A 72,089-nucleotide genomic window follows, 5' to 3' on the forward strand; every position below is an offset into this window, starting at 1 on the left:
TCTTCATTATACCATCGGAGAAATTGACTCATAATCATACCTATGTCATTTGGTTGGATTGTGTCAAGTCAATATTAATTTATGATCCATTGACTGAGTTTGACATACTCGACAAAATTACGTAGGTTACACATCTACTGACTAAATCAATTTCTCTGATAGTATTAGAGTAACAAAAAATCCAAAATGTTGAGACTCTGAGGTTGAGACTCTTTACTTGTTCAGGTTTTGTCCTTGTGCAAAACATTAGAAAAGCTACTTGACAAGTCTTGTCAAGTAGGAAAGAAAGTATCTGAAAATTCTTATTGACAGTTTTTGAAAACACGAGTCCACCTGGGGCTAGTGTGAGTCGGATTGGTCCCATTAGTATGGATAAGGCCTTGATAGTATTGGTATGGACTATGGAGATACCTTCAGTCTCGGGAAGGATAAATAGGGAAGGGATACCTTTTATTCCGGAAAAATGTACGGTTCTTACGCGATAAATGAATTTTGCAAACTCATTGCGCAACGACCCATCTGAAGTCAGAACAAGTTGCTACATTAAGTGGAGCAGCTCAGCATAAGTTTCTCATTTAACTGTAAAACCTTCCATCCTCCTACAACTTTTTATTCGCCTCAGAAAAACTCATATACATAATAAAACGATATCGACCATTGAAATACTCGGGGTAATTGAAGAAATTGTCATAACAATGATAAATATTTATACTGACCTGAGTAAGGCTCGCAGCACACTTATCGACTCGAAAACGGATCGGCACCGTATTGAGTCGTTACTCGTTCAGTGTTGTTTGTATGAAACGTCGGAATCGTAACGTTGTCGCCTCGCCGCAAACTGCGCTTACGCCTCGTCGTTCACACTTGGGCCTTCCTTTCACGATTAACGTTTGAATTCTAATGTGCTTTCTGCGCGCGCAGATCTCTTCACGTGTTTTTAGCGCGCGTGGATTCAGCTCGCGTGTTTTCAGTTATGTTTATTATGCGCGCATTTTCAGCTCGCGAGTTTTCCGCGTGCGGTTTCAGCTCGAGTGTTTTCCGCGCGCGGATTCAGCTCGCGTGTTTTCCGCGCGCGCATATTCAGCTCGCGTGTTTTCTCAAATTAAACGCTACAGCAGGCGATACAGCGCATCCATTTTCGAGTTGATATGTGCTGCGACCATTATCCTGACCTGCGTAATTGTTGACATAAATGGCATAAGATGGCGGGCCCCGCTCCCGCCATTACTGCTAATTGGCGCGCCACAAAAACTATAATGTTAATTCTTATAATGCACAGATTCGTATGCTGCGACACAAGCATTCGATATACTCATTTATTTATTCAGTGGCGGCGTCAGTTGGATGACTGCCCAGGGCGCCAGGAAAGGGCGCACCAACAGCACCAGCTAGCAGATACAAATTGCAAATTGCAGTGGTATGGCAGCCATTGGGCGCTGTCGGAAAAGTATGGCAAGGTGATTTTCGTGAATGGCTACTCGACGATGATGATTAGCTATGCAAAAATTAGCCTGGTACAAATGGTTCAATTTTTTTATTAAAATTAACGTATTCGCGTCGGTATGGCGGGCTGTAAGCCGCACCCGACAAGTATGGCATTACGCTTTCGCCTACTTATTTTTTTTCGACTATCTGAAAATACAAGCATTTTTGTGGAACAAATCGTTCGACACTCGTTATTTATCCGACACGTTCGATTAACGCCTACGCGTTTGGGCTGCCAGTGCGAGCGCTATGACCATCATTTTCCTTTTTGCCTTTACGTAACTATACCCCTGTAAAACCGCCATACTGGTACAAGTGGGCAAGAATTTTGTGTCAGTATCTCCATCTTTTGTGGCCTAGTACCAGAAAATCAAAGCCGGGACGCCAAATTAACATCTAACAAGGGCAAAGTGGGATAGAGGGAAATTTTATCGAGAAATTTGTATTTCAGAACAATTGCAAGGGTAATGACAAATAAAATGTCAGAAAAGAATGTTTGGACCGTAGACGTATCAAAATTCATATACCGTAGACGCACACCCTTATAGGTCTCCTCCAGGGCGTCAGCTAGGCCAGCGCCGGCCCTGTGTTTATTTATTTACCAAAATGGCCGTTTTATTGCCTCGCGTTCTGTAATTTATTGTAATTGTCCGGTTATAACGATGGGATGTGTACGCGGACGTTTATGGGTGGTGTTTTTGCGGGAACTTTTTCTGGATACACCTGTAATGTAATGAATAGGTGTCGTTAAGGCTGTCTTACTACTGGCGCAACTATAGTCCAGTCGCCTGATAGAACGCCCTATTTGTCTCTTTCACTCACGTGCGAAATTCCATATTGTGGCCAGCAGCAGCAAAATAACGTGATAGCAAATGGAAAGAAATAAGAAGTTACTTATTTCCTTGTTAAGGTCATGTTCTAAATTTCTCTTAGATAATATTCGACGACTGCAGCAGGGCTCGCACTTATTCAAAGTCAAGTCATGCCATTAATCATCAGAATAATAAAACTACAAAATGAAATATCAATCTATCTTCAAACGTGTCCTAATTTGTTAAAACGGTCAAGACTCCAAAAATCTGTCGTTTGACGTATTTGAAAAATCGTTTGCTATTTGATATGATCCAGACTAGATCGAAGCTGTATTGCTGATTGATTAAGATAGCAGAATAGGGCTCTAAGGTAAGCAACTGTCAATGAAAAGCCGTTATAAGTCGTAAGTCCGTCATTGTCTCTACAATGTGTATGCTGACGTGTTCAGACTTAATTCTGCCCTTTTCCTTTACTTTATTCTTTAAAAAGTTATGGGTGGTGGAAGGAATAAAATATATCGGTTTAATTTATCCTGTAAAAACAATTACCTCATCAATGAAATTTTACTTGACTTTTAACTTTTAAGGAGTGAGCACACTGAGACGGGCCGTGCCGGAGCTCAGCGTGCCGGAGCGCATCGCAGAAATCCGCCTCCATACAATTTGTATGGAAGCGGATGTGCGTATCGCACACTGTGCGGAGGCGCATCGGCGCGACAAGACCTGCTGCAAAATCCGTCAATGCATTGCGCGCCGACCCGCCCCGGCACGCCCCGACAAAGTGAGCGTTAAAATCCGTCAATGCGATGCGACCCGACCCGGCAATAGTGTGCTATAGCACATTTTGCGCTGCGCAGCGCCCCGACCCGCCCCGGCACGCGCCGACAAAGTGTGCGCGTACCTTTAAGGTACGTCTTTGGTCGCTGGCAATATCATAAAATTATATATCGTATAATAATTATTATATTATAGTGATATTTTTTTCTACAGGTATTTATCACTTTCTTTTGTTACACTGAACTTTTAGCTATCATTTTAAACCTTCCCTTCAGAGTTTAGTCCTACAAGGATCTTGTGTCTCTTGGAGGACATTGTCACGTGGATGAAAATCAGCTGTCACTTAAAAAGTCGCAGACGACATTTATTTATTCGACCATATTAAAAATGCTACCTGGATGAAATTGTAGTGTATTTATTCATTTAAATATTGCGCTCAATGCTCATTCGCAGTGTCTCGAGTTTTTTTTCGATTTTCAAGATGGCGGCTTTTATCCCAATTTGACAGTGTCAAACCATCCTTGTAGGTCTGTAACACGGTATGCGGATGCCACGATCAGTTTCTCATCAATCTGATCTTACCAGATTGATGGAAAACTGATCGTCTACCCACGGATTGATGGACTGATAATTTTTTAAATATTATACAGTACTTTTTATAACCATCAATCTGTGATTGACGCCTGATTGATGACGGATTGATCGTGTAACTTACGTATGTGTTTACAAATAATACGTCAACTGTGATCAATAAAATCACTGAATAGAATAATTACTGAATGAACAATTAGAGGTTTTTGTGACTTCGACAAACAAGCACGAAGCACATGATAGAAAGTGATTAGCATTCTTGTACATGCAACAATACTATTGTTTTGTTGATCTACTTTAGAAAAGATGTTATCTACTTAGGAATTACTTTAATTTACTAGATAATAATATAAGTAATATGTTACTAACGCTAAATTACAAAACTATTTAAATGATAATATTTTGACGTTAGCTTTAGTTCGTTTATTTTGGCGCTGATGGCAAAGACCTACGAATAATGAAAACTAAGGAATTAGGAAACGTACTCTCATACTAAAACTGTTTTGAATATGGTTCCTTTTTGCACTCTAAAATAATAATTATGGCAATAGCAACGAAACACATACACTCAAATTTACGAAATAAAGCCGTAATATGCATGATGACTATTTTTTTTTTCTTATTGGTAATTGAAAGACCCTTAAAAAATTGAAACATCGTTGAAAGAATGACTCTGATAGCTTAAAAATTCACCAAGATATGACAATTCAAACATCTCATAAAATAGACCTGCCCGAAACGCTTCATACAAAGTGCTACGAAAGACTGACGTCACTCTTTCGTAGTTTGTACGCATCGGGAGAGAACTTTGTTCGATAGGTAGGTATATTAAATATTGCCTTTATGAAAGTGGTTTCATAACAAAAGTTGTTTTTAATTGCATAAGTTATCGAATGGTATACAAATATTAAGAAATTTGATTGAAAAAAAAAATCGACTTGAATATCCAACTTTGAAGACGCATAACAAAAAAAATATACAAATGCTATCAAGCTGAAATTTTGGGAACACTTATTTTTTACCGTGATTTCTTTATTTTATTAACAAAATTTGCTAATCCTTGACCTTGTCATCATCCCTATTGTCACTTCTGTATAAATTACACAAAATTGTGTACCGAATGCATGCATAAAGTATGCATGTATTCGGGTCACATTTTGATATTTTGACACGGTGACTCTTCCTTATTTTTTATTAATCGTAGCCAAAGATATTATTTTTCTCTCAATTTGACTGTTTGAAGTAAAACATTAAGGGGAGTTTGCACCCATGTTGCACCAGAGGCGTGTTACAGTTATGGTCAAAGTTATGGTTACAGTTAAGGCTAACTTAACTTTGACCACATACTTTGACAGATGTCTGTTACTGCTCGACAAGGCTTTAGATGAACGTGGGCGGGGGCGCTGGCCGCTGCTGGTAAAGAAGAACTGTCAAAAATAGCGTTTTTGTATGATGGCAGCGTTAGTTCCTTTTTTCGCCACGCTCATTTAAAGCTCTTAGGTTCTCTTAAGTTAAGTCTCGTGGGTTGCACCAACTTACTTTAACTATAACTATTAACTGTAACTTTAACTAAAACTACAATGCAAAATGTCAAATCTTCGGTTAAAGTCAATAATGGACACCATATTAAACGATAACCATAGAGCTCGACAAGGCTTTAAATCATAGTTTCTCAACCTGGTTTTGCTCACCGCCCACTTTGAGAATATTTTTGTTTTTAGAGCCCCCCCATCTTAATTTTACTTACCATCTGTTGCGAATTTAAAACAGCTATTGCCACGATTATATTATTTAAACGTAAGATAGGAATTTTACACCTATCCTATTTCTGAGTTTAAAATGAAAAATGAAAGAATGAATGTTTCAATGGGAATAATTAAAACGCATGCTTAGTTATATTGAGCAATATTTTGCATAATATATAAGACGTGCACACGTGATAATAAAAATGATTACAATACTTACCTACAATAACAAAAATTAAACGATATTAATTTTTAATTTACTTTAGTACGTAATTAGCGTGTATTTTTTGCCTTTATAGACTATATTTTTTAATCTACCCACGCCCTATCTGCGCCATCTCAATGCCCCCTAATTTTCTCTGGGTTTTCTACTGCCCCCCCGAAAGTCTTAAACGCCCACAGGGGGGCGTTATCGCCCACGTTGAGAACCTATGCTTTAAATGAATGTGGCGAAAAAAGGAACTAACGCAGTCATCATACAAAACGCAATTTTTGACAGTTCTCCTTTACCGCAGCGTCACCGCCCACGTTCATTTAAAGCCTTGTTGGACCAGCAACAGACATCTGTCAAATTCTGTGGTCAAAGTTAAGGTTAAAATTAAGTTAGCCTTAACTATAACCATAACGTTGACCATAACTGTAACTATAAACACGCCTCTGGTGCAACCCACCCTTGGATGGTTATCGTTAAATGTGGCGTCCATTATTGACTTCAACCAAAGATTTGAAATTTTACATTGTACTTATAGTTATAGTAAGTTGGTACAACCCACCCTAAATGTTAACTTTAAAGTCGTAGCTAAATTTTATTTTGTTTCGTAAATAACAAGTCTGATATGAGATTAATTGCTATTTTAGAGCGTTGCCTGACCCGGGGCCGACTGAAACTAGTTTACTACATCTTAATGTTTGATTTTAATCTCAGATCTCATAAATCAACCGCTAATTTGTTGCTCATGCACTAATTTCGTTTTATGGTGTCACTTTTATGTAAAAAGGTTTATAACCCCGACGTCAGATTCTCTGTCTCTTTCTCATGTATCAGTTAAGACAGAGATAGAAAATAATTGATCGTAACCTACATTCTAAGAATGAATTATTTAACACGAAATTGCTCAATTAAATATTATTATTTATCACTCAGCGTTCGAGACTTGAATATATTTAATCTTGATTGTTTTTTATCGGCTTAATCGGCGACTAAACCGGGTGTCACTAACCTTTGGCATTAAACGTTAATTTAGATTAAATGTTTTTGTTTTATTGTGACATATTCAAAAGAGACATGACCATGACTCAGTCGGCAAATAAATTGTGTTGAACTTGTTTTAAATACTTAATTAATTTCATTCATTTTTCAAATACTAAATTTCTGTGGAGATCAAGGCTTTTGACAACAAATTATTTTAGATGATAAAAGAATAAAAAAAAAACTAAAAATTTAATAAGGCCTTTTGCTTTTAATGCTATTTAAATATTTATTAAGTATATATTAATTATTAATATTATTATGTACAAAATATATTGGTAGTACTGTGATATTATCTGAACGAAAGAACTGTACTATAAGACAGATTTAATTTTTTTAACGTTTCATGTTAATATATTTCTGAAACACGTAAAAACACTCAAAAACATTGCAACATAATAAACTGACCGTTTCGAGGCAAAGGGGCACTAAGTCAAAAATTCGCAAATTCAAGATAATTTCTGTTTATTATTATTAACTTATTACATTTTATATCTTCAATGACTTATTTCTCCAATTTACACTTACGTCAACTAATAACTTTAATTAATGCGAGTTACAATATTTTACCAGTCGTCCATTAGAAAATCTAAAACCTTATACATAGGTAATTTAATAAATTAATAATTAATATTTACACGTACTTAAAATTTTAATAAAATCAATTTGTCAACGGGAAGTCACGTTCAATAAAATAAACGATATATTATTGTATCTAATAAATTATTTTAATCTACAATCAATTTTTTCGATAATATTGTATCTTTCTATAAATAAATGCATTTTTACATTCCATAATACCACAGAATAGATAATAGTACAAGATAATACTTTAAGTTTCAAACATGAGTTTTGAAAAAATTGTGATGTCAAAAATGCATCTTTAATAGATTTAAAAGGAATAAATGAATGAAGATTGGTAAATTGTGATCTTTTTAGCAAAATCAAAGCATATTTTAAGTATATTATTCTTTGTTTATAATGTTTATATTGAGTAAGATTTAAATAACATTAAAACTATGTAACATAGACGTACTGTAAAGTGCTGTAACTTATGTATTTCATTTTTTCAGACAACTTGAAAATGTAATCACAATAAAATAATACAAAATTATGAATTGAAGTTTGAATGACAACAGTTTAAATAATTTTGACAATTTTATATTTATAAACATTTTTTACAACAGTAAAGCATATTTTTCACTTAAATGTATTCAAATGTTTTTATTTTCACGCTTTACAAGGTAAGTAACATAAATTTTTTTGGAAGAAGATATAATAAGTACAAAAATTTGCCAAATAAAATAAAAAGTATTGTTTACGTTAAAATAAATAAATAAACGTGTTATGTCATTCGAACCGAATCAGCACGTGTCATATCTTGTATCTCCAAATACGACCAGTTTCTAAAGATTTCCGGCAGGAGTTCATCCATTGACTAACGCTCCTTATTGATATCAATATTAATCAATCGATAACTCGGTTGAATAGATAAACCCCTATCAGAAAATTTCAGAAGGGCCAATAGTAATTTTAAATTTATATACAACATTTATCGTCTATCAATATATTTAGAATTGCACTTACTCATAATTTGTTGAAACAAAAACGTCTTATCACTTGAGCTATATACAGCACTGGCACTAAAACACAGTTCAACGGGGAAAAACCGTTCGAAAGCTAACAATGGGGCGCAAAAACTTGAAATGTCAGCCATTTTCTAAGATGGCGTCTCGCGCGCCGGCTCCGGCCGTCAATGCGGCTGGAGCGAGTTGAGTATGTTCATGTTGATTGCATGCTGGTGCGTCGGGGGGCCGCCGAGGAAGCTCAGCTGCGGCCGCGTTGCTGCCGCCATCGCTGCGAACAACGGTGGTGCTCCTCCACCGCCGAAGAGCGCGAAGGATGGCGGCAGCAGCGGTCGAGCTGACAGCCGTAGTTTCTCGATCTCGGCTTCTTGGAGGCGTTTCGCTTTCGCGCGACGGTTTTGGAACCATATTTTTACCTGGAAACAAAAATATGTTATCTGTTTAGTATACATCTAAAAAAGTTTAGACCCTATTAGAATATAAAATTTAGATTTAGCTATTAATCTGGAGACTGCGAAAGGGAAATCGTAATGGTTGTATATTGAACAGTGAGTTGGTAGCTAATATTTATTAGAGAGTATTAAAAGTCTTGAATAACTATACATTGAGCGGTATTTATTCGAACAGAGTTTCACCTTACACGTCTCAAAGTTATTTACAGAATGAATCAATCAATGCAATATGGCTGGCTTTTATACCGTTATACACAAAAGAAACGAACTGCCGTTGACAATTCAAATATAGTAAAATAATTAAAAATGGCTAAGAATAAGTTAAATACATAGTTCTAAATATTAATTAATGTACTTCCCATATTTAAGATAATTATTTACTTAAATATGAGAAGAGGAAGTTATAACTGAAGTAAATAATCCTCCCGCCATTTATAACTAACTATTTGTCAAAATCAAGTACCTTACTTATTACTATTTAAAATATAATAATCACTTATTAAAATTATATATAGTGACTAACATAATATACCGATTTAAATAAATAAATATAATATCATATAGCTTGTCCTTTGACATCCGCTAACATATTTGATATTTTAATGTAGGTAATTTTTATATTTCACTATTTATCACCTCAAATTATACGGAGAGTATAGTATGGAAAAAAATCTAACGAATGATTGGATTCCAATGTCATCTCTTCAGAATCTATATCGTATTTAATAAACCGTTAATCCCCCAATAGACTCAACGAGACCAGACCCATCCCGTTAATACTCCTAATAACTTCAAAAACACCGTAGCTTATAGCTACTGTTACAAACGCACCTGCGTCTCAGTGAGTCGCAGCGACGACGAGAACTCCGCCCTCTCCGCGATGCTCAGGTACTGTTTGTCTCTGAATTTCTTCTCCAGGGCTAATAGCTGCTGGGTGGTAAACGGTGTCCGCGGCTTGCGATTGGGCTTGTGCTTGCGGAGCTGGCATCGCACCACCGGCGGACCACTCGGCACGCTGGCTGTAAAGAAAAAAAATTAAAAATTCGTTGCCTGTAAAGTCGGTTTACGGACGGTAGTTTGACGTGACAACTACTTCGATCATGCCTCTCTCTTGTTCTTCTTTTTCGTGCATGCAGCTGATGCAGCCCATAGTATCGAGTTATTAGACGTTGCCACGTCAAAAACTTACTATGAACAAGTATAAATTACCAAAAAATAAAACGTAATTTTCCAGCAGAGAGCATGTTGATGACGATGAATTGTGGCTTAAAACATATCTCGACAACAACAAAAACAATTCATCATCAGGTGTAGGTAGTTTTAAATTAATAAATATTTTCAAAACAAATATTAGGGTTGTCAGCATCGTGGAATTTTATATAATATAGTGGTATGATTTTTGTTCCAAGCGCGACTATTTTCTACTAATGTAAAAAATAATATTTAATTAGTTACCCCTATAACCATTTAATAATGATAAATTAATAATGATTTATACATATGTCAGAGCCTAATATTAAATAATAAATATAATCGTTTTTAACAATTAAATACTATGATTGAAGTTGATAATATTATGTCACAAAATACTATTAAATCATTAAAATATTTCAAATAAATTTATATAAACAATAGATAAAAATCGTTCTACCTGCAGACACGTACCCATAGACAGACACGTCAAACTTATAATGCCTGCTCCACAGAATTTCTGGAGTATGTGAGAAAAGAGAATGTGGAGCCGATTCTCGTATTCTTTTCATTAATGTTCTTCGGCTTTTGTCATTAGATTCTCACGAATATCTCGCCAGAGTGTGGAGTGGCTATAACACTATAACTCCTCTGTTTTTCAGAAGGTTCGGGGGTTAAACATAAAAATAATGAAACTTATTATAGACACTTATAAGGTAACCCCTGTTCTTGTTTCGTCGTACCGGGTCGTAGATATAAACATTATTTAATGTGAAAGTAAGCGAGCATCCTCATCCTAAAAGCTATTGACGTTGATTGTTGAGCGAGTTACGTAAATTGATGTCCCTTCATCAATACAATACAATAGTGTTAGGATGGAAATGACGTAATAAGTTTAATAAACTACCTTGTTCCGTTAAATGATAGGTTAATTTTGAAGGTACAATGAGCAAATAGGACTTGGTTAAAAATATTTAATTTTCATGTTCCTATAAACAAGCTGTCAAAATAAAAATAAAAAAAGCTGGCAAACGTGAAAACGAAACAGCAAAGCAAACTGTAATTAAACAAAAATTGTATCAGATCGCTTGAGTCGAGGTGTCTAAAGTACCTACTTAGACTGGGATTAGCAATTTATTTATAGGCTGGCCTTGACTCTGTTACTGGTAATGAATATTAAAATAATTCATTATTACTATCATTGTGCAACGCCGTCTCTTGGTGACAAATGAGAGCTAATAAACATGATTATTGTAAATAAATGTATAGAATGAATTATGTAGAAATTGTGAAAATATGGGTTGCGTAGTTTCGGCATACCGCGAGCTTTGGCTGTATGATATTTTTTTTTTAGTTTTGGCTGCTTTCCCACTAGCGGGTTTTTATTTGGAGTTAAAATAATCTTAAGTATTCCACTTATATCTACTACATAGTAATACATGGTAATACGAATAGTTTAACAAAGATGCAATACATAATTAACTACATTTTTATCAAAACTAGCCGCCGTAAATGTCACATTATTGTAAAAAGAAATGTAATAAAAATAAATTGTAAATTTTGAATGAGTAATGGCCGCACCATTTGAAAATAGAACTAAGTCACTGCGTTCGAATTTCGATTGGGTAAGTATCTATTTGTTTTTTTTTTCATTTAATTTATGAATGACGCCAGCTATTACGGGAGCCCTAGAACAAATTTTTATTTGATTACTAACAATGATATTCTACTTAATATACAGATATGTTACGTCCATACTATTTTCCGGCTTAAATCTCTTCCGAACAATTTTCAAATTCAAAATTGCAAACATTGACAAATTTGACAGATACCTAAGTGAAACAAAAGATACGAAAAACCATTTACATAAAAGACACAGTTCTATTTTTAAACGTAATCGTATCGCTGCCTCTTTCTTCGCCTGAGCTATGACGAAAATTCGATTTTTTCAGATTGTACGAAAAAATAATTGAAAATGTAAATAATCGAGTTATTTATTGCAATCAAGACATGTGGTAAGAGATTCCATGTGTTTTGTTTACTTTCGAGTCATAGGTAATTGGTACATATTTTTCGATACACGCACGACGTCATTTTCAATTTATTTAGGTAAGACAAGACGCAGCACGTTCGTGACTGCGCTCGATGCAGACTAAACAACAGAGTACAGACGGCCCAATTGGGCCGTATTTGAATCTTCACAGCGAGCGCGGTAATAACATAATATCTGCTTTGAGTTTTTCATCATTGATTACTAACAAGCAAATTTTTTGTGAGTAGCTTTTCGAAAAATCTCGAAAGTGGTAGCTAACAGAGATAGAAAGGATTTCATACTTTGACTTAATGGTTCTAAAATAAGGATTGTTCTATTTGTAGGACAATGTTACTCTTAAATTATAATATGACTATTAATCTATCAATATACAAAAAATCTGCTCGGTAGGGTTCCGTTATAGGGTCCTGTAATCAACAAAACTTGGTTTACTCATTGTAAATTTTTAACGGCCTCTTCGCTCTGACCTACATTTTATTAATAATAATATTCTTAAATCGTATACTTACATAATATTAATTTAGATACAAATAATTTATCAAATAAATTGATAAAAAAGATAAGAATGACGAAATTAAAATAGGTACCAGCTGGACTTTGACATTTTGACATTAAGCTACTCTATCGTCTATGGTCTCATATACAGAATGTTTTTTATTCATATTAATTTTTTTTAATTAATGAACTATGTTTTTTTTTTAAGATAAAATAATATTTTTTTACTATTGAATAATAACAATCTATTTCAAGTTACTTTAATGTTTTCTTATAAGCAAGTGGGAATGCTTTAAAATCAAAATAACAACACTGACGGCAAACTTGGCAATGCACTTTAGATTTATTTGTGAGATATAGTGATTTATTCCGTCAAAGTATAATTGACTAACGCAAACTTCATCAGAGCAATTAGTAACAAATAAAAACATATAAGTCGACGCGACCTTCCCTCGACTTTTACGGCGCAAGGCTTAGCACTGCACATAATCGTTTATAAAATAAAAATATCACCGGTATTTACAATCTGGACGTATCAATGCGCTTCCTAACGCTAATGAAGATATAATATCGATTTCTATGCCTGTTTATTTCCCGCGCTCCGCCATTTTGTTCTAATGACAGAGGCTAGGGTAATGGCGGCCTATTATGGCTGTACTGAGATTTAGTTGTCAATGTCGTCCCATTTAATTGGATTATTGTATTTTCTAACCATAAAATGTTTCTTTTAATGGTTTATCTATAAGGTTAATTGTGTTAGCAATCTGTTGTATTTAGTTAAATGATTTTATTATGCAGTTTTATGTAGCACGTAATTAAGCTACAGATAATTACTTTATTAATGTCTATTGTCTAGTTTCTGAGGATTCTTGACAAGGCTCTATATATTTTCAATAAAATTGTTGACTGGTTAACTTTTTCACTTTAGGCATAGAAACATTTATGATAAAAATCAATTTGACTAACCCTACGGACGTATTGAAATGTGGACTTCTAAAATTAAGCTTACAGCTATGCTACACCAGCAGAATATACATTCACATCGGTCGAGTTATTCAAAGAAAAACGTAATTAATTGGAATTGTAAACGGACATATTTATTGGTAATACGCTAATGCCGCCGATGCTACTTCCTTTGTCCATTCTGGATTGATTTGTAATTAATTATCATTAATTACAATTCATTATAATTGCTTCACTTCATTTCCATTAAAATACTTTCCTTTCAATGCTTTCTTGACCATATTGGATGTCGGATTTATATTAATTTCATATAAAAATTATAAGCAATTTTACTTTATGGTGCACACAATGTTAATTGCGATGTTACTGCATATTATATCAGTTGCAACTTCTATGTTCAATTATTAATAATAAGTATAGACGTAATTTTCTACAAACAAAAAAAATCTAACCTGACCTAGTCTGAAAGTTCCTAAGGTAATATAATTATAGTTAACTAGAGTTTTATGCTTAGGTTAGTTAGATTAGATCAAGACCTTAGGTAATAAAATTTAAAATCTTTTGGCATCTTGTAAGTCTTTCACTTTTTCTTTGCAAAAAAGTAAATAACCCACATTCGCTCGCTCCAACGACCTTTGTCGTCTATTTATAACATTTTTCAATACATACATATTTATATGCTTCAAAGAACGATAGAAAATGTTATTCAATTATAGTAACGATTAAGTAATGTATGTACGTTGTTTTATTACCCTATAATAATGGCAGGCCTCGATAAAAACTCGATATTTGCTGATTGCATAATTTCGCGGTCCCAGTATAGTTGCGTTATTGACTATTGTACCTCTCTTTCGTCTTACGCGTGTTTTCACTGGAGCGAGAGCGACGGACGTGTACAGTTGCTAAACGACTTATCTCGTTACGCTATTTGATTTCCTGAGCTTATCAAACACTTTAAATATTTTCAATTTATATTGCATACGCATATTTTCCGATTTTTATGCTTGATGTGTAATAAATCGTGAATAAAATATTATAGTGCGTGCTTTTTTACGTTTTATTATAATAAAGGCTGGATCAAATTGATGAATATTTCTATTGGTCACTTTTTAAAGACTGAAGGGTGACGAATGAGATAACATATTTGACAGGTGGCATCCATCATACCCACATTCATCCTGGGCTGATATTTCATTTTGAATATCGATTTAATTTTTTCACGTGACAAACATATTATTTGCCAGTAGCACCTACTTAAATCATATCAATTAATAAAAGTCTCATAAAAATAAATTAGGGTCGTGTGAGTATTAATATATTCATCTAAACAGGCTTTCAGATGGAAGACCACCCATTAGCGAGCTTGTTCGACATATAATGCCAATTAAAAAACACATCATATATTTATTAGTGGCATCATTAGATCCTCGATGACAGATAAGAAATTTCGATCAATTATATTATGTTCGATATACTTTCCAAAATACTGATTTCTAGTAAAATTTATGAGTCTTTCGAAATGTTTTTGGGCTCTCCGATTCTGCTCTAATTAGGTTCTAAATGAATATTTAATTTTTCGTGTCGACGGATCTATGTGGTTTATAAATTAAACATTTCAAACTACTAAATGACAAGATGTTTATTTGTCTATTAAATAATTCAATTAATTTCTTAATAATGTTGTTAGTAGTTGTACAAAATGTTACCATACTAAAGCTTAGGCTTTGAAAATCAAAATGTACAATTTTGTGAACTTAGCAATAATATGTAAGTACTAACGGTGGGAGAACTGGAGCATAGCTTGAATGATGCTTACCTCAGAAGCTGTCCTGTTAAGAAAACGTCAAATAAACGCAACGTACCTTGGTGGAACGGTACTCTGGCGCAACTCAGGAAAGAGACCCGAGCTTTGTTTAAAAGAGACGGGAACTGGGACGCATACAGAACCGCCCTGACGACGTTTAATAGGGAGCTAAGGAAGGCCAAAAGACGCTCTTGGGCAAGGTTCTGTGAGGAAGTAAATAACACCTCGCAAACCTCCAGACTATATAAAATCATATCTAAGGCCCCTAGCTCTTATCCCAGTACTCTGAAAAGGCCAGATGGTACTGATACTAAAACGGCGGGAGAAAAGCTAAGATTACTAGCCGACGTCCACTTCCCCAACAGTATCCATCTCGAAAATCACGGAGCCTTCTCTCACACGATTATTAAAACGAGACCATCAGTTGACGATTGGAGAAGAGCTTCCGTGATCTTTAAGCCTGACCGAGTCACTTGGGCAATTGACAGTTTCAAGCCTTACAAGACCGGCGGCGAGGATAATATATTTCCGGCCCCCCTACAGCAGGGCAAGGACATTATCCTTCCTCTGCTACTGAAAATATTCAGAGCAAGTTTTGCGTGGGGCTACATCCCATTGGCATGGACAAAGGTAAGGGTGTCCTACATACCCAAAAGTGGGGACAGAGACAAAGCTCTACCAAAGTCATACAGACCAATTAGCCTCACTTCTTTCATGCTTAAAACAATGGAGAAGGTAGTCAACCTACACATAAGGGACACCTATCTCACTAAAATGCCGCTGCATGAAAGACAACATGCCTACCAAAAAGGCAAATCTACCGAGACGGCCCTAATGGACTTGGTAGATCGGATTGATAGAGCAATTGAAGATCAAGAGATTGCGTTATGTCTTCCTCGATATTGAAGGCGCATTCGACAACACTTTAACCAGCCCTATCACAAATGGCCTGGCTTCAAAGAATGTAGATCCAACAACTAGGAAATGGATCAAAGCCACGCTCGACAATAGGGTAGCCTCATCGACTTTTATGGACCTGACACTCAAAATCAGGCTGACACAAGGTTCAAGGAGGCGTGCTGTCACCCCTGGAATGGTCCCTGGTAGTGGATGAGCTACTAAGGGAACTGAATCTCATAGGTTACTACGCTCAAGGGTACGCTGACGACCTGGCGATTATAGTGGTAGGAAAATGCGCATCGGTGGTCGCTGGGTTGATGCAGTCAGCACAAAGAGTCGTCGAGGATTGGTGCCAAAGGGTCAAGCTAACAGTAAACGCTGATAAGACGGTCTTGATACCTTTCACCAAAAAGAGGAAATTGGAGGGACTAAGACCCCCAACACTCTTCGGGAAAACTATTAAGTTTGCGGGTGATGTCAAATATCTAGGAGTAATCCTAGACAAAGGACTCACTTGGAATAAGCACATCGAGTAGGCTAGTTGTGCTCTGGGTTCCTGTTGGAAGCTTGTGAGCTTTAAATGGGGTATTCGTCCAAAGGCAATGCTATGGCTATATACAGCCGTAGTGAGACCTGAGAAAAGGCTGAACAAGTAAACTGTAATAAAAGACTAAACAGCGTACAGAGACTGGCATGTCTAATAATCACGGGTGCACTCTCGTCAACACCCACCGCTTCCCTTGAGGCCCTGATCAACTTAACTCCGCTTCCTCTGCTTGTTCAGATGTAGGCCAAAAAGGTGGCTCTCAGAGCCAGGACGGCGCGTAGGACGAATTGGGTCTCCACCTCATTTCGACAGCCGGAACAGTTTCTCAGTGAATCACCTGTCATGGCCATGCCATCAGATGCCATGATCGAGGTGTATAGCTTTTCGAAGCAGTACCAGGTTTTTATACCTTCCAGGGAGGACTGGGAAAGAAAAATCCCAATCGATGTCCACCCTAGCGACATAGTTTGGTTCACGGATGGATCAAGGAAAGACAACCGTGCGGGAGCCAGATTCTACGGAGGCAGGCCACCAAAAGGCAAGCCTAGTATGGGTCCCACAGTAACCTCCCTGGCAATTAAACCGCTGACGAACTGGCTAGGCTTGGGGCCGAGAGCCTCATATATGGTCCAGAACCAGTCTGTGGTATAACTCCCAGTACCGCAAAGCAAGTGCTCGAGGAATGGGGTCACAGACTATGCAGGAAGCAATGGGCTGAGACTCCTGGCCTTGACCACTCCAAGGCACCTTTTCCTGAGTTCAACAAGAAACAATCAGAATTAGTACTCACCTTGGGTAGGAACCAATTAAGAATCCTTGCCAGAAGCTTAACTGGGCACTGCAAGCTCAACAAACACTTAAATAGAATGGGTATTTGTAGCATAACGACTTGCAGATTCTGTGAGGAGGAGGATGAAACACCTATTCACCTTCTCCTCGACTGCCCTGCTCTACTACAGAGCAGGGACAGGCACCTTGGTCGCCACGAATACTCGTCCACAGAGGAAATTCGTGGCACCAACCCCAACCATATCGTTCAATTTATGAACAGCATTGGGTTGGGGATGATACTCTAGTGCGAAGGAGTCACAATAGATCCTCATGGGTCGCAGTGACGTCAGGGCTACAGCGACCTGCCTGCTTAAAAAAAAAAAAGTAACAATATGTAAGTAAACTTCTAATAACAAACACTGCAACAAATTACGCAAAGGTGAGCAGTTCCGAGCGAAATCCGACCTCTCGCATACGTCATGTCAGAATATTGACAGAAACGTTGTCCATTGTCCATTGTCAGACAGTAAATAAAAAATGTTTTTGTTTACTGTCTGTGCTGGTGCTACGATCTAGCGTAAATACATTACATTTATAATTATTATATCCTATTCGCACTATAAACATCGCACGAAATTAGAGATTGTAAATAGAACACGCTGTACATAACTATTACGGGTTGGCGGTTGTAACTGTCAACACCCCTCTCCCTGTCATTGAAAATACTCTGCATAATGATGAGTATGGGATTAGTGTTTAGTGTTTTAGCTTTCCGTACCCAATAGGGTAAAAACGGCACCCTATTGCTAAGACTTCGATTTTTAAATTGATCATGTCCGAGCGTACGTTAAATAATATTAAAAAAGTAATATTACGTTTCACTTCATAAATAGGTTATTCAATTTCAAACATCGAACTGAACATCGGTTACGCCGCGATTGGCCGAGCCCTAGAGCACAGCGCCCGGCAGCCGCGCGCACAATTTCACAATTTGTCCGCGCGCGCTTTTTGCGCGCTCAGGTAATTGGCGCTCACCTGCGCACAACCCGCCGCATAGCGCGCCAAATATGGCGACCGGCCGCTCGGACATTTCGCTTTTTAGGACTATCTGACAAATGTGTAATTATTTATTTAATATCCGTCCGCGGCCGCCGAATTTGGCCACAATTCGCATACCGACGATGCGCTTTTTCATGGCGTCGCGCCGTTATACGCTTTATACGCGATATGTCATATTAAAATGTTTCTCAATTAAAATACTCGTCGGCCAATTAATTATTGGCGTAAGCGATTAAATTTAATTAGTAGAGCGAGTAGAACTAATGAGAGATACGAGAAATATATATTCTGGGGGCTAAACACCAGTAATTAGCAATTAATTAATTTTACGGGGCTGCTTTCAACAGATATTAAATATTTGTAAATTAATAAAATTATTTTATGGATGAAATAGTAATACACACGTCGTCATCGGTTTATGATACAAAATTTGAAAAATAAAATCGGCATCGCATTTGAAACCCCCTGTAGATGTATAAGTCATAGACAACAATAAAATATAATTTTTAATAAGTACGTGTAGCATTTACATTTGAGTTAGTCGTACTCGTAGACATACAAATTACAATAATATTATAATAGAAATACCAAGATAATGAGAGTGGCCAAAAATAGCACTATTTTGATACTGATTTGGGCCATTGTGATATTTTGTGACAATTGACGAATGACTTTTAAATGATATATGTTAGCGTAATTTTTTCTTATAATTATTCAGAAGTTTTTGCCGTCAAATATACGCGGTGCCTTATACTGAGCATTTAAATATATGGGCAAAATATTATAATTTATAACCTTCTTTACTAATAAAAATATTCACAATGTTTTGTCCTTATCTGATAAGTTGATAGACAAGAAAATTTTGTAGCTTTGTACAGCTCAATTGATACGTTAAATAACTATTTTTATTAGTAAGGGGAAACATATTTACTAAGGATTGCAACAAGTACAAATATTTTTATTATAAAAACGATTTTTTATAAAATATATTTTTTATTTTGCTTACAAAATAGACATACTTAGTCATTACTAAATAAATCATGTCAATTAGATGACAAAAGCTGTTAGTTAGCACAAATGAATATTCATAGTTATGAGTGATTAAAATAAATATAACGCTTTATTATACTTGTCAACGGCGGGAGCGGCCATGTTGAAACAAGTGACTACAGGTGACATCTTGCGTCAGGTAAATCAAACGTAATTGTTCTGACTGGTCAGCTGCTAAAATTAGGCAGCTGAGAACCACGGAAGGAATTGCATAACGCAAATTAAGACTTAATTAGGCCGAATAAGTCGATAAAATCGCAGAAGCGTGTCTGATGTCGATTAGTGACTGACATAAGATTATTTAAAGCGACAATAGAATCAGCAGAAGCGGATGGCCAGAAGCGAACCATAGATTTAGTTGGCTCCTAAGCAAATCTGTGGATCGCCTTTTAGTTCTTAAGTAAATACCATTTTGACGAACATAATAATATTTAATATTATGTTATTAATAATTGTCAAACTAAGCATTGAATAACGAATTTTATTATGTAAAATAAATAGCTTTTAAGCAAAAGTTTCCAGCTACTAGTGCAAATAGCAACAAGCGGCTACTATACATTTTTCCTCAAAGAAGGCTGGCCTTTATCCATACCATCTGAATATTCTGTCTGTGACAAAGAAGAAGGGGCATTTTTGTATGGAAGCCGTACCCAAGCTGTAGCACATCCACACATTTATTATATCTAATGAAAGGCTTGAAGAGCTGAACATTTTATTGTATTCGATGTAAAATCTGTAAACCGTGAACGTAACCGAAAAAAAATATCACAAAAACACCAGGTGTATTACTGCATCAATTTATAGTGTTGCTGATAAGTGATAATTACTGATAAGCAATCATTTCTGTATACTTAGAATCGTATAATATGGCAAACTTGAGGAAAGTGTTATATTTAAGTATATTGTTTCATATTTTAAAGAAATGTATGAGAAAACAATAAGATGCTAAAAATCGAACCTTTCCTGGATTTTATTGTGTATAATGAGTTATGACTTTGGATATTTTTTGTATAATTAGCAATACTAAGGAATGATGCAATTAATATTTAAAAAATAAAAGAAAAAAATATTATACAGTTTTTGTTTTCCTTTTTGCGATTTTTTCTTACTTTCTACCCTCGTTAACTTTTTTCTTCCATGGTTTAGAGATTTTTCATGATACAATAAAATGTTCAACTTTTCAAGCCCTTTCATTTGGTATATTACGTCTCAAAGTGCTACATTAGTGGGTACGAAATGCCCCTCCTTCTTTCATTAAAATCGGTCAGTAGTTTCAAGAAATGAACAAGCAAACCTCTTTAAATTCTATAAAGGTTGTATATTTTTAGGGTTCCATATCTAAAGGGTAAAAATGGGACCCTATTACTAAGACTTTGATGTCGGTCCGTCTGTCCGGCCGTCCGTCCGCCCGTCCGCCCGTCTGTCCGTCTGTCCGTCTGTCCGTCTGTCCGGCCGTCCGGCCCTCCGGCCGTCCGTCCGTCCGTCCGTCCGTCCGTCCGTCCGTACGTCCGTCCGTCTGTCCGTCTGTCTGTCTCCAGGCTGTAACTCAAGAACCGCTATAGCTAGACTTCTGAAATTTTCACAGATCAAGTATTTCGGTTGCCGCTTTAACAACAAATACTTAAAAACAAAATAAAATTAGTATAGGGTGGCTCCCATAGACCCATACAAGAAATGTGACTTGTGCGCCCCCCCCCCCAAACCCCTCTCCCTCGTGGAAGTGTGATCGCGTCGTTATTGTTGAGTTTTGATTCTCCTTTTTTAGGAACAAAGTTATAAATTATTAAAAGTAAAATTATTGTACTCTAAACTAAACATATAACACTTTTTGACTATCATTTAATTACGTACTTATATGGAGGGCTTGGGCTTTGGCAGGAACTTGGGGGGGCTGCGTCCCCCCCCCCCCCCCCCAAACCCCTCCTCCCTCGTGGAAGTGTTATCGCGTCGTTAATGTTGAGTTTTGATTCTCCTTTTTTAGAAACAAGGCTATAAATAATTAAAAGTGAAATAATTGTACCCTAAACTAAACATACACTTTTTGACTATCATTTAATTACCTATATGGAGGGCTTGGGCTTCGGCCGGAACTTGGTTAAGGTTGGTGGTGGTTAAGGTTATAAATTAAAAGTAAAATAATTGTAACCTAAACTAAACATAAGTACACTTTTTTTGGAAAAAAATTATCCATCTCCTTTAAAATTATTATACTATGCTAACGCGGACTAAGTCGCGGGCAACAGGTAGTGAAACAGAACCAAATAAATTGTTAAACATCCTCATGATCCTCGATCATTTGAGGAGTTGGATAGTTTAAGATCGAGTGAATCTTAGCCCTAAAATAATTGAAATAAACATAAAGTTTAAAAAACTAAAACCCGACTACTAAAACACGCTCTAAAAAGTACGAAACAAGAAAACAGTTTATAGGGATATGGAAATGTTTAAAGGATAGCCGTGGTCGTATGCCACCTACTAGAGCAAAACAAATTCATTATAATATTACTATATTAATATAATAAAGGGCATACATACGACCACGGCTATCCTTTAAACATTTCCATATCCCTATAAACTGTTTTCTTGTTTCGTACTTTTTAGAGCATGTTTTAGTAGTCGGGTTTTAGTTTTTTAAACTTTATTGCTCTATACGGTGCGGAATTTTGAGATTTGTATAATATGGGCTAGCGCCCAGCGTTGTGAATTTGCCCTGGACACAGAAGTTAAAAAGTAACTCTTTTAGCGCTGCTACTTTCACAGTCAACAGGGGACTATAAATACACAGCTTAAAGTATTATCACTTTGTTTTGTGACACCCTGTGTAAGTAAATAAAGACTGTGTTAGGGTCAATTCAGAACAAAACGTATCATATCCATACGTGTGTAACGACTTACGAACTGAATGTGACACCGGCCTAACGTTTGATCTAGTTTTAAAATGATTGCAATAAATGCATGATCTATTAAATGATTTATAATAATTTGTCCACCACCTGCAGTTTTATTATCGAGGCTTTTTTCACCTTGTTATGAAGTTGTAACCAAATAAATTGTAATATCTATTATTATATTCAATTAACATTTATACTTACAATAAATTAATTGTTAATATATTCACAGTGGACATTTGTAAAAAATTGTTTTATTTATTTGTCGCAAATTATGGAACTCCCGTTTGCATTTCAACATGGTATTTTGGACATAAATTGACGTTAATTAATATGTACTTAGCTATAAAAATGTATTTATTTACCTGTTTTTATTCATTAATAATGTATACTTTCGTTACATAATACTAGCCATTATATTTGTTAGTAAAATAATCATTATGTGTGGTCATAACGCGAGGTCAGACTTATAGTACTTAATAGATTTAGGGTTCCGTACCCCAAGCGTAAAAACGGGACTCTTTTACTACGACTTCGCTGTCTGTCCGTTTGTGTGTCCGTTTGTCTGTCCGTCAGTCTGCCTGTCTGTCTCCATGCCTGTATCTTAAAAACATAGACAGATGAAATGTTCACATAATATTATATATTATGCATCTAATTTTGTTGCCTTGTTCTGTAAAATTAATATACAGGGTGTAACAAAAATAAGTGATAATACTTTAGGGTGTGTACGTGTTCCTTGTAGAGAGTTCACTGTGAAAGTAGCAGCTCTGAAAGATGAATATTTTTTTTCACTTTTGTATGGGCAAGGGCCCTACAAGGAACACGTACACACCCTAAAGTATTATCACTTATTTTTGTTACACCTTGTATAAGGGGATCTCCCGTACAACGTTTTTTTTTGCTGGATATCAATAATGGCAACTTGAAATATTCACAAAATTATCACAATTATATTTGTACTTTATTAACTAATGAAATTCAATCAAAATAAGTATTTGGGTATTGTATTATAATAATTATCCCACCAAAACATGAAATGTAAAAAGGAGCCAAGCAAAATATTGCATAGCCATGCAATATATCTATCGTAAAAAGTTTTCAGATCACATACAAGCCAAGCCTTCAACTTATTTTGTAATTTAAATCAACATTCAGTGAATTTATCATTAGTTTTCTTTATTTTATAATTATTATAGTGGCTCGGCAATGAGCACAAGAAAAACAAATATAAAACTTCATATTTGGGGTAGTTCATACTTACACAAACGGCAAGCGTAAAGTGTTTTTTAGTATGTAACGACGCATGTGCACGATGGTGGACCCAATAAATCCAATCAATTATTTCTCTAGTGCTCATTGCCAAGCCACTATAATAATTATAAAATAAAGAAAACTAATGATAAATTCACTGAATGTTGATTTAAATTACAAAATAAGTTGAAGGCTTGGCTTGTATGTGATCTGAAAACTTTTTACGATAGATATATTGCATGGCTATGCAATATTTTGCTTGGCTCCTTTTTACATTTAATGTTTTGGTGGGATTTCATTTCTTTTTTTAAGGTTTCTTTTCTTTTCAGGTCACGTTCAAACTTTTCTGTACTTAGCTTAGCAACCATTCTCTATCTCTAGGTATATATTCTAGGTCGTAAAATTAATTGATAATAACCGGTAGGTACTTCTACAAAGTACAAATTCTATGACGATAGCCCAACAACTTTTGAACTTTCAGGAGGTTATTCGTGCACCGATGTTACTTTCGATTGAGTATTACGACCTATTCCAGATTTTTTTAAACCATAATAATTATACTCCGCAAACAAGCGATACCGCGATATAAAGGGAGTGCTACACCATCTATCGAGCGAGTATGGAGTGTACATCGTAATTCGCAGTTCTGATTTCATTTATATTTTTATCGAATTTAATTATCATAGTTTCATTGTTAACTATGTTAACACTATTTTTCCTTTTCTACGTAAAATAATTATTATGAAGTCGAAACTCATTTTTAATGTTCTTGCGAAGCCACAAACATAAAAATATTTTCTTTTATTTAATAAAGATATATTATACTTTTTAGTTTTTAGGTTTCCTTGCCCAAAGGATGAAAACGGAAGCCTATTCCTAATGAGTCTAGACTTCGCTATCTGTCTGTCGTCCGTCCGTGTGTCACGAGGATAGATCTCGAGAACCGCAATAGCTAGATATTTTAATTTTTTACAAATTATGTACTTTTGTTGTCGCTATAAAAGCTAATAGTCCAACTAAAATAAAATAAATGATTAATCGGGGGTCTCATATTACAACAACACGTTTTTTTGCCCTTTTTTGCTTAATGGTAAAAGTATTAACCTTACTTTTACCATTAAGTTTTATCCATAATGGTAAAAGTAAGGTTTTTGAAAATTTCAGAAAATACTTATTTGTATTTCAACTTTAATAATAAGTAATAAAAAATACATAAACTTATGATTTAAGGGGGGCTCCCATACAAATTTACCGTACGGAACCCTATGTACGCCAGTCCGACTCGCTATTGGCCAGTTTCATATTTTTTCCTTTCATTGTGGATAAGGACCTACCTTGTTGCCAAATTTCAAGGTTCTAAGTCTGCTAGAAGTACCTTAGAATTTTGATGATCTGTCAGTCAGTGAGTGACAAAATGTAGTAACTTTGATCATCCGTAACTATTAAACTATTTATCGAAATGTTATGTTATTTGGAGGTTAAGCTAGTTTTAATACTTGCTCCAAGTGACCGAAATTCTAAATCCCTAGCTTTGTCAACATCGAAGATAAAGGGGGTGTGAAAAAGCCGCGAACCGCTTCGAGAAAAGTATGCTACGGCCGTGCCTTTGCTAAAAAGCTTGGCTGGAGCACTGCCGTGCTCCCAGATAATCCCATACAAAAAAGGTTCTTTTTCTATTTTCGCTCATACCTACTTGAAACTCTTTTTGAGCGAGTACTTGGCCGATTTTTATTTATTAAGGTGCCTTTAATGGATAACCATGATTGCCTATATATATATATATATATACAAGAATTGCTCGTTTAAAGACATAAGATATTGATGATAATTTGGCTCTAGCGATATCGATTTTTCTCAGCAATGACTAAAACTAAGAAATTAAAGTTCATTTTCAGTATTCATCATGTCTTTGTCTTTGAATTCCCCATAGCATAACACGATTGGTCAAATTTTATAACACAAAATAATCAATCAAAAAGACCTCTGTAAAAAAAGGGATTCTAATTTTGCCAACAGAGGAGAGTGATTTAAGCTTCCAAAATTTGTACATAGATCAATGATATTCTATGTTACTAACGTAACTAGATTGGAAGTTTACGGTAGCAACGCGTTGCCACTTCGAAGATGCCTGCAGGCATATCTCACATACATAATGACATAAGGAATATATGACTTGACATTGTCTTTTGAACAAAAAAGTGGTTACGCATTTCTGAGAATCTTTTGTAAGACATTGCTACTCTAGTATTTTAGAAACTCATTGACATAGATTGGTTCAAGCATACACTTTAATTTGCCTATAGCTTATATGAAATATATTTATGGTTTTTAAATTACGCAACAAAAACTATTTTGTCGCTTACACCCTTTCCATTTCTTGGCCCGGCCTCTCATAGGAAGTCCCCCATATGCCTAGGAATCAACTTCTCTGATACTAGTACAATCGACGACGATCATGGGCAATTTGGTACGAATGTATATTGTTGACGCAGACATAAGCTACTTTTTTGCGGGAAAATTTACAGTTCTCCCGGAATTCCTTACTTGCGCAGGTAAAGCCGTGCAAAACTTATAGTGACTTATAACTAGCTGACCCGGCAAACGTTCTTTTGCCATATAAATTATTTCTAGCATCAACATAAAAAGTAGATAAAAACCTATTCTCAGGCCTAACGAATGTACACACAAAATTTCATTAAAATCGGTTGAGCCGTTTAGGAGGAGTTCGCGCACAAACACTGTGACACGAGAATTTTATATATCAGAAGATTAGTGATCGAAGATCAGAAGATAATATTTGTGTTGTAGGTTGTCCTGACTTTTGAAATCTTTTTTATTATATACTTGTGTTAAAATGGCCCTAACCTACACTTGTCGCTTTTTGCAACATGTCATGTCTATTTATATTCATAATTATTAATCTAAGTCTGCCGCGAGAAAGGACATGATTTACTAAAAAAAGTTTATAATAATATAATTACCGAACTAAAAGAAACCGAAGAATCTGAGCGGCTACATGAAATGAATGGCAGTCCATAAACAGCATGTGAAATTAAACATTTACCATATACCAGCAGGGTGATTACTGATATTATGTATCTTGCGACAGCAATGCTACTGCAGACGTTTGACAGCATGATTAGTACAATATCCTATAACTGTATGTCAAAAATATAGTTTGTGAACAGAATTTTTGACGCCAACGAATTACGACCGCATATTATAGTAATTTTGAAGTGAAAACTTTTTTTGCGGTATTTCTTGGGACATCGACAGGTACAACTCGTCAAGTCAAGTGACCCAGGGGGGTGAGCCAAGATTTTTTCGTTATCGCTTCGTTATAGAATCGCCCGCACCGATCAAAATGTATGGAATTGACTGCGTTCGTTAATATTACGTTGACGTTCGACTCGTCTTATGTCAATTGCATACATTTTGATCGGAAATTCTATAACGAATCGATAAAGAGAAGACATGAAGCTGATCGAAATTCGTCGTCGAATCGAAAACGATTCGTCAGACGCAGTGGCAGTATGAGATGAAGAAAATCTCTCTCAACGTGGCGAAAATGTTTCTGATTTATGTAATGTAATTATCATCATGTTCGGGTACGAAATCTCAAAAAATATTATACTATCAGAGAATTTTACATAGACAGATGGCGGGCCTTCGTAATTCGGCCGCGTTATGTCAAACCCATCCGACCGGTCACAGCTGTGAGCTGCTAACGTTGAATTGACACATCCCGACCAAATGACGTATGTCCATTAACTGCCTAATCAATTTCTTCGACGGTACTTATTTTACCCAATTTTTAACCGACTTCCAAAAAGTTCTATATTTGCCAGAGGATATTTTTTTTCTCATAAGTAGGTATACTAAAGAATCTTAGCGGCTACATGAAATGAATAAACCAGGCCATAAGGGGCATGTGAAAATTAACCATGTATTTACCATATACCACCGTCTGCCCGATACGGCCGTGCTACTTTCGTGACAAACCGGCTAAGAACAACTTTTTGTGGCTGTGCTCTTAAGTCTTGACAGCGAAACCCTAGTGAGAGCATACGGAACCCGTCTTTAGCCTAGGGTTGCTAATTTATAAATTGAGGTAAAAACGCACAAATACAGTAGTAGCAATAAACGCAGTAGTAGAGTTAACATTCAGTATCTACCTAGTATTTACAAATAACGGTTATTTGAAACATACGCCAATAGATCGATAATTTCATTAACTACCTACATTATGGACGTTTGAATTTTTTTAGGTCAATTTTGAACTAATATAAGTAAAAAAAAAATAGAATTTTGGCGCGATCTCGGCAACGCGGTATGTGTATGGTCAAGGTCGTTTGCTAAGGGGATGGCCTTAAAACAGGACGGTTGGCAACCCTATACAAAGTGTTTTATTTATTATGAAACTAGATGTTGCTTGCAGCTTAGATGCAGCGATTTTAGTTTATTGTGCGGAAATCACACTATTTACTGTGATAAAACCATTCTGTATCCTTTAACCCATCAATCCCCAAGGGGCAGCCGGCTGCCGCATACCATATTTATATTATTATGAAAATCATTTTGTCTGCGATACCCACGATGGAGGTGTTAACTTGAGGCTAGAGGTATCTACATACTAAAATTCATCCACATAGAGAATATGCAGAAACTATAGAAAGCATCTACCTACTTTATTCATTAATCACTATTCACTTGGCAGTAGTCAAGTAATAATCAATACTTACTAATAAATGCGAATTATATAATATGCTTCTTTTTTTCACAAAGTATTTTGTCCCGCTTATCTCATAAAAACCGTTAACTGAAAACAGTTATATTAATTACTACAATAAAATAGAAAAAGCGCTAAGTACCGGAAAAGTGTTGTACAAAAAGTTGAGTAAAAAACCTCGAGAAATGTCAACCGCCTTATTGATGTATGTTCATTATTGTTGATAAAAATACTTTTTAAAACAATTGACGTAAGTGTAGGGAATAGGGATGTGCCTTAAGCGGCCTTTTTAACGATAACATTAATCTTTCATAATTTTTTTTGATAAAGTATAAATTCATTAAATTCATTAAAATTTACTATCAGAGATGTTGATTCATAGACAGATTGTGGATTCATAGATTTGATAGCGTTATGTTAAACTCTGCCGACAGTTCATGATCATGATTCATGACTAATATTGAATTGACATAAGCCGATCAAAAAAATAGTCGTTACAGTAACTTTTAAATTAAAAGTTACTGTAACGAGTACTAACTTTTTATACAAAATAATAAAAATTATTTAACTTTTATCAAGAATATTGGAAACGCTATACGACAGACAGAGAATATCAAATATGTAATTTTTCTCTATTTACAACTCAATGTTTTTCATTTACCTACTATAATTTTTCACTAAAATTAGTTTTTTTTATTATTTTCTTTTTTTGGCTTCAATGGTATTGCATTAAAATTATTACTCACACTTTTTTATTTTATCTCAGAGAGAAATCGTAAAAATCAATATCACTATGATGTATCTTTAATTCTCTTAAGCCTATTAGTGTCTCGTTTGTTCAATTCTTTGATAAGTAACAGGCACTTATTAAAAAATCAATTAATCTACTATTTCTAGTAAGCGCCAACTAATTGTTTGACTCAAGGTTTGTTCACACAATCCTTCCTGCAGCACTCAGCAAATCTGATCTCCAGATACAAAAGTTTTAGGGTCAGGGGCCAGGGCACTTTACAATGCGACGTGAGTGTGACGCGGCTATGCATTTTTAAATAAGCTATCCAAAATTTGAACAGAGTGCCCAACACCGCAATATGCATTAACATATTTGAGAGCAATATGTTCGCGAAGGACGGGATATTGGAAGGCCTCGAAAAAGATAACGAGATGAATGGGACGTGACATGCTAGGCTGGCCTTCGGTGGCTTAAGAACGAGACAGACGGAAGATTTTGGAGTAGTCCTTTACCTTTGCTTCAGGAATAGGCTCTTAAAAATCATAAAATATCTCTGAGTGTGGCAGCAACAGCGTTTGCGCAGATTAGAAGGAATTCTTAGATACTGCAGGCAGGAGCGTGTAGCGAGCTTTTTGCAGGAGCCAACCGGATGCCATCATCAGAAAAACCCATATCCAGTGGCCAATCATTACATAGTTTTATAAATGTTGATACGAAGCTAATTGGACACTCAACTCACTTTACGATCCTAAAGGAGTATTCTAGAATGTAGACGTTTAGGGATGAGATCCTATAGGAGCCTATAACTTATCGTTCTTAAAAGCTTTGCAGACATGAAGAAATTGTTTTGTAAAAACCTTAAAAATCCTTCAAAAATAACCCTAGTTAGCACTCGCAGAGGGTGCAGGTTCGATCCCGGTTGGAGGCGTGTACCAATGAGACATTTTCTAATCTCAAGTACATTAATACGGGTGCTCGTAACCGAAACCCGCAAAATGCACATGGTTGGCCCTAGATGTAGTATGTGCTTGGACAACCATACGGACATTTAAAAAATTGTTCCAGGCTAGTGCCTTTACAGTATTTCACAAAATATGGCAAAGGCCTAGTTTTTTGCAATTGAAGTGGATGGCGTAATTTTTGTCAAATACTTTGCCATATTATTCTGTAGTAGACTACGAATAATATAGTTTTTATTATTCGTAGGTAGTGGAGTAAATAATGGCCTTTAAATATTATAGGTAACTGTTAAAAAGATTCCCCTAGCATTCTTTAAGCGACTATTTTTATGTCTTCTAAGTTCTACCTATTGCCGTATTAATCGATAAAATTTAATTACCATCCGGTGGAATTTCGATGCAATTACCATCCTTATAATAGCGAGTAACGAGCAGTAATTGTTTACTGAATAAGTCATAACAAAATTCTACAAATATAGGCCCCGTGCAAGTTAAAGATCGCTCGCCTGAAAGTTCCATTATAGGCGCAGCATTCGATTTTAAAATCACGCTATATTGGTATATCAGTGATCAGAATTCAGACGGTCCTTATTGGTGGATGGCTGTAGTAGGTAATTAATAATTAATAAATAATATTATAGTTGTCCAGTTGACAGTTCGGACCTAAAATGGTCACATGGTGCAATTCCTCTAAAATCAATTCAGAAAATGAATTGTCAAGACTGTCGAACTGACGAATGTAAATAATAATTAAAATTAAATTAGTACGAGTTATTTTACATAGCAGAATGACCATTTTGCGATTTTTATAATATGAATCATATTATTATTCATAATGTTATGATTCTCCAAAGCGACCATTTTAGCCCCGCTGTTTAGCCGAGCGATGTAAAGTTGTATGAAGCCTTTTGGTGGCACACAAGGCCCAAGTCACAACGTGACTGCACTTTTTTAGGGTTCAAATTTGAAATAGGCAGTCCACCACTGCTAGCAAGTCTGTCAATCTAATTTACTAGCCTCATATGTAATAAAATAAAGTCCCCTTTTTAATGGCTCATTTAAAATTGCGTCACATTGCAATATGAGCTGACCCTTAGCACTAATTACATCGTCGAACTGAATAAGTCATAACATCGACAAGTGCAGTACCACTGTTGATGCGTCAGGTTATGAAAGTTCGTTTGACGATGATCGACAGGCCAATGGGTTTCGTTAAATAATTCAACGGATGTTGACAATTAGCGTTAACATGATCCCGTCAAAACAAGATGGCCGCCTCATTGGAATTATCGAGAATATCGCTCAATTAGAGCTTCTGTATCGCATCGAGATTAATCGATATCGATATAATATGGAATATCGATTTAAGTATACACTACACATATAGATGAACATCAATAAGTCTACTTTAAAAAATATTATCGATAATGGAAATATCGTACACGCATACATATTACCTACGTATATTAGACAGGGCTTAGGACAGGATATAGTGTAGTCAAATTAACTGCCCCACGTTGAGGTTATTTGGGGCCATTTTTGCATTCGAGTAGAGGAGAGATAATATTGAAATAGAGGGCGATATTTTTTCTTGTAGGAAGCTTTTGCTGAAAAAAGTCGTGTCACCTCGTAAGTTTTAAAATCGCATATTTTCGTACTCTATAACGTGCAAAAAATATTAAAAAATCCTATCTGTATGTTCATACTTTTTTTTTTGATTTAAAAAAATATATGCCAACGACATGATAGAATATTATTTAAATTACTAGTGATTGGACAGTACCAATCTTTGGACAAAGCAAAAAAACACAATATTTATTGAGGCTGCTTTAAAAACTGCCTGTTTTTAAAGTAATAAAATGCCTAATTTTAAAGAAAAACAGGAGCAACCTTAATAAATATTGTGTTTTGTGTTGTGCTCTGTCCAGTGACTAACTACTGTCTAATCTCTAGTGATTTCACCCTACATTTGTTTGTTTTGTATGTAACCTTTCTAGTTGCCAATAGGCAATATTAGAACGAATTTCGTTTGCCTTGAAAATAAATAAATTCTAATAATAAATTGCCTTGGCTTGTCAACACTATTTCGAACATATTAATAACGATATTAAAATAACGAATGTGTTAATTATCTATCAAAGGTGCGCGCTTATCTTGACATGAGTGCCAACTTACAAGACCTAACGCTATCTAGGACACTGACGGCCTTCCTATTTTCATCAAAGCTTGTCAGAACGCAAAAAATAACATGACATATCTTTTCCGTTACTAAGCTCAGGCTAAAATTAGCGAGTCACAAGAATGAGGTATAATAATTATGACTAATAAAAATACCTAAAATGTTTAATTTGTTTAGATTTTAAATTCTTGCCAAATATGTTTTTGTCTTTATGTTAATAGCTGTTGGGGAATATAATTCATAACAATTATGATATAATATTAATTTCGGTTGTTTACGTCATTCTGACTACCTACTGCAAACTGCAATCTTGTAGTTAAAATTTTAATTACCTAATTTGGCTTCTGAAGATGCAATTATGAATAATAATCTTAATGAACTTCTGAGTATTATAATTATGCTGATTCGTCCAATGTTATAGGGGCCAATCTTATTTCTGTTTTTAGTAAGTCTATGTATTATATTTTACAAAACTACTTCAATATTCTCGTATGTAACTCTAAGGAGAATAAATTTAATCCATTTGATAAAGGAAAAAAACATTTTTTTTTTAATGAAATAAGGGGGCAAACGAGCAAACGGGTCACCTGATGGAAAGCAACTTCCGTCGCCCATGGACACTCGCAGCATCAGAAGAGCTGCAGGTGCGTTGCCGGCCTTTTAAGAGGGAATAGGGTAATAGGGGAGGGTAGGGATGGGAAGGGAAGGGAATAGGGGAGGGTAGGGAAGGGAATAGATTAGGGGAATGGGCCTCCGGTAAACTCACTCACTCGGTGAAACAGCGCTTGTTTCACGCCGGTTTTCTGTGAGAACGTGGTATTTCTCCGGTCGGGCCGGCCCATTCGTGCAGAAGCATGGCTCTCCCACGTATAAAAAAATTACTTAATTAATACGATTTCGAAAAATTTCACCATCTATAAGGGGATTTACTCTACCTTTTCGTGGTATAATATATTAATTCACAAACAGGGAGAGTTCCAAGAGTTCTCACCAAATGCAAAAGTCAAAATGGTACCAATCAGCCTCGAAGAAGTTTAGTTTTTTAGTTGACAAAAAATATTTTGTTTATAATTCTTGTGAATTTGTAAAACACGCAGATAATTATTGCAAATACCTAATAAAAAAACTCTGAAAATATACTTTTGAGTAAAACTTGGTGACATTCTAAAACATTTTTTGTTTAGGCCAATAAAGCATTAATTGATAATGAATTTTAATTATGCCCGTAGTTTTCCTTCGTCAACGTCATGCATTATACATCCCGACCCAGGGGTCACAATTTATTGACATACTCATTGTCTTCGCTCCATTTGTTATTACAATACTACGAACGTATTACGTCTATAATTATTATAATCTCAGTTAATTTTTTAATGGTTTCACAATTAGGGTCAAATCGTAAACCTTTGGGTTAATTTCAATAGCAAAGCATCGTACAATTTACTTTAGTAGCATAATTTATGACAATGTTTCTTCCAATTGACGTATGTAAAGCGTTTGAGTGGAAACAATAAAGAAAAATACACTAGAAAATAAAGCATGACATACAGTTATTATGGATAATACTTTAAAATATGTAGTGATTTAAATATTCCCTGTCAAAGAGAGTCTTTAGTATGCCTTCCATTATTTTCCTATCCTAAAATGTATGGAGTTCCAAAGGGACCAGTTTTTGGACTAGTTTTTGTTAACGTGTTTAAAAGTGTAGGTTTCTAATGTATATATTTACACAAACCTAGCACCTATTCGTACCCCACTTTCACATAACATTATAGATAGGTGAATATAGTTTCAAAGAAAGGGGAGAAGACAACTACCAATGAACCTGTAGCAACATTTTATAGGTTTTCGTATCGCAACATTGAATTTAACGATCGTATACCCACTTTCTTTTAATATGCAAAATAAATAGATACATAAAATAATAATTTATTATTACACAAATACAGCTGAAATAGACGAATTGAAATTTTTAGGTAGCACTCCGTGATTATTTATGGATGAGTTACGAAATTTTGATTCGATTTTCATAAAAGTATTTATTTGTATTGGGATATAATAGATACTTTTTATCCCAGAAAAATATACGATTCCCGATAAAAAAAATCTGCGCAATGCTCCGAGCATCAAATTAGTCGTCTATAATTATTAATTACTATTGTTTGTCCAAAATCGACGGTACTCATAGACGGCCCAACATGTAAAGGGGGACTTTTTTGTATGTTTAGATCCATATCAATACAAATTGAATCAGTTAATTAGGTGTTTAAACACATAAGCATAAGTGTAAGTATATATTTTTTTACAGTTTTAAATATACTCGTACTTTGTATAATTTTAATGAAATTACTCAATTTTTAAGTCTCTGTACCTTTGCGACTTGCGACTATTTGTCTAATCTCATAGTTTACATTGATTATGTCACTAACATGTAGGGTTGCCACCCGTACATTATTATAAAGTATTGTACGTTCTTTTTAGGCAATTTTACTATGTACTTTACGAAAATAATAAAGTACGCAAAAATACTTTACTTATTTCAAACTAGATGACCCGAAGAACCTCGTATCACCTATCACTCGAGTTTTAAAGAGACTAACAAAGTAGGTACATAATTCATTTTTATTTATGCATATAATTTTATAAATTGTACTTTATTTTTAACTGTATAAGTACTGTTTTTTTCTCACCTTAAGTAGCCAATGTACTTTTAATTTGCAAAAAATAAAGGTGGCAAGCCTTTTTTTTGGTCGGGAAATGCTATTACACATCCCCGGTAGCGTTGGAGAAGGACCACCGGGGTATGTGGGACTTGCTACGGCCGAAGAGATGGTAAGTGGCCGCAGCTGTACCCACTAAAACCCGACCGTGTTCCTACTTTCGCGCAGGACGGAGACGCGAGGGCCTATTACATGTCTTCCGTGGCTTCCGTCCGCGCTTGCCTGCTCACCCAAAGCAGGCCCACACTGTTGGGGTTTCTAAAGGTGGCAAGCCTAGTAATATGTAAAAATTGTCGTAAGGTAGATACTAGACGTTTCTCACGATTCCCACCAAGTTATGAATTCGTTTGCGTTAACTGGAATCTCGCGGGACCGTACATTATTCCGCGACCAAAAGTAGCTTATGCCCTTCTACGTGGTCTACTCTGTATGTCTTTGGCAAATTTCATAAAAATCAGTCCAACAATTTCGAATCCCATTTGACGTAAGCAAACTTCTTTATAATATGTATGTAGATGATTCAACTTTAATTCATTGTAATAAAAAAGACGGCTACCTAATCCATAAATTGTCAGAATTTTCGATTTTGTCAAACAAAAACGTAAATAATTATTTTAAAGAAAAACTTAAATTTAACCTCTTTTAGGTCAGTTTTTGTCCGTGTAATTATTAAAATGGGTTATCTGCAAAAAATTGGCAATAATTTTTGGATAATTACTTTATACAAATGCACATAAGTTGTTGAAGGTGATATTTTTTGTGACCTAAAGTAAAATACCGAACCTATATAATGTTGCCACTGCTTAGAACGACTTGCTGCCGCACTCAGAGATATTTAGTAACAATGATATTCTACTTATACAGATCTGTTACGTCCATACTATTTTCCGGCTAAAATCTCTTCCGAACAATTTTCAAATTCAAAATTGCAAACATTGACAAATTTGACAGCTAAGTGAAACAAAAGATACGAAAAACCATTTACATAAAAGAGACAGTTCTATTTTTAAACGTCGAATCGTATCGCTGTCTCTTTCTTCGCCTGAGCCAGCCTGAGCTATGACGAAATCATAATCATAATCATCATTTATTTGCAAAGAATGTTGTTTACAAAGATCTTATAGTTATATACAGTATCAAACACTCTGCTTTTGAAGCATGCAAAAATTATTATAAATATTTAGTTAATACAGGGATTTAACATTATCATTTTTCTATATTAGCCTTATTAGAAGATAGCTACACATTCATTAATAACAATAGAAAAAAGTTTCCTAGACTATCAAGAGAGAAAAAAAAAAACGACATTTAATCGTCTGTCAGTGTCAAACAATAAAAAAAAAACGAATTGTCAAATATCGTAATTTGTTCGCCATGACTTGAGGTTTTCATCAAATCTGCAATGTCATCTACTTTCCACGTGGCGTGAAACATGGAATTTTTTCGAAAATTCGATTTTTTCCAGATTGTTCGAAAAAATAATTGAAAATGTAAATAATCGAGATATTTATTGCAATCAAGACATGTTGTAAGAGATTCCATGTGTTTTGTTTTCTTTTGAGTCATAATTGGTACATTTTCGAAACACGCACGACGTCATTTTCAATTTATTTAGGTAAGACAAGACGCGGCACGTTCGTGACTGCGCTCGATGCAGACTAAACAACAGACGGCCCAATTGGGCCGTATTTGAAGCTTCAAAACGCACGCGGTAGTAACATATCTGCTTTGAATTTTTCATCATTGTTTAGTAATGATTAAACTTCTATTTAATGATGAGTTTGACAAATAATGTATGAGGCTTATCGTCGTTGAAGTTCTAACACCATGTAAGTCAAAAATAGCAACTTTTCAGGAGAGACTTAGGTACGTGGTGTAGAACTTCAATGACGTTGTGTCAAAATCTTCATTTAATGATGCAGTGCAGTACCTAACACATGACTATTCAGTTGTATACTGAATAGTCTTAGGGTCAATTCAGACCGCAACGCGACGCGTAGATGCATGCATTTCTTCAATTGCGTGAGATGTCTTGCAAATCTGTCGAATCCATACAAATTTAGAAATGTATATCCACGTGTCGCGTTGCGGTGTGATTGGACCCTTAGGGCATCTAGGTCGTACCACAGTAGTACGTAAGTCGTACCGTACATAGCGTGGCTAATAAAATTAATGATGCTCTTATACACGGTGGCCTATAATGGGAAAAAGCTAGCGATCCCGAACGTGTAGAACATAATTATTCGTTTTTAATTTTCGAAGACACCACCTAAGACCCCACAACGCATTGGACATATTTCCGGCTCCAAATCTTTTTGCCTCAATAAAGTCCTCGTATTAGTTCTGTCATAATTTGCACAATTAAACTTGGTGTCTCAATTCTGATAGTCCTCATGAATCAGAAGAGCCTTTGCGATAATAATCAGAAAGCACATTAGTCGCCGAACGCAAAGTAAATTATTTTAACTATATTCAAAGCTGACAGGTCGTCAAATGTCAAATTTATGGCGCTCTATTACATTTTGACAGGTACGCCATTTTATGTCTTCATTTGGCCGACATAATTATAATTTACGATCTCCATTATAGTGTTTGTATATTTAATTGATTACAAAACTTAAGCAGATGTCAAATAGTTTCGAGAGAATATATTTTTATTTACAATTGATTAGTATAATATGACCTTGGACTTAAGACATTCTAATAATTGCTTTTCTAAATCCTAATCCTCTCTCTCTCCGTTATGAGAGCTGTTGGAAGAGATTTCATATTAGAAATAGAAGATCCTTTGAGCCTGTCCAGATGACGCGTTTTACGCGCAAGTGAGCGACTCGCGCGTTTTACGCGCGTACCTGAGATACTAGAGCTACATATATTATCGCTAACTCGCGCGTAAAACGCTTACAATGAGAGCCTGTCCAGATCAGGTGTTTTGTGCGCGTTTTACGCGCGTAAAACGCTGGGAGGGATTCAGCAGCCAGTTACAAACATGGACTCGGAAAGAGCAGTTGTGTTGTGGCTATACTACACACACATTTTTACTACCTAAAGTTTTTTCTTTTCTTCGGAATCACCTGCTTCACAAAAATCTCGACGCTTTCTTCCCAGTTTCTGCGTTTTATGACTTTATTGGAATAATCTGAAGATTCCATATTCCACATGGCCACTCTTTTTTCAATTTCGTCAATAAAAAGTTCCGTATCGAAATTATCACGTGGGAGAGCCATGCTTCGGCATGAATGGGCCGGCTCGACCGGAGAAATATCACGTCCTCACAGAAAGCCGGCGTGAAACAGCGCTTGCGCTGTGTTTCGCCGAGTGAGTTTACCGGAGGCCCTATCCCCACCCTTTTCACTTCCCTACCCTCCCCTTCCATTCCCATCCCTTCCCTCCCCTATTACCCTATTCCCTCTTAAAAGGCCGGCAACGCACCTGCAGCTCTTCTGATGCTGCGAGTGTCCATGGGCGACGGAAGTTGCTTTCCATTAGGTGACCCGTTTGCTCGTTTGCCCCCTTATTTCATAAAAAAAGGCTCGAAATTGAAACGCGCGTATGGATTACGCGCGTAAAACGCCTCACCTGGACAGGCTCTCTGAGCGGGACTCTAGGCTCGCCCGTAAAACGCGCGAGCGACGCGCGAGTCGAGATACTTGGGTGCCATTGCAGCGTCCAGAACTACGCGCGAGTCCGTTGCAAATGGACGTATTTGATTGGAGCGTGATAACTTTGAGTCCATGTTTATAGCGTAAAAACGCGCGTAAAACGCGGTATCTGGATGCAATAGAAATTTAAACGCGCATATGGACTTCGCGCGTAAAACGTCTCATCTGGAGTCTTGACAGGCACTTTGTGTCGTCTTACTGTATCTATGTCGCAGGCGGATTGTATAATTCGCCGTTTTACATTACGGCTAGCTGTTTTAAAAAACAGGGCCGTTTTGTAATGCAGCGATTTATCGATTAGCCCGATTAAATGCGGCTAAATGAAAAATCGCCGGAATGTATTCGGCGCCATACGTTATTCAAAACGTTTAGCCATAATGTAATAAAGCGAAAGATAAGTCGCCTCTTTGACAGTTTTTAGTTTCGATTCTTAATACTCTTAGCGCTGCCTGTGACAATGGCGTTGGATACCGAGAGTGTGTTGCTGAATTGCGAAGTTTTGAGTGAATTAAACAAAGAAAGCAGTAACTTTCAGAACAATTTTCAGGTGCAATTAAAGAGTTTCTATTATTGTCAATGTAAAACAGTAAAGAAAGTATATGTACGAGAAAAGTACGATGCGGCTAAACGTGGGCCGCCCTATTGAAGAACGTATCGCAATAACAATCCGGCTAATCGTTAAACCGCTGCATTACAAAACGGCCTTGTTTTTAAAACAGCTAGCCGTAATGTAATACGGTGGATTATACAATTCGTCTGCGACATCTATATTGTAATATTGAACTTAAATGTTTCTTGTACTTGCACAAAAAATGTGATTATATTTATGTTTCTATAGGTGATTGTGTTTTAATCCATACTAATATTAAAATTAATGTGAAATGTGTCTATCTGCCTGTCTGTCTGTAACCGCTGAACCGATTTTGACGGACATGAAGATACCTACTTTGAGTCCCGAGAACGGAGAAAGGACAATATATTATTATAAGATATTTTTCATTAACGAATTTTGGAGCCCGTTGCTGTCATTTAGTCAGGGCGAGCGAAGCGAGCCCTAGTACATCCCACAACCTGTACATTTTGTGGTACATTTTACGGAAAAACTAATGATATTTTGTGCTTTAACATAGTAATTTTTATTTATATGTAGATATGTGTTATCATCGATCAGTCAATATGCCGAGCCCTCACAAAGCTCGCATTTTAGCTAGTAAATAATTAAAATATTATGTCTATTATACGTAGTAGTTAGCTAATAGATGTATGAAGTGTGTATGTGAAGTAGCGAGGGCTCCATTAATTCACACATTTGTTACGAAAACAATGGTACATAATTACCTTATGCAGTTGTAAACGCAATTAAATATTATTTCAGTCCTAATTATTATCACAATCGTCTCAAAATAACCTCAAAATATAATAAATTGTCTCTATATTTATGGTAGTTTTTAACAATTTAAAAAAATGACTTCAAAATTCCCTATCTCATAAACTACTGAACCGATTTTATGCAACTTGCGGTTTCCCATCATTTGAACAATATCTATTAAAACAACAAAAGAATTACTTAAATCGGTTTTCTAGTTCCGGAGATATGCGAACAAAACATTTATCTTCGCCGATAAACTTTGGTTTGGCGAGTTTTAAAATGTATTAGTTTTTAAGTTTTTGATATGAATAAAATATTCAAAAAAAAGTTCAGACTTCAGAAGCTGATGTAGACAACATCTAGATATATATATATATAAAACTCAAAGGTGACTGACTGATTGACATAGTGATCTATCAACGCACAGCCCAAACCACTGGACGGATCGGGCTCAAATTTGGCATGCAGGTAGATGTTATGACGTAGGTATCCGCTAAGAAAGGATTTTGATAAATTCCAACCCCAAGGGGTTCAAATAGGGGATGAAAGTTTGAATATAATAATACTTCTTTACGCGAGCGAAGCCGCGGGCAAAAGTTCGTAATATATATAGAAGAGTTGGGCAGTTCAGGAAATATTACATACTTACGTATGTATGGAAAAAAGGATTCTAATGTTATAGGAGTAAAACAACTGAAAAAAAGTAAAAACAATAATTAAAAAAGTATTTCTTAGTTAAATGAAACATTATATTATATTCACACAACAAAAACCAAACATTTTTGATTGGCAAAGAATACTTCGACCAATTATTTTTCTGCATTATAACTTTTAGGGTATAATTACATGCATTTATTAATTACACAAAAACAACTTCCAAAAATAATTATGTTACTTTAAATAAAAATAAACATAAAAACAAAAATAAATTTTACAGTTTTTGTTGCAGCGGATGCGCCAAGTATTTTGGGTATCATGATTTGTATTATTACTCGTATTATTTGGTCAGTATACCTTCTGTAGTAAGCAAAAAGCGGCCAAGTACGAGTCGGACTTGCGCACGAAGGGTTCCACTATACAGCGAAAGGAGCCAAGCAATGTGTTCTTTGTATCGGAGCTCGAATCTCCTTAAATGTTTATTTTAATAAAAATTTTATTAAAAAAGAATGAGTTTATGTTATTTATGTAATGTGTAGTGTAATAAATAAAGGACCTGCCACAATACCCCCCTCACCATTAACTCAGAAAGTTTAAACCGTATCACACAGTTTAAATACTTGGGATAATATGTGGTCACTGAAGACTTGTGTGATGAATTTGATGTGGAAAGGGAACGTATTACGTAGGGCATTGGCAGTTCGTGGCAATATTATGTTGGCATTGTCAGACAGACGAACAGACATCGAAGTCTCAGTGATAGGGTCCCATTTTTACCCTTTGGGTACGTAAGCCCTAAAAGTGTTGTGCATTCATTAAGCTTAGGCCAAACCTACGCGACTAGGCGTCTGCGAAGCGGAGCGTCAAGTTGTCAAATGTGTGTTTTGTATACAAAAAACATATTTGACAACTTGACGCAACTTGACGCTCCGTCACTGACGCGTAGGTTTGTTATAAGCTTTAGCCCCACTGAGTTGTTTGGGGCCATTTTGTCTATGACGTAGTTGAATATTTTTGTATAGAGCATCGAAATATTTTTATATTTCGGCTACTGACATAAATAGTAGAGTACCGTAACTTAAATTTTATGACAGATCGTTTAACATACAATTCAAAGTTCGAAAGGTCCACAAAATTCAAACCTAAGCTAAGGGTCAATAAATCAGATCCTTTTGAATCAGCTGTAGTGTTGAACGTTTTGAGCGACTTAAATATTCAATTAAAGAGCTAGACGTTTCATTGAATGGCGTTGTTCAGTCAAAGGGCTAGCTGTTTGATTGAATGGCTTTTTTAATCAGTCGACTGCGACATATACATTACAAGCGAATGATCCCGGTGAGGGAGCATCTTAACATTTTGAGTGTGTAGAGTCATAGTCAAACACTAGTTTATTACCTAACCTAGATATTTGTAATTATACATTTAGAATACCTAAAGCAATATTTTAATTGTTATTACTATATAACATAAATAATTTTGTATAGATAGTGCCAAAGTTTTGTAGATAATAATTTGTTTTATTTATGTTTATTACGGAATTATACGGTGTATTTGAATAATAATGTCGGATTTTACAAGTTAAATGGGTACCTAGTACTTATACAAGTTTTACATATTTCTAGACTAGGAGCTTTTCTAGACCATTTGCCAACATAAAAAAGAGATTTTTTTTCAAATTTAGTAAAGTCGTTTAAATAGAGAACTTAGGCGCTGGTTAAAACTATATTCAAGGCTTTCCAGGAGACTACGATAAATATTCAAAATTACTTAATTCATACTAAACTTAAATATTAAAAAGAGTAAAAAATATAATTGTAACTAGACGAAATAAAAATGTTATCAATGAATTTTTATTCCGCTGTTGATACGTAACATTATAACCGCCTATATTTAGCTTTGCTATAAGATAGAACAAAATTAATCAAAACAGAATCATGATAATTTAAGTATGTAAATTATGATACAATTTATTATTGACTACAAGAGTTATAGTATGTATTTACTACATGTAAACATTACGCAAAACAATAAAAATTACGCCCACGCACATTATAATGTTACTACTAAGGGCGTTTCACACCGACTGCGCAGAACGCACTATTATTTTTAACGCGTGCAACATTTCCAGTTTGGAACTGTAACCTGTGCGATAATTTACCAATCAATAATATATATGCCTTTTATAATAACACATATCAACAGTAGTTTTGGTGTCTGAAAACTTAAAGCTGTACCTGTAAGAACTTTGTGCCCTGATCATATTATGTTTCTAAGAAATTTTCTTTTCATTAGCTCAGGTTTTTAAGACATCTCATTTTTTTTAAATCTCGCATTTTAATCTATTTCTGAATCATCTTGCAGCTGCTGAACTAATTTATTTTCATGAGCTTTGATAAAAAGGATAAAGATAGAGCGAGATAAATGGAGGGTGAAGATACACAACCTTTGTTTAGATTTCAATTTAAAATGCATTATTATATATTTTATTGAAATATGCCACTTGAAAACTGTAATTTTTTTCATACAAAAGTGGTTTTTCAGTATAAACTTCTTTGCGCCAAAATTCGCTTATTACGCGGGACCCGCATATTTTTCCGGGTAAAAGTATCATATCAGTTCAGCGGTTTGGGCGTGAAGAGGTAACAAACAGACATACACACTTTCGTATTTACATTATTGAGTTTGGATGGATATTAGTATGTATTAGGTAAACCATTTTGAAAACTATCATAGCTTTGGGGAAATTAGTCATAACCCATTGAAACAAGTTACATTCTAAATAACAAGTGCATTATTCTGGCAATTAAAATATTATGTTTTTTTTTTTAATGAAATAAGGGGGCAAACGAGCAAACGGGTCACCTGATGGAAAGCAACTTCCGTCACCCATGGACACTCGCAGCATCAGAAGAGCTGCAAGTGCGTTGCCGGCCTTTTAAGAGGGAATAGGGTAATAGGGGAGGGTAGGGAAGGGAAGGGAAGGGAATAGTTGAGGGTAGGGAAGGGAATAGGGTAGGGGTTAGGGGATTAGGCCTCCGGTAAACTCACTCACTCGGCGAAACACAGCGCAAGCGCTGTTTCACGCCGGTTTTCTGTGAGAACGTGGTATTTATCCGGTCGAGCCGGCCCATTCGTGCCGAAGCATGGCTCTCCCACGTATAAAAATTATGTAACCTTAACTAGCCATAATATATTTGTAGTATATTAAATACACAAAATATTAAACTAGATACGTATGAGTCGAACGAGCGGACTCGCACATCGTAGAGTTCGGTGCAAAACGGCTTTAAATCACGTTTGTACTATGGGAACCCTAATAACTTTGTTATTTTAATGAAATCAGTATGCTATTCTGTTTTATTTGTCGTTGTGTAGCCATTAGTGGCTGCTTGTGAAAATCTTAACTGGCTAGCCATCACGATTCACAAAATATAGCCTGGTGTAGCTATCTATACCTAATTAGACAGAAGTCTAAATAAAATATGAGTGATGAACTGATGAATAAATAGTAATTTAATATTGCTAAAAATATGAAAACAAAATATTATGAATTCATCATAAAGTTGCCCTCTTACTAATATAAATATTTATGACACTTATAACTATTTAAGTTAATCCATCTCTGTCTGTCGAGTGATTTCAATGTGTCAAAAAAATCAAGCAGACTGATTACTAATACACTGTGTAAACGTTTCAAACAGTCAGATGTCTAATAGTTTGCTATATAAAAGCAGAAGAAACCGCAATCGCATCCAGCATGAAGCTCCTTTACATCGTTATCTATTAAATTATAAATCACTAGCTGTTGCCCGCGACTTCGTCCGCGAAGACTTCAGTTTATAGCGCGCGGTGTCAACAAAATTGGTGTCAAATGTGCCCCATAAATCAAAATACCCAAAAACAGCTGTACAGTGCGCACATAATACCTATTTCATTTTTTAAAATTAAACCTAAAGCTTATTTGTCCCCCATTACACAAATTTAGCTTTACCCATATAAACTATTTAGCATTGGTAGGTTTAAGGTTTCGTCACTCATCACTGCGTAGATAAAGTACTGAGTTATTCATTATCGACGTGTATAACTGTATACTGTATATGATACAGTGTATAACAATCGAAAGAATCGGAAAACATGCTTCAACATGGTACCACCTCTTATAGAAAGATGCATGAGCAAGCGATAGCGCGATGTAGTAGACGAACGGCGCCATCTATTATGAATTTTTGGAACTAACTTAATTTGAACAAATTTACGCATTTTCACCCCCTTATAACCCATTTTCCGGTTAAAAAGTAGCCTATGTCCTTTCTCAGGCTTTAGACTATCCGTGTACAAAATTTTATTACAATCAGTTCAGTAGTTTTGACGTGAAAGCGAGACAGACAGACAGACAGAGATACTTTCGCATTTATAATATTAGTATAGATTTATAATATTAGTATAGATTAGAGGAAACGTTTTCCGTGTGCCCACAACTAATGATTTCATTATTTTAGATTATTTAAATCAATTTTATTTCAAATTATTAATCAATCATCATTATCGCGTATTCAAAACTATTTCTTTGTGCATCATTAAGCATTGTTCATTTTTGCTTTGACGGACTTTATAGTAGCTCCAACATCTATGTTTCGGTGTCGGTGTGCGGTTCATTGTAACGAAGCCACGGGCGATTTTTATAGTGGCCAAATGTGTGCGCAATGTATAACTAGTGACTTGTATTATTTTTATATAATATATTAAAATATACTTGGCAGTAATGAAACACGCATAGTAATATATTTAACACTTTTTGCACCGCTGTTTATGAAATGTGTGAAAATATTAGGAAATATTAATAAAAATAAATATTTTATGAAGGCTATGGATAATATAAAAAGCAAGAACATAATAAAACATAATAAAGGATTAGTATTTAATTAGGTACTATTTTAATAAATTTAATTTATTTCTTGTCGTTAGCTCTACATTTTCTGTATCAGTAACTAATTAACATTTTGCCATTGCCATAACATTAAAATGGCTAGGAAAAGTCGGTAGCAAACGTGCATGCCTTTTATTTTTACTTAAAATATTTAAAAAATACACAGGTTATTAAGAAAAATATGAAAAAAAGGAAAATGCCGCGCGCCGGTCGGCAAATATAAAAGTTCAGCTTTTCACTTTTTTTAGTAGCATCGCGATATTATGTTGTACTTATAACGTTTTTGTAACGTCAGACTTGTTAAATATTAAAAATTAGGTATATCTAGAAATCCATACTCACTATTAGGCGATCCAGCTCTGAACATGGGGTTGGGCGCCATCCAGGGGAAGGCTCCGAAGGGCCACGACGGCGGGTGACCCTGGTACAACCTCGGCAGAAGCGGTTGAGGGACCACCACGCCTCTACTCTCAACCTCCTCCGCTTCTCTTTCATCTCTCTCATCTCTCTCATCCCCGTTGGACTCTACATCCTCAATGTCAACGTCGCTCTCATCAGACTCCACTACACTCTCCCCCTCGTTGGAGACAGCATCAGGAGTGTCCCTGGGCGCATCCTTGCTGCCCAACAGCGAGTCCACGCTGAAGGATATCCGGCCCTTCCCACTCTCGGCGGGCTCGGATCGCTCGTCCAGCGTCGTCTTCATCTCAGCACATAACTAGCGCAGTCTGGCGGATCACATGCCATTCCTAGATTCGGCGATTTATTGGCATAGCTGACACGAAACAAATCGTCGGCTAATGAGTACTCGTCATGCACAGTCACTGCACACGCGGGCGCGTTTAGGCGCGGTGGAAATCGCGCTAGTATTGGGGCGAAAACCGCGATACCAGCCCGCCTCCGCCGAGCGAGACGCAGATATCGAGCGAGGAATTTTAATAAGCGGCGCGGAGGGAGCGAGATGGCGATAGCGTCTACATGTGTGTAAACGCGATATTAAGTAGGCGGGGTTCGTCGCGCTCAAATTAATGGTCTCTGTGGAATACGCCTTATCGGGTGAACCGTCGTCGGGCGGATATGGAACCAATGAATGGAGAGGTATGGTTGGAAATCGTTTGCGGGGAGCGTTGCAGTTGAATCGCGTTGGAAGTGAGCGTGTCGGATTGCAGTGGCTATTGTGTTGAATGAAAAAGGAGTAAATAGACGGGTGCCGTAGGCGGCGGAGAGGGGCTTTACGATTTAATTATTCGCGAATACGGAGGCATTTGTAGCGAGCTAATGTCTTATTGTCTCATTAATATCTAGACCGGCCATGTTGATTTGTTTATGACACGGCTAGGTGAGGTGTTTTGTGTCTGTGCGACAGTCGGGGGAATGTTGCCAACTTGGAAATTAATTTCGCCTCCCGCTATCTCTATTGGCGGAGTACTGTTTGAATTTCGAATGTGTTAATTTGCTACTTTGATGACATCTTTCATTTTAACTTCGACGTTATTAATTTACATACAAATTAAATTACTTCTATCTATTGCATTTAGGGTTGAATTCGCTTACTCTTAACGTTTATCATTATCAGTTCTCATCGTCTTGTCATGTTTCTTCATAATACGTTTGTGGCTTTCTAAATCTAAAGCTTCAGAGAGCAGTTATTTTGGAATCAATAGTAAAATAAGATTTTTACGACAATTTAGATTTTTAGACGTTACAGTTTTCTTTCTCTCCATTCACTGAAGGTTCCGAAATATTTCCTGATCCAATAGTTTCATTCCAAGAAGAGTCTGACAAGTTTCTCTGCAGACTTATTTCTGATCCTTTCTATTTTGATATTACTTAGCCAAGCTTCATCTCCTTTGTCAGCACTTTGTCTACATAATACTGTTTAATGTTGGGTATAGGATCGCCAAGATACTTCCCAACATCATACCTAGTTCTATGTAGTCCTTCGTTATTTATGTTCTGAGCAGTGAGCTATCTAATCTTTAAATTGAATTTAAATTTCGTGATCTCCCAAAATAGCTATTATTATGCCACTTTGTCTGCCTCCTTGTCATAGGTTCTTTAGTCTGTTTCTCCATCTCATAATTATTGATAGTTAAGAGGATACACCAGGGGCTAGAGAAATGAAAAAAAAAGTACGTGTAATATCTATAGCTGTCTCCCTTACCTGAAGCCTATACCGCAGAACGCGATAGAGACAACTGCAGAAAATCAACGATTCGTTGTCCCCTGATTCCTTCTCCAAAACTTAACCGATTTAAGTACTTTTTTCATTAAAGATTAAAAAAAGACTTGAGCTGTGATCCTGTTTTAATTTTTTTGTATAATTTAGCCAAATCTGTTTTCTGGATGCTTGAACACAGCGGAAAATCTGGCCACTTTTTTGGGTTTTTGAACGTTCATATCTTATTTAATAATTAAATTATGAAAAAATAGAAAACATAGGGACATTGTATTAGTGGCCGTAGATATTCAGGAAATAAATTATAACTCTACTAGCATTATCCAGGGAGGAAACAGGAGACAACGTTTGTATGGAAAAAAGGGCGGTGTGGACTCCTCTTAAGTAGTTACATAAAACTTAATACTAAAGTCCATACCTTTTATAACAATGTCTTAATTGAATATTTTTGGCAAGTCACTTTTCACTCTGATACTGGCAACTCACAAAGGAGCCATTAATAAAAAAGAAGAAGAAGTCACTTTTCCCCTTTCAACTCGACTGGCATTATAAAACTTCGTTCTTGTATTGCTTGACCCAAAGCTTGACTGGTAGATAATGCCATAACTCCCATAAGGCATTAAGTCCACCTGTACCTAGGTATATTATGTGCATAAAGTTTTTAAATAAATAAATATTAAATATCTACTTAAATTATTGTTAGATATATGTGAGCGGCGCCGAAATATTTTTCGATTTCTATTCTAAATACCTATAGTCTGGAAGATTTGAAATCAGCATAAAATTAAGAGTTACTTGTTATGGTAGTGCAATATTCTTATTAGAAGTTTCTACAAAACTATAATTTAAAATATAATTTCTAATTTACTTTTTTTTTACATTTTTACATGGTTTTCGTGTGACCAAAACCCAAACTTTCTGCTTAGAAATTTTCCTCTGCTTAATTTGTTTTTGCAATTAGTGTTAGGAAGTAATGATTCCTTTTTTATAATTAGCAACTTTTTAACCGCATTCAACGCAAAAAGTGTATTTTGTTATTCTGTTTGGAAAAATAAAATTTCATTTCATTTCAACCAAGCTTCTCTTAGTTGGTTTTATGTTTGAGGTTTGCAACCAAATGGAGAATCTCTTCCTACTCTACCCTAGATAAGAAATAATGTATTTGTCATCAATTTAATTGATAGTATTTGATAGTAGATACCTGAAAATAAACCATACTACTTTTATAGGTACCAACAGATAAATTATTTAATATTTAATCATAAGCAGATGATGGACCTACGTAATACGTTATTTGGTCGAATAAACTGGATATAACCTAACCTATCCATTGTCAAACCTAGCCGACATTATTATTACGAACGATTTCCTGCGACAACTATGCAATAGGCGTTTGACAGCATATTTCACACAATGTCTTTCTGTTAAAAAAATTGTATAGAGAACTCTACAACGAGACAGCAGCAGCTTATACCGTGCACGGTGCAGTATCTGTCAAACGCTTGTTGCATAGCTGTCGAAAATACGTGCCCTGACGACTTTATTATTATGAAGTACAGATCCGTCACTGGTAGATTAGACCTATATTATAATAGTCTAACCTATCAGTGACGGATCTGTACGATGTGGACCCAATCTACCAGTGAAGGGTCCGCAGTCTGCACGATGACCATCGCTGGTAGTTGCGGTAGGATTCTAGTTTCTATCGTACCCGCGACTCTGCCATGAGTGGTAGAGCACCATGGGGTTTATAGAGCACCATGGGGTTTATAGAGCACCATGGGGTTTATAGAGCACCATGGGGTTTATACTGTAGATCGCAGGAGAGTCCCACGTATACCCCAGCCGATGTCCCCAATCCGCCGGGGATGCGCAAAGCATTTCCTCGTGTAAAAAAGATCCAAAAACTCGTTTATCGCACGGGAACCATACATTTTTCCAAAGCATTTCCTCATATAAAAAACCGGCCAAGTGCGAGTCGGACTCGCGCACCGAGGGTTCCGTACAAACCTGCAAGGTTTACAAAGTTCGTTCATTACGACAATCGAGTCATAACTATGGTATTTTTATTGCAAAATGAAATTCATAACATTACAATGGGGAAAGATGGAGGTGCATAAATTTAAGACAAATTTATCGTTTAAGTAATCCTTTATTTTATATTAACACATATGTCATTGAATTTAATTATAAGTATAACACTTTAAGCAGTTAGGACGCATTTAGATTATACAGCTACATTCACCAAAACATCGGGATTGAATGACGATGAGTGAGGTCGTCTTTGCCGTTTGAAAAATGTTGCCCTCCCCATACATACTCGTAGTATAATAACTCGCGGTCATTGCTGTAACTACAATTATGTTTACAATCACAATTTTTTTGGTGGTATAACTACTTAAAATTTTAAGCTTTTCGGAATTTTTCTGTTACCTGTGCTGTAAGCTATTGCTTCTTACCAAATTTCGAGATTCTATGTCAACGGGAAGTGGTCTTTAGGTTTTAATTCCCTTGCGTGTAGTTGCGAGTTTCAAAATATGCGGTATCAATGGTTGTACTTTTGCGTTTTGCGTTTTTGCGTTGACTTAGAATTTTTTTTTTTCACGGGTTAAAGGCAATTAGATCTAAGTATTTGATATGAATTTCAACTTGATAGCTCTACGCGTTCATGAGGAAAAAAGTAATAAGTTTATATTTATTAAAAAATATATATTTTGTAATGTAACTAAAAATTTAAGGTTTTCGGAATTTTTCCTTTATGTGTGCTATAAAACGTTGCTTCATGCCAAATTTCAAGATTCTAGGTCGACTGGAAGTACCCTTTAGGTTTTGATTCCCTTGCGAGTACTTGCGAGTTTCAAAATATGCAGCTTAAATTGCTGTTTCTTTTGATTGCGTTGACATAGAAGTTTGATTTTGTTACAGCTTAAAGGTATTATAGACCTGAGTATTTGGTATGAATTTCAATTTAATACCTCTACGCGTTTATGAGGAAATGGGTAGTAAGTTTAAAATTATTAAAAAAAAATATATTATGTGATGTAACTAAAAATTTATGGTTTTCGTAATTTTTCCTTTATCTATGCTATAAGACGTTGCTTCGTACCAAATTTCAAGATTCTGAGTTCACGGGAAGCACCCTGTAGGTTTTGATTCCCTTGCAAGTGTCGAAAATTTGCGGCATAAACGGCTGTATTTTTTGATTGCGTTGGCTTAGAAGTTTGATTTTTTCACAGCTTCAAGGGACAGTAGACCTGAGTAATTGATATAAATTTCAGCTTCATACCTCCACGCGTTCCTGAGAAAAAGGGTCTTGACAGACGGACGGACGGACAGACGGACAACAAAGTGATCCTATAAGGGTTCCGTTTTTTCCTTTTGAGGTACGGAACCCTAAAAAAGATCCAAAAACTAGCTTATCGGGCGGGAATCGTACATTTTTGCAGGATAACAAGTATCCTTTCCCGGGGAGCCGGGATTCAAAGTGTCTTCATACCAAATTCCAGCAAAATCGATTCAGTGGTTTGGGCGTGAAGAGGCAACAGACTGATAGACAGACACACTTTCGCACTCCATACGAAAAGCAAAATCGAATCAGCGGTTTGGTCGCGAGGAGGTAACATACATGTATACTTTCGCACTTACAATATAAGGGCCTGTTTCACCACTCCCTGATAAGGCTATCCACCAATTAGCTTGATAGATCAAGTATGGAGAATCTGTCAAAAAAGTTATGAATAGCCTATTAGGCACTTTATTAGAAAGTGGTGAAACAGGCCCTTAGAGTGGATTCAGTACATTTGGCAGTTACAGTAGTAAATGCAATAATTAGCGACATCACTCGGAGTATAATCACCGTTGAAACCATTAAACAGACATAAATAACGTCGACTACAAAAGAAATCCCAACTCTATATCGAATCGTTAGCTTTGTGTCACTTAGTAGAAGTTAATCGCATTATATCGCTATCTGAAATCTCTTTGTACACATTCCCAGAGCATTTCAAACTCTATACTCACACATCAAGGTTCAAATCACCTTAACGACGTCCACAATAGGTTATTTCGTGTAATTTTTAAACGAATCTCGCTCCTATCTCCGGGGAGTAGGGTTCTAAAATAACTTATTGTCGATTCGCACCCCAGCCAATTAACATGATTTAATTGTACAGGCAGATTATCGTTTAATAGAAAAGGGGAATTGAAATCTATATTTGTATAGCAATTATTTTATGTTTTCGTATAGAAACCTCGATGGTGAAGTTGAATTTTGGTGTTCTGGCGGTTTTAGAAATGTCACCGCCATTTTGCCGCAATAACAGCTGACCAAGGGCTTGTTTCACCACTTCCTGATAAGTTCCGGATAGGCTATCCACCACTTTACATGACATATGGATTAAGGAGAATCAGTCAAAAAAGTTGTGGATAGCCTAGGTATCCGGCACTTTATCACGAAGTGGTGAAACAGGCCCTTAGACTTGTTATAAAAAGAAATTGACATTTTATAAATTAAGGATAACAAAATATGCAAACGGATGAACTTTCTCTTCGTTACCTACATAGTTAAAAATATAATTGGCAAAAAATATAATACTTACTTAAATAAAAAAATTAAAAAAATAGTACAAGGGTTTCAATTTCTCTTATACATCAAATAACATGATTCTTGAACGAAATAATAATTATCTAAAGCAATTTTGTTCGGGCATTTGAAAAGAAGCGAGAGAAAGCACAATCTTTTATTAAATAATTATGTCATCAAATTATAAAAGTCCTCGCCATTTAGGCGAACAGAAAAAAAATATAATTCAAATTTTAATTAAAGAACAACAAAACGTCAAGTATAAATTTGACATTAAGGACATTTCCCGCGCAATAAAATTCAAAACACTCGAGACGCTTTAAGAAAATGCCTTCAGTGAAAAATTTATTCTGAAATAATAGCGGAGGGCCAATCTTTTTTTAAATAACGACTTTCATATTCCCGAGTGGCGGGAACAATTTAGCGGGAGATGAGGTATTTTTTTATTAAAAAACTCAGGACTGAGGGTGGACTCGTTCGGCCATTACAGCGCGCGAAATGAGTTTTTAGTTGGCGCCTTTTTTGACACAGCTACAGGCTGTTTGTGAAAGTGATTTTGTTATTACTTGATATAAATTTATTAAATGACACAACAGAAGTAGGTTTTACAGTGATAATAATTGGTAAATGATTAGCACTATTGTACCTTCATCGCATTTGTTTGGCTAAAGTTTGCTTGAAAGTCGTCTGTCTGTTAATTAGGGTTTATTCTACGTGTGCACGTGTGTCACAACGAGAATTAATGTAGTTTTGTCCCTTTTCCTCGGATGAATATTATAACCTTAATGGCCGGTTTACACGCGTTAGGTTGATAAATAGTAAACTAAATTTTGACTTAATTTTAAGTTTTTAATTTCATGTAAACACAAAATTTAGTACTTGCTACTAAATTTAGTAGCAAGTACTAAATTTTGTAAGTACTAAACTAGATAATATTAAGAATTTAGTTACTACTTCAAATAACGTTTTCATTGTGTTTTTCACAGGGTAAACTTTCTTAGAGCTCCTCCGGTACCATATTAAGCTTTAATAAAGATTTGGTTTTTGATATCATAAAGCCATAATTTCTTCGGGTGCTACGGCTGTTTACGAACGAGCTACAACATGCTATACGTGGGAGAGCCATGCTTCGGCACGAATGGACCGGCTCGACCGGAGAAATACCACGTTCTCACAGAAAACCGCCGTGAAACAGCGCTTGCGCTGTGTTTCGCCGAGTGAGTGAGTTTACCGGAGGCCCAATCCCCTACCCTCCCCTATTCCCTTCCCTACCCTCCCCTTTTACCCTATTCCTTATTAAAAGGCCGGCAACGCACTTGCAACTCTTCTGATGCTGTGAGTGTCCATAGGCGACGGAAGTTGCTTTCCATCAGGTGACCAGTTTGCTCGTTTGCCCCTTATTTCATTAAAAAGAAAACGAGCAAAAACTTTTATAATATTATGCTCGAGAGGCAAAACGTCCATAAGTTCCAAAGCGCCTAATTTTCCATTTATAATAAATGGATAAATGCCCATTAGCACCCAAAATGCCAAAGCATTGACTGAGCTATAAACTGCTCTTTTCGCGATATACTATCGAAAAAATTGTTTCTTAAGCCGCCATCTTATATCTGATAGTATTATCAGAGAAGTTGATTCATAGGCAGATGGCGGACCTAAGTAATTCGATCATGACAATTGACAAGCATTGAATTGATAAATCCTACCAAATGACGTAGGTCCGCCTTCGTTCTACAAATCACTCCTTTACCAAAACCCTGTTAGGTAAGTGTCTATGAATCTTCGATGGTACAAAAACCACCCTGTATACGGAAGGGAAGAAAAGCGACGTAGTAATAAAACGTGCGTCGCTCCCGCCACCGCCGCGCGCCGCGCTGTCATCGTAAAAACATTTCCCGTTTAATATCGTACAATTGCCACTTTTGTCATCTCATCATCATCATTTTATTGCCGGTTAATGTCTTCATCCAGGGCAGGTTTCCAATCAAGAAGTTTATTGGTCTTGATGCAGCTATAAATTCTCAACGTCAATTATACTTCAGAATTAATATTATTCTTTTAATACTTTTAAATAAATAAAAATATTAAACACTAGATGATGCTCGCAATAGGGCTTCACACGAGACGAGAGTGCGAGAGTAACAAAAATCTCGTCTCGGTCTCGTCAATCCTCAAAAAATTGAGTCTCGTTCAAGTCTCGGTCTCGTCTCGTAACTCGTTACCAGTCGTCTCGCTTAGTTGTAAATAATGATTTATTTCTATAATATAATAAAGAGAATAAGGAATATTTTATGTTTGTTTGGATGGTTACCAGATTTCAGCAAAATTGGTTCAAATGTTTGGGCGGGAAGAGGTAACACACAGACACACTTCGCATGTATAATAATAGTATGGATCACAGGAATAAATCAAGATAGAACGGCTAAGCGGGTGGAGTACCTACGCGTGTTTCAATGTTGCACAAGTGAGCAAGATTTGTTAAACGTTCATTTAGTCAACGCGCACGTCTCGACTTGATTACACCGGAGCGGCTGTGCAAAAATGCCTCATTGTGCAGTGTCTAATTGTAAAAACAGAAGTACGTAAGAGAATCGGTCAAAAGGATGTATTTCTTTCCACGGGTACTTAATTTATTTGTTCTAACTAAATGTAAAGCAAAAATTGACACGATCGATTCCTTAGCAACGCACGCGCGTCGCCGTTCTATCTTGATTTATTCTGTGGTATGGATACTCGTACAATCACTTTTATTCTCTACATTTCCTTTTCTAAATCATCCTTTAAAAATCCGAGCTGTTCACCTTGTTTCTCGAAAACAATTGATTGGATCGAAAATAAAATATGCAAACGTCCCGAAATCTACCAGACAAAAATAAAACGCACCTTGTTAAGGCGATTCGTGTAAAGCACAAAAATAAACAGCGTCCTAAAACAACCAAACAGAGCTCCCACTTAAGCATCACTTAACGAAACCACTTTAACAGGACCCCTAGCGCCTCTCCAATTTAATAACGCCATTACAGACAATACAGGCCTTCTTAATTTGATCGTGTTAAACAGCAAATATTATTCGAGTAAATAACGTGTAACAATTTTCGAATAAAAAAATAACGAGTTCGATTTCGGCCGTATGCACAGTTACTTTCGCCTAAAATTTCGGGTGTATCCGCAGTTGCCTTTGGCTAAAAGCAAGCAAAGAAAAAAAGTCTAAATTTGGGCGCCACCGAACTAAGCAGATTATGGTTAAGCGCTATGTTTGTATTTTAAAAATGGAACGCGTGTGTTTTCGCATTAACACCTTTTAGTGTTGTGCTTTTAAGGATGTTAAACACTTTGTGTGTGGTCTTCTGGCACAACTGGTAAGTATAATTTTTGTTCTGTCTTGTTGAATGAAGATGTTTTTTGGTTATTGTCAATGGAACTTTGTAGCTGACTTTACTGCACAATTATCTTCTTCCTTTTCAATAAAATCTTGAGAATTAATAGCTAATAAATTTATTTTATAACCGGCATCTCTACACGAGATCATAAAGGAAACACTATCTATGATTCCATCGCATTTTAGTTAAAAAAAATAGAACGCGTGCTCATATACACGTGCAAAATTATAAAAGGAACGAAATCTTTTGATATCAAAAGGTGATCCGAAAAAACATTAATAAACAACAAAAATACAGTTCTTTTATGCACTCAAACTATCTTTATCACGTTGGCATAAGGCGTAGAGTTCCGTGTTTTTATTTGTAGAGTTTGTCCTAGTTGACATCTCTATTCCTTTATAGATATTAAGATAACATTAGTGGCTTCTAAAGTAGATTCCCATAGAGAGCTCATGAATGGATGACGTTTTTCCATGCGATGGTTTTATGTTGATAAATACGGGACTAATCAAATTATTTATGGTATTAAATGGTGATCTCAAGACATCTGCGTCCAAAGGGTTGTGAAAAAATTAGGAACGGTTTTTAAATTCCGAATGAATGCGAAGTTTTTGACGTTAATTTTTTTTACCGTGACGATTTCGGTTGCTATGATGTTATTGTGTAAGACGTGTCATAGTGGTGGTATTTTTACGATTTACCCTTGAACAAATAAGGATGTCACACTTTGCTCGACTGACAATGCGTAAAAAATCAAGTTTTATAACTTTTTTGTAAAGTGACGTGTAAAATGTACTGAAATATTTTACATTTTCCTTGCCAAAAGAATAAAAAACCCTGTTCTGTTTCAATTAATTTTGTTCTAAAATAATATGTAAACGAAATATGAGCGTGTTAAAAATTAATATTATTTATTAATATGCTATGTATGTCGATGTCACTTTTCTAACTTCGCTGTCAATCTCATCGAATGCAACTTGACTAATAAAAGGTACATCGATACATATTTACACTGAACAGCTATAATCACGCGAGCACTTTAAAATCCCCCTACCTTGTTATCGCGACCAGGCCAACCAGACCCCTCAACCCACCTCCCCCTTAGCGAAAACTTCGGGATTTTACACACGGGCGGTTCTTTTAAACTGGTCGGTAACCCTCGACAACCCTAATAAGAGATAATTTAGGTACATAAAGTACATAATAGGTCCTTAACTTAGGTTTAATGAGGTGGAAACGGCCTCGCCCTGTCTGTTTTGTAAATATTAATGGCGGCGATGGGGAAATTTGGCAAAATTTCTCTCGTTAAAGTGCCATAATTGTTGATGTTGGTAGGCGAAGTCGTGGGGACAACTGAATTGGAATTAAATCTAGCTATATCCTGTGGATTTCTTCATATTATAATAATAGCTCCCACACCGGTTTCGGTGACGGTGGCCGCTTTCATTGAAACCAGGCCAGCTACGCAGGAGTCATTTTATAGTGCCCAGGTGTGTGCGCAGTACACAAGAGCACTCTCTATTCCTTTACTCTCATAACCCAGTGGGACGGTAGACCGACACGACTGGCGAGAGATCAGGCGCAGGACCGACTTTTTACATGCCCATCCGACGCATGGATCATCTTACTTGTCAGACAATCAGGTGATCAGCCTGCATTATCCTAATCAAACTTGGAAATAACATGTTTCTAACGCGGGAATCGAACCCACGACCTAGTCAAGAGCCGAGCTCTGAACCACTGGACCACGGAGGCGTTCTTCATATTATGATATTAGTGTCTAAACAAGTTCATGGATTAGTATTGTAGGTGTTACAGGGGATCCCCAGTATGCACAACACCTTAAAAGTGGGCCACGAAACAAAGGAGTTTGGGAACCTCTGGTCTAAACACACTATGCTGAAGTTCCACGGCGGAAATTCCGCATGATTACGTCAGCAATATCATCGCATACAATGTAACGCGACGGAACATTGCAGGCGGAATCAAGCTGAACTTCTGCCGCGGAAATTCGGCATAGTGTGTTTAAAGTTTAGACACTTTAGCCCGGCCTCACATTGTCCGAATTCTGATCAGAAACAGTTGAATTTCGCCGGACCGCCACCCCGCACACTATCCGGAATATCCTTCCGGCGAGTTCGAGCTCTCTCGGCTCAGTACAAACTGTAAGAGACAGCGCGGACGTTCAACTGTTTCTGATCAGAAATTTCGGACAATGTGCGGCCGGGCTTAAGATGACTCTCGCAACTCCGTTGCGCCAAGATTCGTTTATCACGCGGGAACCGTACATTTTCCGGGATAAAAAGTATCATCTCTCCTTTGCCGGGAGTCGGGACTCAAAGTATCTTCATACCAAATTATACAAAAATCGGTTCAGCGGTTTGAGACAGACAGACAGCCTTTCGCATTTATAATGTAAAGATGAATATGGATATTTAATCGAGATATAATATTTCCACAAAGGAAATCTGTTTCTGCTAATTTCTGAAAGTCAACAGTTTGAGAACACTAATTTGTTCACTTTAATTCTGATTTTGTTATTATTTATTACCTTAATTATTTTAAAGACTTTAAAAGTATAATTATTAATTAATATAAATCATAAAAATAATAATTTTGACTTATAGGAAGTAAAGTTTTCTTTAAAAGTATATTTTAAAGATTTAATAAAGTTAATTTTAGAAATTCTTTAAAAACGTTGACTTTCAAATCCAACTAATGCGATGACAATAATTTCGGCATTCTCACGGACACGTCCCGTTTAGCGTTTCGCGAGACTTTAATGGGGTGTTTAGAATCGATCAGAAACCCCAGATGTCCAAACACAATCGCTTGACTGTATTGTGACGAACACAATCGTTTTGTGTCGCCCTATCTACTTAAAACGGGCAAGTAGGGTGACCAATTACAAGTACTGCCGCACTCAGAGATTTTTAATCTTATATATAAAAATGGATTTTCAAATGTGTTAGTCGCGCTAAAACTCGAAAACGGCTGAACGGATTTGGCTGATTTTAGTCCTAAAATATTCGTAGAAGTCCAAGGAAGGTTTTAAAGTGACACGAAGTTCACCGGGACAGCTAGTGATGAATAAACTTCAATTTACGTGGGAGAGCCATGCTTCGGCATGAATGGGCCGGCTCGACCGGATAAATACCACGTTCTCACAGAAAACCGGCGTGAAACAGCGCTTGCGCTGTGTTTCGCCGAATGAGTTAGTTTACCGGAGGCCCAATCCCCTAACCCCTACCCTATTCCCTTCCCTAACCTCAACTATTCCCTTCCCTTCCCTTCCCTACCCTCCTCTATTACCCTATTCCCTCTTAAAAGGCCGGAAACGCACTTGCAGCTATTCTGATGCTGCGAGTGTCCATGGGCGACGGAAGTTGCTTTCCATCAGGAGACCCGTTTGCTCGTTTGCCCCCTTATTTCATAAAAAAAAAATTAATGAAGAGTTTGACAGGTAATGTTATGGTAATCTTCATTTAATTACGGTTAAATTATTAATATTCGTCTCTTAGTGCGGCAGTTAAATTCAGCAATTTAGGAAACAACACATTGCAAATTTTTCTTTCTTAAGCTTGTGGCGGTACTCACAATTCGCCTAACATGCAGCATTGCGCTATCGAAGTTTCGGAGAACGGCAAGATATATACAACGTCTGAAATGACGTCAGTGGGCTTCGGCCTGACCGAGTATGCTATCTCTCTCGGTCGGAAGATCTTCCTTTTCGGCCGCCACGAACAACGTTATAAGCTGTTAATGTTACAGTGTGTGTAATGTCAAGATTTATTGTTTGCTGTGTTATTCTAAATTCAGACTCGATTAATTTAATTATTAGTCTATACTCTATACTCTATAAGATAGGTACTACAGTAGGTATCTATAAAAGGCAAAGTTATTAATAAGCAATAATATGGCGAAGCATTCCAAGAGGCAGGGCGATGATAGCACTTTCTATCTTTAAGCTCAGTTTTGGGTTTGTTGTAACTAGTAGTTTCGGCCGTGTGCTTTTCAGACTAAACACTTATTTGCCCGAGTTTACTTTCACACCTCAAAATTCCACCCAAAAGCCGAATTAAAAAAATGTCCGTCAATTTCATTGCATCATGGCCACCACGTCTAACCATCACACCACGGTAATGACCGGCTGATGGCCGTTTAAAAACGAATTTGCTCACTTCCACTACATTTGGCGCGGACGCGGCGACTTTCAATTATAAATTATAGTATATCGCACATTTCAGATAAAAAAATCTGATCATCATTAACGTGCCATTGAACATAATGGCACGGATGTGAATCTATGATGGCACGATGGCGCAGCAAAGTAAATATACATGTCAGATTCTTATACTGTCATTTATAATAATGTAATAATAATTACGTTTGGTGGTTAAAGCTTTCACGTGAAAACTACCTTCCCGATCATCATGAAACTTTGTACTTAGACATTATTTTTGAGGTATTAGCTGCCCCCCCCCCTGGATCATGTTGACGTTCTTACTAAGTATATTATCTAGTACTTTTATCTATAAAAATTAAAAATTAAGAACGAATTTTTGCCATTTGTTTGCAATACAATATTTTTGCAACTAAAAATTATAATTTTTTTATTCTTTATAAACACCTAGCTTATGAAAAATCTGATTTGCCCCCCCCCCCCCCCCCCCTGGCCCAGAACCTGGGTCATTTGTTGAAAGTGTTTTAAGTTTTATCACCTTAATATAAACACAATATAATATATTTTTTTCTTAAAATTTAGACCAGTTGTAGAGGAAACCGCTAAGAAAGGTTTTTTTATATTACACCCTAAGGGATTAAAGTGGAGTAGAAATCAATGATCGCTTCTGGAGCCCTAATTCAAGCAAACGAAGCTGCGGTGTAAAATTATACCTACTTAACAAAATATTATATAACATCTAAAATTTGGTATTACTTTTATATGTGGCAGGAAAGTGTACCCTCTCTTTATTAAAGAGTATTTACTGTTCTGCCAGTTAATAATTAAGTTTCCTTTTATATTACACTTAGTTATTATTGTGTATACTAATTATACTTACAGTGAGGAAATATTTGATAACATAAAATTGCTTCATTAGGCCACGCTTATCGCAAATATAAATATATTTATAATAATTATTATTGTAAGCAATTAACGAAATTGGCGTTTATCCTGTTTTGCCACCTCCACGTAAACAGGACAAAAGGTAATTAATAATTATGGTAATTTTCCTCCAATGTAATTAGTATTAATGGTGATAATTATAATTATTATATGCTAACAATATACATATATGAATAAGAGCCGGAATCTCTCCTTATTTAGTAATTTTGCTGGTCGATAACTGAAACTATTGAACTTCCATAAATGAATCGTGTACTAAGCGGATAAAATTGTCACTGTGTGTTAACTATTGGTTTTACAATATGTTTTTCTTTATTTGAGGTGCGTGGTTTAATATAATGTATTATAATTATAGCAATTGACGTATATCGAAGTGACATGGCGCTTGCTACAAGGCATATGAAAACGATATTATTTTCTTTGTTGTGCGAAAATTAATTTATAAAGCTGGAATTTGTAACTAAAGATATTTCCGAGGTAGCAAACTATTTCCGTTTCCCTAAAGTTAATAAAAATCGATGGCGCTCGAAATTTAGTTGCGCCAAAAATGTGCGGGTACCGTAAGTTTCCGGGTATAAAATAATATCCAATGTCCTTTCTTGGGACTGGGAAATATTTGAGCAAAATGAGTTTAGCGGTTTAGGCGTAAAGACAGACGGACACACTTTGGTATTTATATAACTGATGTTTAGAATTTTTACTATGGAATTATACTTTTACTAGTAACTATTTAATAATCTGTGCCTTACTTAGCTTACAGATAAAATACTATAAAAAATTTGGCCCCTTGAAGGGTCTGTGTTGTGTGTAATGTGTAGTTGTGTACTCAATACGTAACTCATACGCACTCGAATTAATGTATTGTGTCGCTCCATAATAGGCCACTTTATGGAGTACGGTGACCAAGAGTTCAGGTTATCGTCGGATTTAGTTTTGTGTCTTTCACTGTTGTTTTTGAGTATTGATTTAACGTTTTGTAAAGGTCCAAATTATGATACGGGAAAAAACCTTCACTACCAAAATTTTTATGAAAAAAGCGAGTCGTCTTGTTGCTTGAAACATAACTGTGGATTTATTTAAAATTATAACATACAGAATATAATAAACAAAATATTTTTGACTTTAGCAACAAAGACGGTGATTGATATGGATATTATATGGATATGGAATGGATTACCTACATTAAGTTTGTCTTGATTTATCTAATCATTTTTGGCAAACCCTATTGATTTTAGATTTCTTATGACTGCACTAGACATTAGACAATAAAAGAAAAACATAGGTCAACAAATCTCAATAATACCTAAATAGCCAAAAGTTTTTAACTTTCTAATAATAAGAAAGCCAATAAATCCCACAAAATCTAAACTAATACACACCCGACTAGCCCGCACATTTATTTAGTTTTATAAACTCACATAAATAAGGCCGGGGACACACTCACTGAATGATTTGACGATTACCGTTTAGAAATTGAATTAACCCGGGTCGAGGGTCGACGCAGGGGGTCCCGCTGTGCATTTGATGCGGCGGCCATATTGTCAAGATTTTGTGCTAAATAGCTACTAGACTTGATAACTATTATAAAAATAATGACAGACATACATATAAACGGATGGACACATAGACTCTCCAATATGGACTATCTAGTATACTTAATGGATTTTGTGCCGAATTTCGGCTCGCATGCGGGAACGGTACATTTTATAATAATAATAATAATAATTTATTTGCCAGAGTGAAATGTACAGTTAGATGGTCTTCATAATAAAATACATAATCATAACACTCAACTAAACTAATAGTATGCAAATGTCATATTTTATAAAGTTTAGTCTAAACGGTGAAGGAAAGAAGTAGAAGTACTTAATACTAAATGTCACATGTCATCAATGGAGAACTGTCAGAAATAAGTACCAACGAAAAAATCTTTTACTTCATAAAAACAATTATTTAAAAGCCATTCATTTAGTTTTCTTTTAAAAGGAATGAAACTTAATTTTTCTAAATCTTTTGGCAAGTTATTATAGATTTTAATAGCCATAGAATAAGGACTTTTAAGAAACATTTTTTGCCGGCAACATTTTTTTCTTTTTTACACTAAGTATTTACATATCAAATTAAACCAAAATCGGTTCAGCGGTGCAAGCATGTTTGCATGGCATCACAGACACTTAAGCTTTTCAATTTTAGTTCGGATGTTTAATACCAATTTAGTAAGAAAGGAAGTTAAATACGATCTAGAAAAAGAAATCAGAAAAATATCATAGTAACAACCTAATATTAAATATTGAAAGAAATAATGATGCAGCGTAATGATATTATCATTATTCAATGGAATTATTGTAATGAATACAGAGGCGAAGCTCAGTTGTCGTTTATTGGATCAGTTCACTGAGGGTGTGCCTCCGTCTGTGAGGGACGGTGTTATGAGAGAAACAGTGAGACTACAGAATAATGATAAATTAAATTATTTTTACGAGTCTAAACATTTATATCAAATCGTAAACGTTTGTCGCACGTATTTATAGTGGAAATTTTACAGTAAATAGAAAAAAAAAACACAAAAATTTAAGTTTTTTGCAAGGTTGGAGCATTACCTGAGTCACACAGTCGATGACTATTATATAATAGATCTTGTCGATAGGATGACAAGAAATAATACTTAGTAAGTATGCTCTAAACTTTCCTTTTTGCCCTACTGTCCTCTATAAATATTATTTAGAAGTCATAAATCGTGATCCAAGTAATAGACGTTTTAATGTACATCTAATACATAATATTATATGTAATGATGGATAATTTTTTTCTTAATCCGTCGTACCTATTTAAAAACAGACAATACAAGTTTTAACGACGGATTGTAACACATTACATACACTTAATTCTGTTATCAAACATGATTGATGATGAGAAATTAAATTATTGAAGTCGCATAACACCGTCCTCCTCTCCCTAAGCATCCCTCACAATGATATGGAAAAATATCAGATTTAATACCGACTAAACGCGCTGGGGCAGGGGACTAATATTAAAATATGTTTCGTATTTACATTGGATTACATTGTGGTTGGGGTTACTAGCGTGTGCCCGGGATTTCGGTGATTTTTAGAGCGGGTATTGCCATGATGAAACACTAAAAATTTCATAGCTCAATTTTTTTTGTTACAAATATCTTGACTTTGAACAACTCCAAAGTGGGAATCATTAATTGAACACGATTTTTGCCTTGTCTGTTAATATACGTTTGTGTAAAATAATTTAGCTAAAATAGAACACCTATGTAATGCGTCTTAAAAAAATAGCGAATCTAATAAGTAAATATTTTTAAACTACATATTACACATTATGTAATATGATTGGGATCTGAAAATTAAGTAATTATAAGATGTATTGTAGATGTGTTTTGTTTGTTACTTTAAAAATTATGTTAACCATATTTTGTTTTCATCTAATTATGACAAAATGTCAACTTAATCATTAAATCTTTTGTGGATTCACAGGAATTCGTTAATAATGTGTTAAGAAAATTTAAACGGTCTGCCGACTTATTTTCAAATCATTTATAACACAGTCACTACCAAATATTCTCGAAAGAATTCAAACAAACTGTTAGTATTTCTCGACACATGCATCCTTTCATCGCACCCGAAATCATTAATTTCCTCAATCATCAATCATTAATTTTATCAATCATTTATCACTAAAATGAGACTTAAAGGGAGATAAAATGAAGTGATGCGATGCCGCACGAGTAAACACGATTGAACTCTAATGATACAATTGAAAGATTAATTACATTTCAAATTTCGAATTATTCAGTTCATCAATGAAAGGGTTACTGAATTATATTTTGAGTCATCGCGACTAATACATAGAGCACAAATTCCATTGACACCAATCCTGGCGTCGGCAAGTCTATCATAATATTGTGTACTTTTTCTGTATTTAAAAAGTAATGACTTTTAAATTTCATTCAATAATATTTCATTGTGTTTCATTCATAATTTCACACAATTTTCTTGCAATTTAAAATTATTCATAAACTCATTGTAAATTCATTTTAAATGTACTTACGTACCTACAATTGTATTCTAAGAAACTTCACATCATTGATAAAGTTATTATTGTGATTTTGGAGAGCATTCTTCAATGATAAATGGTTCAAAAGTAGTTCAGCGAAGGCTGGTATTTTTTTTATAAAGCCTTATTGCAATAAAAAAAAAAAACATTTTCAGGTGTACACACATTAATTAGGAAACAAACTTTGAAATGAAGAGCGTGCTATGTATAACGTAAATGACACAATAGACATAACTACCAGTAGTTCGACTGCAAAGAACCGGACAGGTTTCAATATCTGTCAAATTCGTCGGGTTTCACTAGGATTATGAACGGAATGTGCCTCGCGCTGGCTGATATAATTTATTTTTAAATATTTAAAATAAAGATTTCAAAATTGGAGTCTGACAATTTTAATCGCATGTGCCAAAACACAAACAACAATACGACCAAAGAGGAACACGTCCAGCGAATATGTCATAGTTTTAAATTCGTAGGTAACAAGTTAACAACCCTAGCGACGATTTTCGTCATAATACGTCAAATTTAAAAATTTCAACATCAGTTCTAACTTTCTAAGTCGGCATACTCTATCATTCTGTCTACTCTGTAAATGATGACTTATTAATTTATTTAATATTTAATAAGTTTATAATAAAGTTAGATTTTTTTCTTATTCCGGTAATCTTAGTTCCTAAATCATCTTAGAAAACATCGTAAATTAAAAACTATAATAGCACTTAATATCATTGGAGTGATTGTACGGTAGCGTTATAGCGTATGGTAGCGGAGTAAATATTTTGTCGCGTTATATTATTATAGTACGTAACGAAACGCCAGATACAGCAAAATAAATCTAAATAATATTATTACCTCCTAATTTTTTTTAAGTCGGTTAAAATATGGCATACCACGATAATACAAGGTAATTTAATACAGTTTTAAATGGACCTTCTTATTGTGGCACTGTTATAAAATACACTATGGTGTAATTAAAAAAATATAAATGTTTCTAGCACTTTCATGAGACAATGCGTCTCAGAGCATATAGTCATTACTTATTACGAATAACTTGCATGAGTAACGTTCTACATAATATTTCATGCCAAAAACATACAGAGTGATTAAAATTCCATTTCAAGATTTTGCAGAATTAATGCACTCCTGAAAATAAACTTCAACTCCCCTATTAAAACGAATCTGTTGTTTCATAAATGAGTAAGTACCTAGTAACATAATATTATGCTTTAAAATAATTTAGTCTCAATAGAAATTTGTAAATTAATATTTGCAACATTCATATCCGAGGCCTTGAAGACTATTAATAATAGGCAAAAACGCGAAGAAACATCTATTTGTGTGCTATTAAATACGAAATGAATGGGCATGGAACAGTCGCATCTCCCAATTTTCATTATACTACTACAAACAGATGTCGCGTAGAAAAAATTAACAATAGACTCCGAAATGTAGTAAATAATGTGTTATTAACGATTTATTTCGTACGCATTTATATAATTTATTACAAATAACTCTTATTATGCTTTTTATAAACTTTTATGATCCTTTGAGTATTTGACATTTGTCGGGGATTTGTTTAATGAATCATATCGATTTATATTTTAATGGGATATAAATAGTATGACATTAATGGCTAGTTATTAAAATATATATATTTAATATTTATTGATATTATAGTGGATACAGTTATAAATATCAAATAATACTAGTATACTCTTTTTAATACATTTTGACGTAACTGCAGTAAAAAAGTCAGTGAGAATATCATGGACCACCAAGAAAACTTGCAAGTGAGTAATGCAATTTGAAAGTGTAGGCTAGGTATTACAATTTACAATGTGTAATGGTCACCACTCAACTGTTTCTTGGCTACATTTTAACAAATGATTATGACCACACTTCAAAATTCGAACGCAGAGAGTTCTAGACGGTTAAAAAAGATGGCGCCAAGTGTCACAGGTCATTTGAATTCGGAACGCCGCGCGCGCCAACTACACGCAAAAACCAGGAAAGGGCGGGAACTGGATTATCATAACTCACTAAAGACAAATATTATATTACAGGATCATAAAAACACGTGAAGAATATTAGCTGCAAAATTGTTTGAAGTTTAGGACCCGCCGAAAATTGGCAATAATTGCTTGATCTAAAAAAAACTTTGGGTTCATAACTATCATCTCAATATGACCCTCACCACGTTGGACTATTATAATGGATAGCCATTCTATTATAATGGATAGATTCTCTCAAGAAAAAAGAAAAAGCTCACGAGTCACGACGCGACGTCTAAATAACAAAATATTATTCATGTAAAAAGTAGATCCTGATATTACTATATAACTTAAAAGTCGAAATGGGGGCCCAAACTGCCTCACCTTTTAGTTTGATACGCCACAATATTTTACAATCTAACCTCTGTACTCAAAAACTATTTTAATTGGATTGTTCTATTAGGCAGTAGGTATAGCTTCTTAATCCGTCAAAATGAAGGGTTCGCATTCCAAAAGAAGTGAAATTAATATCACCACTGAAGAAAGTTTAAAGTATACTTAAATATAATATATAAATTGTTATCAACTCACAATCAAAATCAGATCACAGCCTAAACGACTAATAAAATCAATTTGAATATTCCATTGACAATTCTAACACAATTTAAAAGCCATAAACCCTCATCAGCTTTAATCTATGCCAATTAAGCGGCGGGATTTGAAAAAAGAACGCATAATTCAAATTTGGAAGTTTAGTAACGAAGCGTTACTACACAGGTAGCGGAGGGCCGGCTCGGGTGGCAAAGGCCCGCCAGAAAAAAAAACAAAAAGGCTTTAATGTTGCCAATATTTATGATCATTGTTAGGACTTGCGGTGACCGCGGGCGAATGCTGCTTTTAATAAAAATAAATATTGTTGGTACTTAAGACGCGCTACTTTCTATTAGTATTTTGTTCGTGATTTTTGTTAACCCTGGCAAATGTTAAAATTTGGTGAATTTTTACTTTCTGCTGATAAGCCAATGAGTATACCTGTCGGTAAGCAAAACGCCTATTTATCCGTTACTTTATCGTACTAACAGAATTTTAAAAATAAACGACACCTTAATTCAATAAAAAAATTCTCGGCTCAACCAATTAGTATTATTACCAGCTCAAAAAATAAACTGGCAATAAATTGATGAAACGTCAAATAAGGTAGGCTTTGGTCGTTGATCAGAACTTGCGTTTGAATTTCGAATCCTTTCGCGGCCCGCTAAAGAGACGTTAATCCTAAGATATTATTGCTTTAAAATTAGCGAATATTATTTAGTGCCTGCGTGTTGAGCTTGTAAATGTTTTGGTAGTTTTTTTACTTTTATCTGTATGGTGACAGTGGTAATTGGTTGGACACTTTAAATTAATATTCCATAAATACTAAAATATCAATAAAAATACTTAGATGTTGTTGTTGATTCACCTACTGTATCAGCTTTTAATTCTTGAGAACTCAGAAAATGGGAAATAGAGCAACAGGTTTTTGAAAATGGCGACCAAATTAGTGAAAAATGCAGACAACTTGGTTTTATTTGTTAGTTGAGGAAATACATTACATTTTATTTTAACTTTTATATCACATATTTTATTGTAATACTTCATAGAATAACGTTATTAAATATCTAAAAAAAATATCTTTAAGTATTTTACGATACATATTTTATATCGTAAGTAAATGAAAAAGTTTTAATTTTTTTAGAAAAATTCACGCTCCAGAAATAATTGAAAGTGTAGAGTTTAAAATCACAAAGAAAATGTAGAGTTTAAAATATTTTTTTATTTTATTTTTTCCCCGAGTTATGAATAACCTAATTAAATAAAAAAATATTATCAGGATAAATCAAGCAAAGGCACAATAATTGTTATTTTATTTACATTGTAACCATATTATTTCTACTAACGATATATTTTATTAAGGTTAAAAGAGTCAGCATAAAAAATATAAACAATTTTGTCAACTATCTCTGTTTTTTTTTATTCAGATAGAAATAAAGTTAGAGACAAAGCAAAGCATACTTAAATAAAACTATGCCTATCTAAAGCAGTTTATTTAGATTTCTACATTAAAAACAAACAATGTGAAAGATTTACTTACCTTTCAGAATGCAACAGTGAGTTAATATAAATTAATTAAAATAACTAATTAAAAAGGCAGATAAGGCTTAATGGTCGCACGTAGCCTAGCCTTACTGTAATTATTACTGTTAAGGGACTGATACACTCTCCAGCAGCAGTGCTGCTTGCTGGCGTGCTAGTAGCTTGCGTCGAGCACCGAGGTATAACTATTATATTATATTACAGAGATTGCTTATAATTAGCAATAAGTTTTTGGTAATTCGTAAAGTTATTTTATTTTGTATTTTCGATGTGCAATAAAGTGTATTGTTTTAAATTGTAGCTCTATCGGGATGCGGGTGTAACAGTAAACAGTGGTAATACTTTCGGGTTTTACCCCTTCACACTTCGCTGTGAAAGTAGTAGCGCTGAAAGAGTTACTTTTTTCACCTTTGTATGGAAAAAATAATGACGCCGGGGCGCTTACCCATACAAATCACAAAAAAATTCAGCGCTGCTACTTTCACAGTGAAATCTATAAAAGGGACACATACACCCTAAAGTATTATCACTTAGTTTTGTTACACCTTGTATAAGGCCAGTAATTGTAAGCATCTATAAGGCCATTAACTAGCATCTATAAAGCCAGTAACCAGCACGCACAAACCTGCTAGCAACTGGGCAGTGTGTAAGCGGCGCAAGCAGATGTTAGCAGCTCGTTAGTGGACATGCGCCGGTCTGCCTACATCTTAATTAACCCAGCCTCCGGGCACGGTGAACGAAAGTTACGCCGAGAAATTGCAATTGTATGTCTGGGTGTACTTACAAGTTACAACTTTTTGGAGCAAACATTGGACGTTCGGATAGTCTGAGTGTGGATATCCTAATAATTGTATTTACCAAAGTTTCGCGTCAAGATAAAAACAAGATATTCTGCAAGAATTTATACGCGCCAAATTCCGCAACAATTATTGTACACACTGCCCCGCGTAGGAAGTAGCCTATGTCATTTCTTTTCTTGATTTGAACCATAGAGTATACATTATAGCAAGCTATAGAGTGCTTCTAACAAGGTATGAACTGTAAGCACGAGTGTAAACATATTTTCCTATAAGCGTCTTACGATGGCGCATGGAACATTAGACTTGCGTTAAGAGGATACAACAGGGGCTAGAGAAATGAAAAAAAAGTACGTGTAATATCTATAGCTGTCTCCCTTACCTCAGGCCTATACCGCAGAACGCGATAGAGACAACTGCAGAAAATCCAGAAAATCAACGATTCGTTGTCCCCTGATTCCTTCTCCAAAACTTAACCGATTTAAGTACTTTTTTCATTAAATATTAAAAAAAGGCTTGAGCTGTGTTCCTATGTTTTGCTTTTTTTGTATAATCTAGCCAAATCTGTTTTCTGGACGTTTGAACACAGTGGAAAATTTGGCCATTTTTTTGGGTTTTTGAACGTTCATATCTTATTTAATAATTAAATTATGAAAAAAAAGAAAACATAGGGACATTGTATTAGTGGCCGTAGATATTCAGGAAAAAAATTATAACTCTACTAGCATTATCCAGGGAGGAAACAGGGGACAACGTTTGTATGGAAAAAAGGGCGGTGTGGAATCCTCTTAAGTATACGTTTGATAAGCATCTATAGAACTTCTGCTTACGATCGGCACAACGGGGAACGAGCGATGCGCGCGCTCTATAGCTTGCTTGTACAAATCTTAGAGAATACTAATAGTATACTAATGTATACTATTATTATTCTCTAAGATTTGTACTGTGTTTACTAATATAATACGTTACATAGATATTTTTCTAATTTGGCGAGATAACAGTCGCAGGACCAACTTTTCACTTGTCCATGCGACGCACGGATTATCTCACCAGACAATCGGGTGATTAGTCTACGATCTACATTATCCTAAACAGTAAACAAATTGAAAGTCTCAGTTTAGGATAGGAGATTTAGGAAGCGAATTATTAAAACTGAAAATAACAAATTCGACCTTAACTCCAAAGCGTTAACGCACAATATTATTTCTGAGAATTTAATAAGGCGCGCGCATCCGCGCGAATTCGCGTGAATGCGCCTGACTAACGCTGATTATCCTCGCAGAAGTAATGTATGCGTTACGCTCTTGAATTTTCTGTGTTCAGTTTTTGGGAATTCGCTTCGCTTCGACTCTCCGCTATTAGGTACTAGATGACGCCCGCAACTACATTGCGCCAAAATTAGTTTATCGCGCGGGAACCGTACATTTTTCCGGGATAAAAAGTATCCTATGTCCTTTCCCGGGACTCAAACTATCTCCATGCCAAATTTCAGCAAAATCGGTTCAGCGGTTTGAGCGTGAAGAGGTAACAGACAGACAGACAGACACACTTTCGGATTTATAATATTAGTATGGAAGTATGGATAAATTGACCCTAACGAGCCCAAAATATTATTTTCTTTTCCAACGCAACTGTGGGTATTGAACCCACGACTCACGACTAAACCGCAGCTGCACGGTGTAGTGGTTTACGTGTGCCTCTTTGGTGCAGTCTACCACAGTCACAGAATAGATAATGCCACAGTCCACAGAGTAGGTATTTAAACAGACGCACACGCAAAACTTTCACGCACTCCACCATGATACTGGGTCGAATATAGTAATTAAGAATCTCAACTCGCCGAATGCACACGACGGTGGTCCGTCTAATTGTGGGGATGGCTGAGTTACGACCGTCCTAACCAGGGACGTGCTTCGGCACGAATACGCCAACAGTGTCTCTACGGTATTGGGATTCTAACTAGGCCTTTACATCCGTTATGGATGATTTATACAGTATTTTTCAGAGCAAAGTAACCACTTCTCAAATACTGTAGTGCTTGGGACAAGATTTTTAAATGTCCGTATGGTTGCCCAAGCGCATACGGCATTCTCGCATCATAGTCGGCCTAGTCCAGAGGAAAGAACTAGTCGATACGTCTGGGACCAACTATGTGCGGGTTTCCTCACGATGTTTTCCTTCACCGTACGAGCGTCCGTATTATGTACTT

The 72,089-nt window shown here is 35.6% G+C and overlaps 1 protein-coding gene across 1 annotated transcript; it reads right to left on the reverse strand.

Moving 5' to 3' along the window:
* Window positions 1-7,963: 7,963 nt before the first annotated feature.
* LOC121737722 (homeobox protein MSX-1-like) lies at window positions 7,964-46,474 on the reverse strand. The gene is made up of 3 exons (XM_042129408.1): window positions 45,950-46,474; window positions 9,529-9,716; window positions 7,964-8,661 (listed from the first exon to the last, which is right to left on the reverse strand). The coding sequence occupies exons 1-3, from the start codon at window positions 46,311-46,313 to the stop codon at window positions 8,413-8,415; spliced, it is 801 nt and encodes a 266-aa protein (XP_041985342.1). The 5' UTR covers window positions 46,314-46,474; the 3' UTR covers window positions 7,964-8,412.
* Between the last annotated feature and the right edge of the window lie 25,615 nt (window positions 46,475-72,089).

The sequence above is a fragment of the Aricia agestis genome, chromosome 21 (assembly GCF_905147365.1).
Source record: "Aricia agestis chromosome 21, ilAriAges1.1, whole genome shotgun sequence".
Taxonomy (NCBI): domain Eukaryota; kingdom Metazoa; phylum Arthropoda; class Insecta; order Lepidoptera; family Lycaenidae; genus Aricia; species Aricia agestis.

Bases quoted from the DNA above. Each gene is read 5' to 3' on its own strand.
- LOC121737722 (XM_042129408.1), bottom strand. From the start codon at position 46,313: ATGAAGACGACGCTGGACGAGCGATCCGAGCCCGCCGAGAGTGGGAAG. The intron at 9,717-45,949 runs GTGAGTATGGAT...TTTTCTTTACAG, and splicing joins CAGAGCTGGATCGCCTAATA to CCAGCGTGCCGAGTGGTCCG. The intron at 8,662-9,528 runs GTGCGTTTGTAA...TTTTGTTTCCAG, and splicing joins TGCGACTCACTGAGACGCAG to GTAAAAATATGGTTCCAAAA.